Genomic DNA, 60,948 nt, shown 5'->3' with positions numbered 1-60,948 from the left:
CACCCAGCCCTAGATCATTATGATAACTGTGTGACAAGAATCTGCCTTATTCACACGGAAGTGTCAGTTTTGCGCGCGCGTGTCATCAGCCTATGGTGCCCGGCTGAGTGATTTTCGCGCAGCCGGCATCATGCCGACACTCTGGTTTTATGTTTACAAACAGAAAAGCACGTGGTGCTTTTGTTTGCATTCATTTATTTTACTGCTGTTGCGCGAATCACGCGCGGCACCCGGAAATGTGCTTCCGTGTGCCGAGCGGGATTTGCACGCACCTATTGACTTCAATGGGTGCGCGCAGCGCGAAACACGGGCAAATATAGGACAGGTCATGAGTTTCACGCAGCGCACATACGCTGCGGGAAATTCGCTGACCGTCTGAACGGCCCCATTCATTAACATAGGTCCGTGCGACACGCGTGAAAATCACGTGCGTAGCATGGATGTATAACACGCTCGTGTGAATAAGGCCTGAGAGTTTGTGCCCCCCCCCCCCCCTTGGATGGGCTGTCATTACATCGTACAGGAAGTTCTGGTGCCTGCATGAGTGACAGATTTATCCCCATTGATTTAGAGAAAGCGTGTCGTCACAACCATATTCAGACTGTTGCAATGCAATGGTCCCAGTGTGGTGGATCTGATATCTAGTGATATTGAAAAATATAAAAAAAATATAAAAAAAGTCATCAGACGTTATAAGAATTCCTTAATGGAACACATGGGAAACGTTCTTTTCAAGTGGAGTTTTACTTTAAGGGTATGTTCACACGACCTATTTTCAGACGTAATTCAGGCGTGTTACGCCTCGAATTACGCCTGAAAAGACGGCTCCATTACGCCTGCAAACAGCTGCCGATTGCCTGCAATGGGTTTTACGATGTTCTGTTCCCACGAGCCTGTATTTTACGCGTCGCTGTCAAAATACGGTGCATAAAATGACGGCTCGCCAAAAGAAGTGCAGGACACTTCTTGGGACGTTTTTGGAGCCGTTTTTTCAGAGACTATTGAAAACCGCTCCAAAAACGGACGTAAAAAAACCGCAGCGAAAAACATGACGAAAAACGCAAGCTGCTCAAAAAACTTCTGAAAACCAGGAGCTGTTTTCCCTTGAAAACAGCTCCGTATTTTCAGACGTATTTTGTTAATCGTGTGAACATACCCTAAGTGTTATTGACCTTTCATCTTCTTAAAGGCTGGGTTCACATTAGGTTTTTGAAATGCTGGAAAGAAAAACCCACATGCATTTTTTTAATTACAAATGTGTTTTACAAACTGTTTTAGCTGTAACCCGAGGATTAGTAAATCGAAAACCAGCTTACCATAATCTTAAAAACACATGGGCATTTAAAAAAATAAAAGCTGCAGGCTTGTTTTTTTTAGAAGCGTTTTTCTTTCTAGCATTTTAAAACAAATGCCCAATGTGAACTCGGCCTCACAAAAAATGCTGGACAAATTTTAAAATGTATTAGATATTTTATAGCTTACACTGTTCCTCACATTTACATACTCCATTATATATACATATATAATGCAACATAAAAGGACCAATCGACAACACCCACTATGGGTCACGGTCACATAGTTGCACCATTATTTTATGTTCCATCTAGGTCATAATCCCCAGCATCCAAGTGTACCAATTTGAGCAGTAAAGTTTTCCTATAATCTTTAGCACCCGAATCTAGCAGCATGTTGGTTTGTTTTTTACTTTAGCCAATCCTGTGAAGCTCAGAAAGCTTTAAATGATCACCTGTGCCTGGCCCACTTATGGAGCCGGTTTCCAGTATAGGAACCAGATGTTGGGACAAGCTCTCCTGGTGCCAAAGGCAGGGGTTTCAGAATTCACCCCTCAATCCTACCCACTCAGTCCCTGAAGTTCAGCCTGATCGCGGTTGAGTCGACAATCATTAATTTAAGTGCCTTTCCCACCCCACTTATTGTTCCCCACCATCTCTAGTGTCCTGATTTATAAAACATACTCCCCATTTTGCCCCTACTCCTTTGCACATGTGCATTTCTAAATGCCGGTCCAGTTGCCACCCTACCACGTGTGTGACAAAATTTCCTTGCCTTGTACTCAAGGGAACAACGCATCAGACCTCGTGGTCCTACAGCATCATCAGCCGCTCTAAGCCAGTGTTCAATTGATTATACAAAGACTTCTAAAAGGCAGAGAACTTATTTTGAATCCATAAATTGTGCCCGTCTGCCACTCATCCTGTCCCTAGTATAAACATTAGGCGTTTTCAGGTTTGTGGGGATTTCTTGCAGACACAAGTTTGCTCCTCCACAATATACTTGTGTAAATGGCTTCGCCATAGAAACTGGACCAAGTCTGCCTTTTTTTGGTTCGTGCATGAGATTTAAGATTATGAGCAGGTGCACAAAATATTTAATAAAAAATGGTAAACAAACTTCATTTTGTTGGAAATAAATGTTTAATCTCCCAGCAAATATTTTATATGAAATTTAAATTAATCTTTGCATGTAAGTGATAACATTGATACAATTATAAAATGTATAATCAGTAGTTTAAAACCCAATTTATCCTATATTTTACAATACCTAGAGCTCAGAATAGCTAGCTTTTAATACGCAGAACTGTCCGTAAATTGAATGCAGCTTAAAAATACACAGGGGTTTATGTAAAACCTCTGGTAAACTTTATCAGCTCGCCTTCGAGCTTCAAAAAAATAGAGGAAAACTACTTTCGATCCATTCTTTAGTTGAGCGGAAGACACCTTTTCCGTAGGGATCAATGAATTGCACGTAAAAGCCAGAGTATTTAGAGCTCTAACACCATTCACACCAAAAGAATAATTAAAAACTAAATCCTTTAGCATCAGATTTTCCAGAAACCTGTGCATACCATATACCTGCATTCACACATACCTGGTTGCATAGAAAGTTGGTACTTTTACATAGATATTACGTATATAGGAAGATAGAGAAACAGGTAAAAGGCAAGGGCTAGGTTAAATCTCCACAAAAGAAAAAAAAAAAAAAAGAACGAAAACTATTTTTTAGTGGTACCAATTACGAATCAATTTTCTAGCCCAAATCACAATTCTCACACTAAAATCTTTAAAAACCTTGAGAAAAATCAGGGTGAACAAACTTCTGGCAATTGTTAAAACTCAGGAATGCGCAGGGATGATATCGTTGCATAGATTGATGCCATTTTACTTGGCCAGATTCCACACCGTGTTTGCAAAGTGCTTTTACATGATATTTCTCCTCCCTTTAGGAATGGAAAGCGGTCTTTTAACCCTTCTCCCCTCTGTGGGACCCATTACCACTTTTAAAGAAGAAGTTAAATCTATGAAAAGTGTGTTCTGTACAGAAATAGGAGCCAAATGTTAATAAATAGCTTTACATATTATTGCAAGATTTGTCTTGTTACAAAATGTAAAGGAGTTGTGGATCTTCTTTAATTTTGTAACATCGGGAATATCTTTATTAAGTATATTGTAAAAACAGTCTTAGGCTGGGTTCACACGACCTATTTTCAGACGTAAACGAGGCGTATTATGCCTCGTTTTACGTCTGAAAATAGGGCTCCAATACGTCGGCAAACATCTGGCCATTCATTTGAATGGGTTTGCCGACGTACTGTGCAGACAACCTGTCATTTACGCGTCGTCGTTTGACAGCTGTCAAACGACGACGCGTAAAAATACAGCCTCGTCAAAAGAAGTGCAGGACACTTATATACATTATATGCGGGACACTTATATACATTATATGCAGGACACTTCTTTCAGACGTAATTTGAGCCGTTCTTCATTGAACTCAATGAAGAGCAGCTCAAAATTTACGGCTGTCAGAGAAGCCTCGCATAATGCGAGGAGGAGCATTTACGTCTGAAATGAGGCAGCTGTTTTCTCCTGAAAACAGTCTGTCTTTTCAGACGTAAAAGCCTGCTACCGTGTGCACATACCCTAAGGCTGGGTACACAGTTTTTTTCAGGCAGAAAATCTGCCTCAAAATTAAGTTTGTAATTTTGAGGCAGATTTTGCTCTGCCTGCACGCTGATTTTCGCGGCTTTTTCACCCGCGGCCATTGAGCGATGCGGGCAAAAAACGCAGCAAAATACGCTTTCTCTGCCTCCCATTGATATCAATGGGAGGTCAGAGACGTAAACGCCTGAAGATAGGGCAAAAAAAAACACCTCCGTCTCCCATTGAAATCAATGGGAGGCATTTTAGGCCGTTTTTTGCCCCTTTTTCCGACACGGTTTCTGCTTCAAAAACGTTGTAAAAAAACTGAACTGACCCGAAATCTTGTTCAGTGCGTGAATAAGACTGTGCTTACACAATATATTTATCTAGAAAACATACAATGATGTTGCATGATATTAATATGCCATCTCCTCAGTATGTTCCTAGTATTGACATATAGTACACTCTTGGCTTTCCGCTAGAAATTGTAGTTACCTTATAGGAGATACAGTATCGATAGAAAATATGACACCTGCTATCAAGAATATTGTACTATATTCCATCCAGTGACGGCCTTGGGTACAAGGGCCATCCAGATATACTGAACAAGCGCATGTGCACTTTGCATTGTAAACTCCTTTTCATTGCAAACACAGGAGATATCACCGAAAGGCTATTTGTGGGGGAAAAAAAAGTAAACTCCATTAGTAAATCATCCATAGGAGATGTGGTCCTCTGCTGAACCTCATGGTTCTTTTTTAGGGCTTTGTTGTGGTGTCAGAACCTGGGTCCACAGTTGGATTGTCTGGTTCTCCGACAGGACAGTCTGACCCTGGTTCCATCCATATTAATAATCGCCGGCCCCTAAAAAAACTTGACTCTAAGTGACCTTAATTGCATTGTTCAAGTGCCTGGCAATGGCACCCTAATCTAATGTTACACAATTCATATGAAATGGACATGTGGCACTGAAGAAAACAGAGTACAGAGGTCTTTCTCCACCTTCTAATACACCAAAATATTTGCTAAAATTTAACAGTACTCACAAATCACATACAAATAAATAAACATGTCAGCCATAAAAAATGTGTTATGTACCATGGTGTACAAAGGCACTTTGGAATATGGAGAATATTGTTAAATGCTGGCACAGCTTTCTGTGGAGACGCTGTCAGGCAAACATTAGTTCAGTCACGTTATCCTGCCTTTGTGAAATTAAATCTTCTGAGCTTGTTGTGTAAAATGAAGTTCCATATAGCCAGTTGTGCAGATTTGTGGATTTCTGCCATTTTCTTCTACCTTTCAAACTTCCAAAGCTGATTCTTTTCCAAGGCATTACAAGGCTGCATCTGTACATCGGCACGACCTTCTGATGTACGATATGAGCTGAGACATTTGTCTGAATGAGGGTGATAAATTGTTCCATCCTGTACAGACATAGAAACGTAGTTGTGTAAAGTCTTATTGTTCAGGTACATATATGCTGTATGACACACGTTTAGAAACAACCTGGCTACAATACTCTTCATATTACAATCTTACAAGGTGTGTCCCCCCTCCCCCCTGTACAGTGGCACGATCAGGTTGTGGTCCAGGTTTGGGAAAGGAAGTTGTGCCGCTGAGGAAGCGGCCACAGAGCATCTGCCAACAGGAACATGAGATCCGCGTACCAAGCTCTGCAAGGCCAATCTGGGGTTGTTTGAGACATGTCTCCTGGAAGGGAGCAGCTCGGGTGAGGGCAAAACTTCAGGCCATGGAAGAGTCTGTGGAGTGCATCTGTATATTAACCATGTCCTCCTGCCGGTGATCATATGGGCACAGTGGCAGTGCCATCACCTTGGCGTAACAGGATGTCAAGGTGCCTCAACTACCTGAGGCCCTTGAGGTACTATTGCATCATGGTGCATGAAGAGGTCGAGTTCTATGGGTCAAAATTGACTAGAACTTAAAGACTTAGCATCCTGGTGGTCATGTCAGCGTCTTTGTCCAAACACAAGATCTGATCACAGTCTGCCAAGACCCCACCACTCTAGTCCCTACCAGGTACTCCGTACTCAATAGGACTAATACGCAAGCAGCATTACTGCTTTATGAACATGGCTCACTGAGCGTAATGTATTGAACTATCAAGAAAACAGAGAATGCAATAAACCTCCCTGCCTTCTCTAGCAGGAGTTTGGCTGTACAGGACTGTCATCTCTCTAATCCTGCAACCACTTGCGGTTTATCAACGACGCTGAAGAGTCATTTGCCGACCAGCATTGATGTGATTCTGGACAAAATTATGTGGACACCAGACCATCACACGTATATGAGGTTGTCGGACATCCCATTCCAAAACCATGGGTGTTAATGTGGAGTTCACACAAAAACACATCAATATTGCCAAAGGCAAAAAGATTAGCCCTTAAAGCCCTTACAGGGGGCTAATCTTTTTGCCTTTGGCAATATTGATGTGTTTTTGTGTGTATCTCAGCCCACCAGTTACCTGGGTCCCCCTTTTTGTTTTTCGTGTATTAATGTGGAGTTCGGCCCCCATTGCAGCTATACCAGTCTCCACTCTTCTGGGAAGGATTTCCATAAAATTTTGGAGTGTGTCTGTGGGAATTTGTGCACAGTCAGTCAGAAGAGCATTTGTGAGGTCAAACACAGATGTTAAACAAGGCTCACAATCAGCGTTCCAATTCATCTCAAAGATGTTCGATGAGGTTGAGGTCAGGGCTCTGTGAGGGCCACTTGAGTTCCTCCCCAGCAAACTCGTCAAACCACGTCTTTAGAAGAGAAAGAGCTTTTCTCAAACTGTTGCCACATATGTGGATAAAATAATCAAATTAAACTTTAATCTACCAGATTAAACTGAAAAGAAACCAGCTGTCTGTTCTCATGAATAGTAATGTTATATATAATTAGGATCTAAAACAAAATTATTTATTATAGTACTTACAAGTCGAAACTCCCAAATTACGTTTTGAGGGACAGGACTACCATCTTTCGGACAATGTCTCATCCCAATATATGTCTGGTGTTCTGGGACTTCTGCGCACAGTTCAGTGACGGAATTAAAACGAATCTCTCGTTTTGTTGTGTATTCAAAAAACTGAAACAGATCACACATGTACATAGTCATATATAAGACAGCTGCACTACATTGTAAGAAAAAAATTAAGAATTTTCATACAGGAAACAATTTCTTTGCAAAACTGCTTGATTAATAATTTCTCCTGGAGCCATTGAGATAAATCAGAACAGTTGTTATACATCTGGCCGTCTATAAAACAACACTTCTGCAATATATTAATGTCCATGCAAACAGGAAAGTCCTGAAGCACTTTGGTCTAACTGTAAAGCACGGTTGACAAATCCTTGGATTAGTGAAGATCATTTTTATATATCCATTTATGTATAAACATTGAGAGGGTTTAAAATGTCTGATGCTGTAGAGCAGGGCTTCCCAAACTTTTTCAACTGGGGCCCCACCAGTAGTCAAAGTCCATGCAAATGATTAAAACATAAAATCTTAAATTTATATTTCATTTGTTCCGAACACAATAGTACAAAGTGTCATTGCCAAAACAAAGATTGCTGCAGAAAGAGAAAGCCAGTGAAGCATAGGATTACTAAAATAAAAACTCCATCCCCTTCCCCAGCTGCACCTCACCAAAAAGCAGTAGGGCAAGGTTGTACAACAGGATAGAAGCAGCCCTCCACGTCCTTTGACTGCTGTATTATTAGATTGGATTCTATTAGCCACATGGCAAAAACTCACAATTATCCACTGTATCCATTATCCCTGTGCACAGTGATTGACAAGCTACAGTGTATACATGCGGATAGACAGAAGCCCGTCAATCCCTGCTGGAGGGGGAAGAACTAGGAGTTCTCTATATACTTTGAGCTAACTTGCCCAATATTTTTTTGCGTGTTTGGGCTAATAAGAGAGAGTGGTCCGGTCTCTACACCATGCTATCCTTACTGATGAAAGATCTGCTTTACTAAAATAAACAGAATAGCACTGCTACTGGGAGTACACAGAAATCTACAGTTCTTAGAAATGTGTATCTGGTGGTTAAGGGTTTAGGTGTGTAGGATGCACCACAATCCCAAAGATGGCACACGTTATTGAATAATATAGTGCAGGTGCCACCACTTTCCCACGTAACAGTCTTCTGTAAATCGGTTGCATAGCGTGCGTTTTCAGTGCCATGTCTCCTTTTCATGACTACATAGGAAAAGGTCATAGCGGTCGGGAAATTGGTGAAGGGAATGCCAAACACCGTTCTTTTCAATGTAATTCTAGCAGAATGAGCTCTTTAATTTTTGCTTTAAACCTTTATTTTGTATTAGGCCCCATGCACACGACACTATAATTCATCCGTAATTAGGGACCAATTAATTTCTATTTGCCATGGACACCTTTGAATATTTTTACTGATGGGTGTCCGTGATGAAAAAACATATTTTAGAACCGGTCCTATTCTTGTCCGCAATTACGACAGACTCTTATAGAAGCCTATGGATGTGCATCCGTAAACCGTCCGTATTTACGAAAGCGTTACTACGCAACAAGTTGGCGACATAAATTGCAGCCTCCCTCTTTTTTTTATGGATACGGATGCAATACGGACTGTATTTACGGACACCCTTCCGTATATATGGATGATTACGGATCTGTATTTACGTACAGTATTTCGGGATAGATGAAAATACGGTCATGTGCATGGGGCCTAAGGCTGCATCAAGCTTCATGAAGACACACGCACACTTTCTAATTAAAGTTACATACTTCTTTACATTACATTGCCATACCAAGAGGACAAAAAAAAATTATATATTTCAGGGTCTACAAAATTATCAATATGGTTGTTGTAAAGATACGGCAACAAAACTTCATCTTGTTATTCATTATATGTTTGCAAGTTTGGGCACAAACAGCAGAATGCTACACATATTACAAAAATACCTGATTGCCACCTTGTCCATGACATCCAAACAATGAGAGATGAGCTCCAGTGGGGTTATGATCTGGTGCATTATAATCTAAACATTCAGATGTTATGCCCGAACTACGGACCTAAAGAAGAAAGTAAATATCATCAGAGCTCAAACAGTTGTATGTATGTGTGTAGAAAATATAGGCTGTGTAATTCCCAGTATGTCACCACAGTGTCTTACACATACCTTTTCTTTTCTGTCACTCTAAGGGTATGTTCACACGAAAAACAAAAAATGGCTGTATAATACGGAGCGCTTTTCAAAGGAAAACAGTCTCTGATTTTCAGCCGTTTAAGCATCAAGCGTTTTTTTTATGGACGTTTTTGAAGCGGTTTTTCTATTGACGCAATGAAAAACGGCCCAAAAAGTGACATGCACTCTTTTACGGGCCGTTTTTTATGCACCGATTTTACAAACGGCCGCGTAAAAAAAACGCCCCGTCGGAACAAAACGCCGTATTTACATTGAAAACAATGGGCAGATGTTTGGAGTCGTTCAGCCTCCGTATTTTCAGTCGTTTTTCAGGGCGTTTACGGCCCGAAAAATGGCTGAAAATGAGCCGTGTGAACATACCCTAATTCCTACCCCCATTACCAATAAAAGTCACCTATATAATTTTATTTTTTGGGTATAATATTAATTTTTTTATTGTATTAGTCAGGTTTTATTGGTGTATGTCAAAAGTGTGAAAATTATCCCAAAACCCCGACGGTGAAAGGGTTATCATCGAAAGAAAAAACAGAGAATCATCGAAAGAAAAAACAAACAAAAAAAACAAAACAACAAAGTATACTTGCCGCCCCATGCCAGCCAGGACGATCTTCTGGTACATGTAAATCTGGAAAAACATTCCTCAAGTACCAATCAAAATTCTTGCACTGTAGTCTCTCTCTGATTATTTTTCGATCAGAAATATCCCCATATTTTTCCTAATGTAAAACATTAGAACGTAAGAAGCACAAAATAGTATACACAAATTGAGATTTTTCGGCACCTATAGTGATTTCTATGATTAACAAGTAATCCAGAACTTATGTGCAGTTTGTTTGTGCCGTACCTCCTAAAGTAAAACATTTTTCACATTTTTAGCACCAACAATCTTAATTGGCTGAAGATCTCCAGTTTCAATATGTCATATGGAACTCCCTATGATGGGTGAGCTTATTTCCTGTACTTTCACAAAAAGTAGTAACACTTCGTCAATTAGACTGAAAACCATAAGGTTATTGACCACTGGGCCAACCACTTAAAAAGTTGTTAGCCTGCCAATACATTATAAAATAAAACTAAAGACATTTATATTGGTAAAAGGTCATAGGAAAAAGGTTTATATCACATTAAAATGAACACTAAACACAGTTTAACATAACTTGTGTGTATAGTATCTTTGTGAAAAGAGTAGGCAAAACGTACTTCTTATAAACACAATATATACAGAATAGCCACTTTACTAGAGACACCGACCCTTTAATGATTGAAGTTTCCCTGTATGGAAATTAGACACGTGACCCCGGAGTGCAGCAGAAAATTAAGTGAGCACGTTTTCTGTGGATTAGTTTCAGTGTGTATCATTAGAATAGGAAAATCGAGCGATCTGAGCAACTTCGAACAAGGTATGGTCATCGGTGTTAGACTAGCCTGGGGGCCAGTATTTTAAAAACGGACAACCTTATGGGGTTTACTCATGCAATGGTGTAGAGTGTATAAAGAGAGTGGTGTGATCAAGGAAAAACATCCAGCGAAAGGGTATCCTGCCGACAAACAACTCGTTGACGAAAAGGGTCAGAGGAGGATGTCAAAGATTGTTCTGTCAAACTGGCGGTGATATACGAGAAAATTGCAGCCGAATACACTGGTGCTCCAACTAATGGATCTGGATACAAAACTCATCGTTCCGACAGATGGCCTATATCTGCAGACTACTAGTGCGAATGACAATGCTAAGGGAAACAAAGGCAAGACTCCAGTGGGCAAATGAGCCCAAAAATTGAAATCACGGAAGAAGTGGAAAAACATTGCCTGGTCAGACAAATCCAGATTTTTTTTTGCACCCTGCGGATGGTAGGGTTAGGATTTGGCGAAGCAGTATGAATCAATAAACCCCAAGAGTAATGATGTGGGGAAGATTTTCTTGGCACACCCTGGGTCCTAGGAAACCTGTGGATAGAGGTTTGAACAGTAGAGCTTGCCTAAGCATTGTGGCCGACAAAGTTCATCCCTTTATGGCAGCTGTTGGAAGGACACTTTAGCGGCAACTGTAGGCAGCTATCCGGTCTGCATGGGCCGATATTTCTGCAGGACCATTTTTTTTCTTTGTGATGGCACAGATTCCACAAATTGCTGCGCTTCTAAATGCCAAAGGAGGTCCAATGTGCTACTAGATGGGTGTCTCTAATAAAATGGTCATCCAGTGTATAATAGTTCACTTTTACCTTTCTAGCAGGGGGGTTTCGGTTGTAGAAATGTTCCTTATAATCATCCATCCACACTTCAGCAGCACGAGCAGTATTCTGTAGGAAATTTGGTCTAGCATAAGGAGCCTTTTTGGGGAAAACATGTCCAACATGAGAACATGGCTGGATCTCAAGAGTCCCACCACACTGCCAAACCTGTATTGGGTTAAAGATAATATCATATTATATTTTAAGAATTAAACCTATAAAACATTGCTGGATCATCTTGCTCATTCCTATAGACCAGTGATTCCCAACCAGGGTGCCGCAACACTCCGCTCATCCACTGCAAAAAAAATAAAAAAAATTCCCCTACATGCTCCGCTCCTGACGCTTACTCCAACTATGCTTGTAGCAGACGTGACACACGCACGTATGTCTGCTACAAGTTCTCCCCACCACTAGAAGAGCCTGACGGAAGGGGGAGAGGCGGTGGGCAGGGTAAGTATTTCTTATATAGTTTGTTAGAAATTGTGAGAACTGGAGCCAGGGGAATGCTGGAAATGTTAGTCCTCAAATCATTTCTATGTAACTTATAATTGTCTTCTTAGTCGGCTCTGTAGCTTTAGTATTCAGTTTTTTAGTGTTCCCACACCGTATGCTAATGAGCAGAAAAGAGTCAAATCTTCGTTTGAAAAGAGTCATATCTTCATTCCTCAAGTCTTTTCACGTTAACCCCGACTCCGTACTTTTGATTGACAGCTCCTCCGCCTTCCCCCTGCACACAAAATCCCTCGCTTGTGCATTAATGTTCTATTCTGGTGTGTGCGCACAAAGGTACACCGGATTATTACGATAAAAGGCGCAAAATGTTTGCAGACCATTATTTACAGTTAGAGGATGAGTTTAGGGGAGGGGATAACGGTAATGAACTTTTGACATCAGCGGCCAGCGAGGGGTGAGGAGAGTTCAATAGGTAAAATGCTGGTGACAGATCTCTTTAAACCTTTTTCATTATATTAAGATCATTGTGTAATTACTGACCCTTTTGAGTTGTAAGTTTGCTTCATATCCCCTTTGGGTCAATACACCAAGTTACGTTTGAGGCATTCGAGAAAGGTATACCAATCACTGATATTTTTGAATTATCGTACATCCACAACCGTTTTTTTACTGGTTATATACCGCTGTGGCATTTTTTGTTTTCCTGAATGTACAGATAGGCTTTGTCTTTACTGGAGGGGGCTGATGGTCACTTTACTGGAGGGGGCTGATGGTCACTTTACTGGAGGAGGCTGATGGTCACTGTACTGGAGGGGGCTGATGGTCACTTTACTGGAGGGGGCTGATGGTCACTTTACTGGAGGGGGCTGATGGTCACTGTACTGGAGGGGGCTGATGGTCACTGTACTGGAGGGGGCTGATGGTCACTGTACTGGAGGGGGCTGATGGTCACTGTACTGGAGGGGGCTGATGGTCACTGTACTGGAGGGGGCTGATGGTCACTGTACTGGAGGGGGCTGATGGTCACTGTACTGGAGGGGGCTGATGGTCACTGTACTGGAGGGGGCTGATGGTCACTGTACTGGAGGGGGCTGATGGTCACTGTACTGGAGGGGGCTGATGGTCACTGTACTGGAGGGGGCTGATGGTCACTGTACTGGAGGGGGCTGATGGTCACTGTACTGGAGGGGGCTGATGGTCACTGTACTGGAGGGGGCTGATGGTCACTGTACTGGAGGGGGCTGATGGTCATTTTACTGTGAGTGGGGCCTAATGGTCTTTGAGTGGTTTCCGCCTCTGACCTCCCATTGAAATTAATAGGAGGCAAAAAAGAACAAAACCTGCAGTACTCGTTTGGAGTGCTTTTTTGCCTGCGCTTTTTGCATTAGCTTCAACGGCTTAAAAAAAACAAAAACAAAACAAAACGCTGTCAATTCAAAATCTGTCTCAAAATTCCTAAAGCAATCTTTAAGCAGATTTTTTTTCTCTGCCTTACAAAAAAAACACTTTGTGAACATACCCCAAGAGTGTAGGGTTTGATTTTAGCAGTTTTTGTAAAAAAAATTTGGTAGGGGTGCCCTGAGGATTTATTTTTTCCCCCAGAGGTGCCTCAAGCCTGAAAAGGTTGGGAAACTCTTAGACTATGGTTTGAAATAATCCTTCACATCCCCTCATCTACCTGTGCTCAGTGACAAAAAAGTCACATAATAGAAGAGGATACTGAAATGAACTTGTGGAAAGCACTCCTATGCGGTTATTCAATGTTTCAGCTTGCTAATAAAAAGACTGCTCACAGATGAGGACTAGATATATAATTTTGTTTCAACGGTTTAGGTGTACACTGACACATACTCTGAACGAAAGCTCCAAGTTTTCTCCACCCCAGACTTCCATGCCCATGTCATAAGTTCCAAGGTATTCAAAGTATTTCTTGCTTACAGCAAACAGTCCACCAGCCATAGTTGGAGACCTGAAAACATAAAACAAAAGCTTTACATCGAATAAAAATAATTCATAAAGGAAAAAAATGAAAACAAGAAGTCTTTTATTAATGTACATAGTTGAAGAATTTTGACTGTTAGCCATGAAAAATGGCTTCAATGATACTCTTACTTAAAAAAAAACAAAAAAAAAAACCCTTACGTATAACTATAATGAAAGGTCGTAAACATTCCCTTATATACTGTACAGTAATGTTGAACTTACATAAAGAGGTGCTAAACCAATTCACCGTACAGTCATCGTCTGCACAGCTTGAAAAATCTGCTTACATGGACCTATAGGTTGCATTCAACTGCAAAAAGACAGGCTTTAGGTTTAGTGTCCGTTTAACTAAATACGCCCCAAAGTATTTGAAATTGTAGCAGTTAAATGATGACATGGCCTTAGTTTTATACTGCCTTATATATTTCAATAATGTAGAAGTTTATGATCCAGGCTATTTGGGTGGACTTAGTCATTGGTGGATCTGTACCATTGGTTAAAAAAAACAAACACTAATATATATATATATATATATATATATATTTATTTATTTTACACATACTTATGCAAAAGAAGGTAGCAATTAAAATACAAAGTGAATGAACAGAAGAGAAGTCTATATCAAATAAATATTTGGTGTGACTGCCCTAAACATAAATTCTTCTAGGTACACTTGCACAAAGTTATGAATTTTCTAGGATTATAGTCAAGTGTAGGAATAACCAAAATTTACCAAACGGGTAATAATGATCATTTTTTAAATGTAGGTTGAAACAGTCATTAACTAACAGAAACAGCTATGTTGGAGGATTAAAACTGGGTGAGGAACAGCCAAACTCTGCTACAAAAGGTGAAGTTGTGGGAGATGGTTTCATGTCACAGGTCCACGATGGCAAGATTGTGCAAACTAACTTTTCACAAAAGGTAGTTATACTGCATCAGCAAGGTCTCTCCCAGGCAAAGATTTCGAGGCAGACTGGGGTTTCAAGATGTGCTGTCAAAGCTCTTTTGAAGCACAAAGAAATAGGCAACGTTGAGGACTGTAAACACCGTGGTTGGCCAAGAAAACTTAGTGCAGCAGATCAAAGACCCATCATGCTTACTTCCCTTCGAAATCGGAGAATGTCCACAAGTGCCATCAGCTCAGAACTGGCAGAAACCAGTGGGATCCAAGTACACGCATCTACAGTTTGGAGAAGTCTGGGCAGAAGTGGTCTTCCTGGAAGAAATATGGCCAAAAAGCCATATCTTCGACGTGGAAACAAGTCTTCTGAACGATAATTTTCCTGATCAATAGATTCGTAGAAAAGGCCCGATAGAATGGCCACCGAGATTACCAAATCTGACCCCATTAGACTTTTTTTTTTACTGGGGGTATTTAAAAAGTAAATTCTATGGGACTAGGATCGCAAACTTAGACGAGCTGCGGGAAAGAATAGTGAACATTTCGAATTCAACATATTTTACTTTCGCTTAGGACACTGTCAAGTTGTTGAAGGACATCAGTTCGAACATTTGATTTAATAGAGTAATTAACCCCTTAAGGACGCAGCCTAGTTTGGGCCTTAAGGCTCAGAGCCCATTTTTCAAATCTGACATATTTCACTTTATGTGGTAATAACGTCGGAATGCTTAAACCTATCCAAGCGATTCCGAGATTGTTTTCTCGTGACACTTTGGGCTTCATGTTCGTGGTAAAATTTGGTCGATATATTCAGTCTTTATTTGAGAAAAATTGCAAAATTTAGAGAAAATTTAGAAAAAACAGACGGTTATACCACCCAAAATAGTTACTAGCTCACATTTCCCATATGTCTACTTTAGATTGGCATCGTTTTTTGAACATTATTTTATTTTTCTTGGACGTTACAAGGCTTAGAACATAAACAGCAATTTCTCATATTTTTAAGAAAATTTCAAAAGCCTTTTTTTTAAGGTACCTGTTCAGTTCTGAAGTGGCTTTGAGGGGCCTATGTATTAGAAACCCCCATAAAGCACCCCATTTTAAAAACTAGACCCCTCAAAGTATTCAAAACAGCATTTAGAAAGTTTTTTAACCCTTCAGGCATTTCACAGGAATTAAAGCAAAGTGGAGGTGAAATTTGCAAATTTCGTTTTTCTTTCTGAATTTCAATTTTATTCTATTTTTTTTCTGTAACAAAGAAGGTTTTACCAGAGAAACACAACTAAATATGTATTGTCCAGATTCTTCAGTTTTTAGAAATGTCCCACATGTGGCTCTAGTGCGCTCGTGGACTAAAACACAAGCCCCAGAAGCAAAGAAGCACCTAGTGCATTTTGGTGGTGCTTTTTTATTAGCATATATTTTAGGCGGCATGCCAGGTTTGGAGAGGTGTTGAGGTGCCAAAACAGTAGGAATCCCCCAAAACTGACCCCATTTTGGAAACTGCACCCCTCAAGGAATTAATTTATGGTTATTGTTACCATTTTGACCCCGTAGTTTTTTCACAGCGCGTATTTGAATTGGGCTGTGAAATTAAAAGAATGACAATTTTTCCAATAAGATGTCATTTTTTATCAGAATTTCTTATTTTCACAGGGAACAAAATGCCCCATTTTGTTGCCCAATTTGTCCTGAGTGCGGCAATACCCCATTTGTGGTGATAAACTGCTGTTTGGGCCCATGGGAGGCCTCAGAAGGAAAGGAGCGCTATGTGTTCTTAGGAGTCCAGATTTTGCTGGATTGGTTTTCGGGTGCCATGTCGCATTTGCAGAGCCTCAGAGGTATCAAAGCAATGGAAACCCACCAAAAGTGACCCCATTTTGGAAACAAAACCCCTCAAGGAATTTATTTATGGGTGTTGTGACCATTTAGACCCAACAGTTTTTTCACAGAATTTATTTGAATTGGGCTGTGAATTAAAAAAATATATATTTTTTCCAATAAGAGGTAGTTTTGGCTCAAAATTTCTTATTTTCACAAGGAATAAAATACCGCATTTTGTTGCCCAATTTGTCCTGAGTGTGGCAATACCCTATTTGTGGCGATAAACTGCCGTTTGGGCCCATGGGAGGGCTCAGAAGGAAAGGACCACCATGTGGCCTACTGGGAATTTTCTGGTGCTAAGTCGTGTGTGCAGAAGCCCCTGAGGTATCAGTACAGTTGAAACCCCCGAGAAGTGACCCCGTTTTAAATACGACACCCCTTAAGGAATTCATCTAGAGGTGTAGTGAGCATTTTGACCCCACAGGTATTGTGTAAAAGATAATGCGCAGCAGAAGGTGCAGAGTGAGATTTGCAATTTTCTATATATATGCAATGTCAGTGTCCGATATATTGTGCCCAGCATGTGCCACCGGAGACATACACCCCATAAACTGTAATGTGGGCTCTCCCGGGTACGGCAATACCCTACATGTGGCTATTAGCTGCCTGGGCACACGGCAGGGCTCAGAAGGAAAGGACCACCATTTGGCCTACTGGAGCTTTTCTGGTGCTAAGTCTTGTACGCAGAAGCCCCTAAGGTACCAGTACAGTTGAAACCCCCAAGAAGTGACCCTGTTTTAAAATCTACACCCCTTAAGGCATTCATCTAGAGGTGTAGTGAGCATTTTGACCCCACAGGTATTGTGTAAAAGATAATGTGCAGCAGTTGGTGCAGAGTGAAATTTGCAATTTTCTATACATATATGCCAATTCAGTGTCCGATATATTGTGCCCAGCATGCGCCACCGGAGATATACACCTCATAAACTGTAATGTTGGCTCTCCCGGGTACGGCAATACCCTACATGTGGCTGTTAGCTGCCTGGGCACACAGCAGGGCTCAGAGGGGAAAGATGAGGAGGGGTAAGCTGTGCGAAGTGGATCAGAGCGAGTAAAACTGGGGTAAATTAAAAATAAAGGGATGGATGATAAATTTTAAAACACTCTTTCATACAGAGCTCTGGTTTTTCGGGACACGCGTCACATTGATATATTGTGTCCTTCCTTATCCCCCTCTTATAGCAGACTCTGCACCTCTTTTGACTTTTTCCCTTCTTGCCAGTTTGGGGAACTTCTCCTAAAAAGTGTTGCCCTGGTACGATGCCTGTGGCCCCGCTTCCTGAAGTTCTGTAAGGCTTCAGGACTTGATCTGACAAGTCCACCCCTCCCATGTACCTATTGTAGTCCAGGATGCAGTCTAGTTTGGGGGTCCCTGTACTGGTACCTCGTACAGGTACATGGGTACTGGTGTGGCATCTCTCTGGTCTTGTACTTGAAACACAATATGTTGCTGCTAGATTGTGCCCTGCTCTCACCCCTTCTGAGTGTTTGCCCAAGCAGAGTCTTAGGGAGGCCTCTCAGGTTTCTTCTAGCAGTGCCGCATGCCGCAGTATTTCTGGAATCGAGGCAGTTGAAGAGTGGGACGCTGGTATAAAAATTATCCAGGTAGAGGTGGTAACCCTGGTCCAGCAGTGGGTGCACCAAATCCCACACAATTTTTGTATTAACTCCCAGTAAGGGGGGGCATTCTGGGGGCTGAGCACTGGTGTCCTTCCCTTTATATATCCTAAATTTGTAGGTATACCCTGATGTACTCTCGCCCAGCTTATACATCGTCACGCCATACCTTGCCCTCTTACCCGGCAGGTACTCGCGGAATTGAAGCATCCCTTTCAAATGTACCAGGGATTCATCTATAGAAATACACTTCTCGGGGGTGAATGCTGGGAAAACCGGGCACTGAAACGGTCTAATAGGGGTCTCCGTTTATACAAACGGTCAAAACTGGGGTCATCTCGGGGTGGGCACGGCTTATTATGAGTATAATGTAAGAAGCGAAGTATTGCCTCATTTCCAGCTCAGTTCTGAAGTTTCTTTGAGGGGCCCATATATTAGACACCCTTATCAAACACCCCATTTCAGAAACTAGACCCCTCAAAGTATTCACAACAGCATTTAAAAAGTTTATTAACCCTTTAGGTGTTTCACAGGAATTTAGAGCAAAGTAGAGGTGACATTTAATTAATTTAATTTATTAGGCACCATGTCCGGTTTGAAGAGGTCTTGTGGTGCTAAAACAGTGGAAAACCCCCAAAAGTGACCCCTTTTTGGAAACTAGACCCCTTGAGGAATCCATTGCAGTTTTCTTGGGGTGCATGCGACTTTTTGATCAGTTTTTATTCTAATTTTAGGTGGCGTGGTGACTAAAAAAACAGCAATTTTACTATTGTTTTTTATTCAATTTTTTTTACAGCGTTCACCGTGCGCTATAAATGACATTCACTTTATTCTGCGGGGCGATACGATTACGGCGATACCAGATGTTTATAGTTTTTTTATGTCTTATGGCGTTTGCACAATAAAATACATTTTGTAAAATATAATTTATTTTTTGTGTTACCTTATTCTAAGAGCCATAACTGTTTTATTTTTCCATCAGGAAAGTCGTGCGAGGACTTATTTTTTGCGTAACGAACTGTAGTTTCCATCAGTACCATTTTTAGGTACATGCGACTTTTTGATCTCTTTTTATTCCATTTTTTGGGAGGTGAAGTGACCAAACAATTGTGATTCTGGTACGGTTTATTATTTTCTCTTACGGCGTTTACCGCGCGGGATAAATAACGACATCGTTTTGTAGTTCAGGCCGTTACGGACACGGCGATACCAATTATGTATAGTTTATTTGTTTATTTATATATTTTTATTAATAATAAAGAACTGATAAGGGGAAAAGGGGGACTTTTACTTTTATTACTTTTAAATCTTTTATTTTCTTATTTTTACACAACTTTTTTTTACTTTTTCACACTTTTTTTACTTTGTCCCACTAGGGGACATGAGGGCAGGAGGCTTTGATCGCTATTCTAATACACTGCACTACATACGTAGTGCAGTGTATTAGAGCTGTCAGCTGTTCGCTGACAGCAAGCATAGTGGGTTCTGATTTTGTCGGGACCCACTAGGCTTCCGTCGATGGCGTAGCCAGAGTCCATTGTTAGGATTCTGGTTGCCATAGTAGCCATCACGGCCCGCTATCGTGTAGCAGGCCGGCGATGGCAGCTTAACCCCTAAGAAGCCGCGATCGCTATTGAACGCGGCTTCTAAGGGGTTAATCGGCGGGGACCACCGCGATCGGTCCCTGCACACTAAGCTGTGATACCTGCTGTTTCCGACAGCAGGCTATCACAACTCAGACACGCGCCGGGATTAAATGGCGCCGTGTTTACTCAGGTCAGTACTATTACTGACCTGAGCGCGAAGGGGTTAATAGGTTTGTACGAATACACATAATACATGTCCTCGGTCTTGCTTTGGTTGTCCGGACAACACACACGGACAACACAAACACACACGGTTTGGAGTCGTTAAATACCGGGGAAATGACGAACCCCGGGGTCCTAATCTCGGGCAATGTGCGCGCACACACACACAAAAGGGAGAGGCATGGGGACTCCCATTAATCTAGCACCTTGATGAGATGTAAACCCAACAGCACGACCTCCGCGCGGTACATTTTGGGTAATGCCAACATCGGCTGTAGCCGATAAAGAAGATTATAACTTTAACGTTAAATATTTCAGCGAAAAAAAATATCCTCTCCCAAGATCGTTTGCAGCATCGTTTTTGTATTGAAAAGAGCCCCCACTCGATCCCCGGTGCCATTTAAGATTTTCTGCCCCGCCCACCCCACCACCCCCAAGGGGGTGGGGTGTTTTTTTTCTGGCATTAACTGGTAGACTTTATGACCCCATTAAATCCCACCAAATTTCTACCCTCTACCTCGAGCCATTCAGAAGTTATGAGGGTGTTCCGGAACTTTTGGTGGGCGCTGTAATATATATATATATATATATATATATATATATATATATAAATAAATTGTACCACGATGATGTTCCTGTGGTGCCATTTAGTTTTATCACTTAGAGATCTTAGTCGTTCTCGGAATTCCCTATTAATTTCAATAGAACAATAATATGCATGTGCATGAAGTGAATAGAAAAGGTGGTAGATAGAAAAAGGGATATAGTACATGCAGGAGGGCCACAGCCCCTTGGTTTATTTAGACAGTCTATTTCTGGAAATATATAAAACAGGTATAATTACGGCTTGTCCACACGTAACGGATTTGCTGCAGAAAACTTGCGCGTCAACTAGCAGACAATCCGCTGCGGAAAATTGGCACCATTTCATGCGCTTTTATCCTGTGTTTTTTTTAAAGGGATGTGTGATGGTGATATTTCTTCTTCCTGTGTTTGTCATTTCTACCCCCTGTAAGAAAGTCCGCAGCAAATTCCACAGTACATCAGAAAAATGCAGGAAATCCGTCCACTTCCCGCAGCAATAATGGACATGCTGCAGAAATAAAGTTACGCACCGCAGGTGAATTTCTGGACAGAGTTTTTCTGCAGCGTGTGGATGACATTTGTTAAATCATACCCACTTTGCTGCTACTGTATTCCGCTGTGTATTTTCCTTCGCAATTTCGAACGGAAAATAGGCAGCAAACCCGTTACATGTGGACAAGCTGTTAAGTAGTGGCATAAATATCCTGTACTGACAATATAAAGTAACATGTTAGGTAGACCTTTCCTTTGAATGGAAATTTAAGTTTAAGATTTTATGGTTTTTCCTATGACAGACTTTTACGGCATATCCACTGGGTATGTCAGAAAAGTCCAGTAGGTGGGTGTTCGACTATACGGATTGCTCGGCTGTTTCCGTATATCTCATGGACTTTAATGGGGGAAGGACTGTATGTGTGGCCACTTCTCTGGGATCATGCCCCCCACGGACCAGTGTAGGTTCATCAGTGAGGGAAAACCCCTTTAAATAGGTTACACAAAAGTATGCAGATAATGAAAATAAACTGTTATATCAAATGATGCAAAAGTATATTAGAGAAGCTGTTCTATGTTCCACTTGTAACGGTCATAACTAACAAACATTAATAGTATAACACTATCAACAGGTAACATTAAAACCATTGCACAACTTTAGGTGTTGTGCCAATGACAAATGGATGTCTATTTCTGGGAGTATAAGAGGTATAATTACAGTTAAGTAGTGGCATAAATATCCTGTAATGACAATATAATGAAGTGAATACCACATCCATTGCTCATCAAATGAATAAAACAAAGCGATGGAAAGCTTTGTTACGCTTATATTCGAGTAGCAAGTCTGTCAATGAACAGCTTAGATATCTTTGGTTAGTGTTCGTGTCAGCTTGGCAGCTTAACAAGTCAAACCGGAAAGGCAGCTTGTGGATACTGGTGAAGTATAACACGCTGAATGAGAAACTTCTTTTGGCTATAGATTTATCTGCTCGTAGAACGAAACCCTTATATCTAGTCTACAAAAGTATACATACAGTAAGTGGAATACATGGAATATGCTAAACAAAAAGTGCATAGATGTAAAGATATAAAATTATGTAAATAAAAATATTAACAAGGATTAAAATCAGCTCTCTTCCATCATCAACCACCTGTATTTTTTCTTCAAATCAAGCTGAGAGAATTATTATATCAGGAAAACCTCTCCAGAAATTGCCATCACCAAATCGGTGTGCATTTGCTAAGGGTATTGCCACACAAGAATTTAGTCATCCTGTCTGTTTTTAAATTCATTTTCTATTTGGCTTAACCCCTTAATGACCGGGCCATTTTACGCGTTAATGACCAAGGATTATTTTTTGTTTTTTCACGGTCGCATTCCAAGAGTCGTAACTTTTTTTTTATTACGGCGACATAGCCGTATAAGTGCTTGTTTTTTGCGGGACGAGTTGCGTTTTACAATTGCACCATTTTTGGATGCATATAATATATTAACTTTTATTAACTTTATTTTAGGAGAGAATTGAAAATAAGCAGCTATTCCAGCATTAATTTTCACGTTATAAATTTACGCCGTTTACTATGCAGCGTAAATAACATGTTAACTTTATTCTATGGGTTGGCACGATTACGGGGATACCAAATATGTAAAGGTTTTATATGTTTTCCTACGTTTGCACAATAAAAACCCTTTTAGAAAAAAATTACTTGTTTTTGCATCGCCGTATTCCAAGAGACGTAATTTTTTTCTTTTTCCGTCTATGTGGCCGTATGTGGGCTTGATTTTTGCGGGCCAATGTGTAGTTTTCATTAGTACTATTTTGGGGTACATAGGACTTATAGATTAACTTTTATTTTATTTTTTATGGGGGGAATGGGAGAAAAGAGAATTTTGCCGTTATTTGCGGTTTTTTTGGACGCCGTTCATCCGGCGGTTTAATTAATGTGTTCATTTTATTGGTCAAGTTGTTACGATCGCGGGGATACCATATATGTGTATGTGTTATTTGTTTTGACACTTTTACTGAATAAAACCACTTTTTGGGCAAAAAAAGTAGTTTTATTTGATTTTGACTGTAATTATTATTATTTTTTTCAACAAACTTTATTTATCTGATTAACATTTTTTTTTTTTTTTTAAGTCCCACCAGGGGACTTCACTATGCGATGTGCCGATCGCATATATAATGCTTTGGTATACTTAGTATACCAAAGCATTATTGCCTGTCAGTGTAAAACGGACAGGCAACCTGTTAGGTCATGCCTCCGGCATCGCCTAACAGGCAGTTGCGGAAGACAGACCTGGGGGTCTTTGTTAGACCCCCGGCTGTCATGGAAACCCGACGGCGACCCGCGATTTGTTTGCGGGGGCGCCGATCCGGTGACAGAGGGAGCTCCCTCCCTCTGTCAAACACATTAGATGCCGCTGTCACTATTGACAGCGGCATTTAATGGGTTAAACTGCCGGTAACAGAGCGCGCTTCGATTCCGGCAGTTGCAGCAGGAGCAAGGCTGTGTATAACAGCCGTGCTCCTGCCGCTGATCGCGTGGGTACAGTGGCAGTACCCGCGCCATCACAGGACGGATATATCCGTCCTCCTGCGCGAACTAGCAGTTGCTGAGGACGGATATATCCGTCCTTCGGCGTTAAGGAGTTAAAAAGCCAGTTTCAACACAGACTTTAAGTGCTCTATAGGGTATCCATGCTTTATATTCAACAAGAACATATTCTAAAAACACAGACATGTCCTTTGAATATTATATTTACGGAACTCCAGCTCCAGGCTGCATCTTTCAGGCTAACTGCCTGCTTCATTGTGACCCACAGGTCAACTCTTGGAAAAAAATTCATAACCGGTTATACAGATATGCTCCTATAAATATAAAATTCCTTTTTTCTTTTTATAAACTATTAAAATAGGTGAGCTTGCAAGGGATACAGCATGTTAACTTGCTCAGAAAATCCAAATGTAGGTGTTCAATACCTAAAACTAATACACTTCATAATATACAGTGCACTCGGAAAGTCTTCAGACCCTTCCACTTTTTTATGTTGAGGCCTTGTGCTAAAATAAAATAAAAAGTCCCCCCCCCCTTCATTCTACACTCAATACCAGATAATGACATCGTGAAAACAGAATTTTATCATTTTTTTCAATTAAAAATGAAAAGCTCAAAATTTCCCATGAACATAAGTATTCAGACCCTTTGCTACGACACTTGAAATTTAGCTCTGGCGGCCTCCCATTTTTCTAAATAATCTTTAAAATGTTTCTACACCTTGGAGTCACCTGTGGTAAATTCATCTGATTGGACAAAATTTGGAAAGTCACCCCTGTCTATATAAGGTAACCCAGCTGACAATGCATATCAGAGCAAAAAACATGCCATGGTGAGGTAAGCACTGCCTGGAGAGCTCAGAGACAGGATTGTGTGGAGGCACAGATCTGGAGAAGGGTACAAAAAAATAATAATTATGCTGCACTGATAATTCCCAAGAGCGAGCACATCGGTCTCTATAGTTCCTAAATGGAAGACGTTTGGAATAACCAGCACTCTTCCTGGAGCTGGCTGCCCCACCAAACAGAATAAATCGGGTGAGAAGGACCTTGGTAAGAGAGGTGCCCAAGAACACAATGGACACTCAGGATCTTAGGAGCTCAGGCAGTGTGCAGATAGGAGAAACTTCCAGGTCAACCAGAACTGCAGCACTCCACCAATCTGGGCTTTATGGCAGAGTGGCCAGGAAGAAGCCTATTCTTAGAAAAAGACACATGAAAGCCCACCTGCAAAAAAAGCAGCTAAATGGACTCTGTGAGAAACAGGATTCTGAGGTCCGATGAAACCAAGATTGAACTTTTTGGTTGCAATTCTAAGCACCATCTCTGGAGGAAACCAGGCACTGCTCATCATCTGCCCAATACCATCTCTACAGTAAAGCAAGGTGGTGGCAGCATCATGCTGTAGGGGTGATTTTCAGCAGCTGGGACAGAGAGACTGGTCAGGGTTGAGAGAAAGATGAATGGAACAAAATACAGAGCTATTCTTAATAAAAACCTGATCCAGAGTGCTCTGGACCTTGGACTGGGCCAAAGGTTCACCTTCCAACAAAACAATGACCCTAAGCACACAGCTAAGGCAACACAAGAGTGGCTTAGGGACAAATCTGTGAATGTCTGAGTGGCCCAGCCAGAGCCCTGACTTGAACCCAATTGAGCATCTCTGGAGAGACCTGAAAATGACTGTCCACCAAAGGTTGCCCATCCAACCTGACAAAGCTCGAGAGGATCTGCAGAGGAGAATGGCAGAAAATCACCAAATCCAGGTGTGCAAACCCTGTGGCATCATACCAAAGTAGACTGGAGGCGGTTATCGCTACCAAAGGTGCTTCAACTAAGTACTGAGTAAAGGGTCTGAATACTTATGTCAATGCAATATTTTAGTTTTTCCTATTCAATAAATTAGCAAAAATTACTAACATTCTGTTTTCAATTTGTCATTGTAGGGTATTGAGCACAGAATGATGGAAAAAAACGTGCATTTTTTTTATAGATTTTAGCACAAGGCCTCAACATAACAAAATGTGAAAAAACTTAAAGGGTCTGAAGACTTTCCGAATGCATTGTATATGGTTATGAACTATTCAAAATTTTACCCATAAAGATCTGAGAGGTTGACAGCTTATCAGTAGAGTATAGTACAGTACAGAGATACTCAACTGGCAGACCCTGGTCTGAATCTTAACAGCGGAAGTCTTCTATCCTGACCACTGCACACAATTGTATCTGCGTCCTTTGGATGCAGATACAATTGAACTACCTCACTTAGCGTTGGCGGGAGTTTCCATTAGATGCCTGCACCACCATTCTGTGCTTTTCCTGAAATGCAGGTGGCGCGATGATGTCCTGCAGTGCAGAAACGGGGACAGTTGAGTTTGTGACGGTTTGGCTCTTTCTACAGGGGATAAGCCTCGGATTTCTGCCATAAATCCACAGGGTGGATTCACCATAAGCAAATCCAACCAGTATCAACACAGCCTGCATTAGTATTGGTGTTGAGCTCAGACCTTCAGAACCAGGTAAACGTACCTTTACTAAAAGCAGTGGAGTACCCCTGGTATAGCACTTTGTTCTGAAGGGTGGAATGCCAAAGGTTACCCTTCTTTTACAGTTGCACGAAACAGAATGCGCGAGTTTCCTGGACGCCTGGAACTTACGCAGGCGCAGTTGAAATGATTTTAGGCGCTTTTGTTTGCGCAGGTCTTGGACATCCAGGATTGCGCAGGCACATAGTGTTTAATGGAGGAGGCTGCGATTATATCTCGTCACAGGCCTCTCCATCTGCGGCTATTTTCTGTAGGGAAGCAGTGTGCTGTCGGGATAGACAGCTTGGCTAACAAGGAAGGGGGGCCTCATAAATAGAGGAAACGGTGCAGAACTTTTAAAAGGTAGATATTAGTAATATAGTCATCTTTCCGACACATTTATTAATATTAAACATAAAGTAGTCAACCCCTTTAAAAGGTAACAGCCAGATGCAGCCACCATTCCACTTCATCTTCGCTTACATAGGTCCGGCACTTCCTGTCTTGGCTTGCCGGCCGAGGGTTAGAAAACTCGTTCTCCAAGTAGGTGGGGGATATGTGAATAAAAAGCCTCCAACAGAGAGCATTCTCCTAGTACCAGCAATTATCTTCTAAAAAGAAATCATGAAGGATCTAGCTAAAACCATGCAAATTTATCAAGATCACCCTTAAAGTTTTTAGGACACCACCCAAACTACATAAAAGGCTCATAAGGATTCCATAAAGAATATTTATAACTCCTGTTCATCAGGAACGTGGATATATTTGGTATGGGGAAAATGTCACATGCCAGATAATCTTGATTTCTGGACCATAAAGTTCCAGATTAAACAACCTTTACTTAGTTTAATCACGCTATAGGGAAAAAGGGAACAAAGCGCACATAGTGCATGAGCCTGTAAAATATGAGAACAATAGGATAAAGGTGGTCAATTATGCTGACCTGATGTTGTTATGCTAGGAGCATAACATCCCATGATGCGTGTCCAAGTTATACTTAAGTTGAGACAGTTGCAGCCCAAATTCCGGTTCGAAGATTGATAAAAATCTACTATGTAGATCCAGGAGATAGGGGGATAAAAAATGGAATATCCGAGGGCGCAGCTGTACTGAAAATTGCTTTTATTTGTACAACAAAGTTGTTGTACAAATAAAAGCAATTTTCAGTACAGCTGCGCCCTCGGATATTCCATTTTTTATCCCCCTATCTCCTTTACTTAGTTTAAGTGATGCTATTTGGAGAGGTTGGACAGCAATTTTTTAGTGAATGTTTATGACTAAAAAAGGTAAGAAAGACAATATTGGAATCATGTATTTAGTGTCATTTAATTGCTATCCAGCAATACTCATAAGAGCTCGAGTATAGTTTGTCCTGCTGTTACAAGTTTTCTTAGCAGATCACAGCCCTATTTTAGTGCTCAGACGAGAGTGTATCACGTTCGTTTTGCGCTTGTTAAAACAACGGCTGTCACGCGCACTCATGTATTTCAATGGGGCTGTTTACACGACCGTTGTTTCAACAGAGCGTGTGAAGGGTCTGTGGTAAAATAGGACATGTCCTATTTTTTTGCGCTTCCCCGATAGGACTGCGGTTTTTCACGTCAGAGGTTGGCCATGTTCGTGTGAATGTAGTCTAAAGCACAGGCTATTGTTAGCAATCTTTAGGGTGTATTCATGAGTGGTGATTTTGTGGATAAGTTTTCTTTTTTGCCATGACAATCACAAAATTGTGTCAAAATCAAATGTGCGCTTTTGCAAAACTGCAGCGTTTTTGCCACAATTTTGCAATAATCGCAGCAAAAAAAAATAAATAAGAAAAAGCCAGCAGTTGTGAAAACTACCTTAATGTGTTTCTCCAGTAGATTGCCATTTGATACACTTGAAATAGTAAAAAAATAATAAATTAATACCAGTTCTACAATTCTAAGCATCAAAATTTACACAACATAGCATATGACTGCATAGGTCTTTTTCAAAATTACTATGATTTCTACAGCAGTGAGGTGGAAAGGCACATACATATATAAGGATAGGATAGAATTACAAGCGAGACAGATTTCTTGTGGTATGGATCATTGGCACACATTACGGCTTCCTCTGTTCAGTACAATAACACTTTGTAGGCAGCTTCTTTTTAGCATTTTAGACAATAGATGGAGCAACACACAGTGGGGCTCCAGGCCATAATGTGTGAATGGGATTTGTAAAAATCCCAAACAAGAAGGGAAAAATAAATAAAATGAGGATAATGACCGGAAAATACCTTTCATGCAACAGAAAACGGTACCCTCCCGAGAATTCATATTTTACCAATGAAGGATGAGCTACATCCAGTTCTTTAATATAATCAATGCAGTCAGCAGTCTGCTTCAGAACTGACTAAGTGTATATTACGTTTTATAATTACATTACTACATAGCGATCTATTTTAGAGACATGTCCTGTGTACTATAATGGTCATGTTCTTGTGACTACACCAAACAATAGAGGCTAGGTAGGTCACTAGAACTCCTTTAGATGGCCGGGTCACACCCATAGATGCACCGGTTGAGCATTTTTGGCTTGACTTAATTTCAAGGCTACCAACAAATACAGATATGCTAAATCTTGGTAATAAATTTTCATAAAATGTTAACAAACAGGTGTAAGTGCACATGAATGCCTTGACCTACAGCTATTTTCAAGGCTTCTACGTTGGAGAACTCACAATGCGGGTGGAGTAATGATTACATGACTAGAATATGACGACATGGACATTGTAAAAACAGCACCATGACAACCTGTCTAGACACAAACTTATTTTTCTGCTAGAATCCACTTAACATGAGCAATGGCAAGAAAAAGAAAAAAAGCTGCATGTGAAAGTTGTGTCGGATAACACATATTCCAATAACTGAAAGATACTTTATGTCCACACTTTCACAACAAATTAATTACAAATGATTCAACTTTGCAAAAAGTTTTGACTAAAGCAGATCTGTCAATTCTTTATGCTACCCTGTTTGAGGGCACCAGGTACACGGATTTCAGCGTGCTATCACTAGTTTAATAATGTTCAGTAGTTTGAGCATTTCTAATTTTATAGTTACAGCGTGTGGCCAGAAATAAAGCTGATGGTTGACACTTTCCTCTCTATTATGGTGCATAGAAAAAAAAAAAAAAGGGTCACTCGGCGGCTGGAACGTGGGGGGGGGGGCGTGAATTTATGAATATACTTTGACTCATTGGCTGCATCGCTGGCCGCGCACCGTAGATATACAATCTAAGGCCTCATGCACACGACCGTAGCCGTGTGCACGGCCGTGATTTTCGGGTCGGCCGGCTGCGGACTGTCAGCCGCAGGCCGCCCGCAAATCGTGGGACATGCACATGGCCACGGCCATTGTTTTCAATGAGCCCGGCCCGCAGAACCGGGCCGTAATAAGACATGCCCGTTCTATCTGCGGTCCGGGCTCCCGGGCCGTGCACGGACCGAAAAAACTACGGTCGTGTGCACGGCCCCATAGAAAAGAATGGGGCCGCAATTCTCCCGTGGATTTTCGAGGGGAATTGCGGCCGCAAAAACACGGTCGTGTGCATGAGGCCTAAGTACTTATAAAACTACTAAACATTATTAAACAAAACAATAGCACGCTGAAATCAGCGGGCCTTCCACTTCTTTATGCTGCCCTCTAACAGGTCAGCATAAAGAAGTGACAGATCTGCTTTATAAAAGCCCTATTTTCTTTATACTACAATGCATCTCTATGGCAACAGCTAAACAAAAAAGTGTAGTCCGATCCAGTAGTCATAGTCTTGTCCATCAGTCCCCTACATTTTGGTAAGTTAGCAAGGAGTATATGACAGATAAGAGAGTATGACTGCATGATCTGACTACACAGGGTTGGTTTGTAGTCTATTACCATAGAGACACAAAGGTCTGCATAGAATCTATAGAAAAAAACCAATATGAAAGCTTTACTAAAGCGATTCGCTACGTTGCTTCCTTTTTTCATTTTTGAAGCAGTGGAGCAATAAAACAAATTGGTTGCAAAGATGTAAATAGTCTAAATCAATAAGTCACATGTCACTATTTAGGCTAAGGCTACACAGACTTTCTGTAGTGCTACAATGTCTACAATGATTTTAACTGTTGAGTGACAGATGCACTCCACAAGATTGCATGCAAGTCAAAGCCCCACATTTACTAATGCATAAACTCAGACCAGGCAGTCACAAAATGCACCAAATTTATCACTGTATGCTGTATGATAATTGGAATATCATAGTCTACTATGCGCTTACAAAGACCTATTGGTACATTCAGGAAAATCTTGTCAAGATACATGTAAGATCAATGTATAAATCGTGTATAGACAAGAACGTATTCAAAAACCAAGTATATCTTCGTGCATGGACCCTAACAATGAGTATAAGACCTACTGTTACATCCTATAAAGAAATAAAAAATAAATATATATATATATATATACTGATGTGTACCAGCTCGATGGAGGCCAAAAACGTAGCCCTATGGACACGTTTAGCGTGTACATCGGAAGCTTTTCTGATGTACACGCTAAATGTAGGGCAAAAATGTGACTTCAACAGGGCCTTAGCCTCAACAGTTCTCCAGTTGTAGGCAGGGTAGTATCCTTAGTAGAACAGAGGGGGGGGGGGGGTAAAAATTAAAGTAAAAAATAAGTCCATGTAAATCAACTCACTTGAAAAACTAGTGGTGGTAACATGTATCTTATATACACAAAGTCACATTAAGGAATAATAGGAACTCAACCAACAAACTGTAAAACTATTGAAATCGCCAATAGAGACCTCAGCACATCATCAATAGATACAAACGTTGGCAACGCTTTAAAAAAAAAAAAAAGGTCATTTTGTACAATAAACGGTTTTAAAGGTCAGTTAGCGCATATGGATATAATAGAAAAGAATCTAACAAGACAATGTGAGCTTGCAGATTTTGGTTATAATATCAACTAATACTTCATGCAGCTTTTCATTTTGGCCGTATGCTGCATGCTTATTGGCCCTAGCAGAGTATGAGGTGTCAGTTTTGTGTGGTGTACTAAAAGGTGCAGATCAGCGCACCAGATCACATAGTATGTGTCTCACTAGTCATCATCACTACATATGACGGTTAACCATGAAGTGGCATTTGTATGCACTTTCATATTAAGCTGCCCGGTCACCCTAAAGCGGTAAGGGTGTTTGTCAGTATAGAGCATCTCTGTTAGGCCGTGTTTAAACATTCAGAATTTGTAGTGGAACAATTTGCCATAAACCCACAAGATTCTTTGGAAATGGAATAAACTAGATCGGTCACCAAAAAAGTGAAGTGTTACATTCTGCTGCATATAGATTACCTTATAGGATCTATTCTAGACTTTCTTCTTTGACGCTCCTGTTCCGGGACTGCATGCCACTGAAAAGTCAACCGCCAGTCAAATCCACCGATCATAGGTTCACCAGTTTGCATGTAAAACTCAAAGGTGTTCCAGTCAACAGTATCAATTACAGGACAGACTACTGCGGTTTCATTTTCTCCGATCCTGCAATAAAATATTTAAACTAGCAGTCAATCATCCACTGAGGGTCACGGGATCAAAAACAGTGCCACTGATACAAGATGTAAAACAATGGTTTCTATGCTGCAGAACTTGAAGTAAACCCAAGTAAAAAGGAAGTGTACAGTAAAATGCTGCGATTCCGCCTATGAAATCAATGGGAGGCAGAAAAAGCGTTTTGAGGCGTTTTTTTGCCCGTGTTCCTCAACGGCTGCAGGCGAAAAATGCTGCAAAAGCCACGGCAAAAAAAGCGCAGGCAGGTCATAAGATTTTTTTCAGCTTGCAAAATACTCGGTGTGAACTTGGCCTAAAACATGGGTATAATACGCCGCATGTTTTACTGGCTTATTCACATACCTCTCTAGTAGTGGTTCCAGCCAGCCACTGATGCATTCACAATGGCAGTCCAGGAAAGTCAGCACATCACCAGTGGCGTAGGTTGCACCAATCAATCGTGCTCGTACAAGTCCTTCACGTTTTGTTGTCCTGATTAAACGCACTCTCTCCAGTGAGCTGATGTAGTTTTCAAGCTGTGACTTCAGAAAAACTAAAAAAAAAAAAAAAAAAAAAAAACATTTACTGTAAAATCATAGTTTACAATAAATCCAACAGGGTCAGAATTTGTTTGAACAATTCTAAAATTAGGAAGCAATTTAAAAGAAACAAAAAATAATAAAAATCCTGTGCCTTATTCATTACTTACCATTGATATTTATATATATTATTTACTATCTACCATAATTCTATACCAGGACAAAATTCACTCGAACAAGTATAAGATTAAAGAGTTATAAATATCACTAACTTTCTCAAATGCTCAAGTTTAAAGTTGGTCTCCAATCTCAATTTTTTTATTTTGTTTTTTTTACGTATCGCAGCTGTTCGGCTATAAACACAATGTAAACACAGCCTGTGTCAGAAGTATACGTTTTTGTGGTATATCAACTTATGGCCGGCTCGGCGCAGGCCAAAAGGGCACTTTTTTTTTAGCCTTTGTCAACCTAATGTAACCCTATGGATACACCTAGCATGCATGTCGGTAGCTCTGCCTGGCACATGCAAAGCGTGATGTGAACATAGCCTAGGGAGGGAGGACACTGTTTATTTACATATGCCTCTTTCACAGATATGCGATAGATAATACATGCAATAAATATGTCACATAAATTTTACTTCTATCTTTTAATTTTATCTTCATTCTTTGGGAACCTTCCAAAGTTTATTATCCAAATGACTCATTTGTGAATGCAGCAAAGAGGCAATTACATTATTTACAAGGACGATCAAATGTTATTACACAATAATATACTTTACACTTCCTCAAGTACCTTTATCGCTGAAGTCATCTACTAATATGATTTCTCTTAAGAGTACTGATGGTGACATTTCTAAGACACTGTGTATCGTGCGGAGTAAAGTGGACATTGCCTCATTGTAAAACGCAATAATAACAGATGTGGTTGGAAGTTTCCTGTAATTGTAAGCTTTGGATTTACACCTGAAAAAAAAAATAAAAAAAAATTACTTGTTATGGGAATCTTTCAAAGATATAGAAAATCAATATTGTATATATGGCTTTTGACTGTGACTGAGAACACAGGAAGCCGCCAATATACACAAAACTATTTTTGACAATGAACTACTAGTATAATGTTATTTATAGTAATAAAATATACCCAATCCTGCAGGAACCCTTCATATAATCCTTTCTACAAGTGCAGAGCTATAAAAGCAACATTGTTGCCAAATCTGAAATGGCAGAAAACAAATACTTTGTATGGCAGAATGTATGCTCCTAGACAGACTAAATACAAACCAACTAGTAATGGAACTTGAGAAAACAACCCTTGGACATGAATAAGCTAAAGCAAACAAAAGAAAATCAAACAAAAGGCAGAAGGCACTATCTGGGATAAACAAGACATTCTTTCAAGTACTTGCACTTAGAACTGGAAAGATGCCACCTTCAGCATATTGCTTTAGGGCAAGGTTGCTCTATATCACAGCGTAGATGTGTATGGCATCTTCAATGAGAAACTGGCAGAGCACAGAGTGCTTGGATAATGTAGTCTTTGTGCACACCAGCCACACTGAAAAGGTAAGCAGTTAAAAGCCGAAGCCCTCCTGTTCCCTGAGGTATCAAGTAATGTCCCAATTCCAGATAAAAGAAACATATGATCCAGAAGCGGATTGTCTGCGGCTAGTCGGAAACTCCAAACTCTTTAACTATTTGTACATTTTATCTGGTCCATAGAAATATCAGAATTGACACTGCCAGAACAGTAAGAAAATGGCTCAGAACCAAACTTAAAGCATACATGGGCAGATTACTCACAGCCAGTGGTGGTACAGACATATGCCTACCCTGGGATGCTTGCGCTCTTCTGTGTCCCAAAGAGAAATAAATGTGGTTTTGTTTTTTTCTTATAATTATTAAGAATGAAAGAAGAATGGATGGCGTATTTGCACCACCAAAATTGTCAATCATGTTGTGAACGACTGCTCATCTTTATTAATCTTGTGAAATAGTCATCAGTGACACAATTGGTAATGCTGCTCGTAGCGACACTTACCAGACGTTGATGCGGAGAAATGGAGCATTAGATACGCCACGACAAATTTTTAAACATCCGATTGTTCGTCTGTGGTTTCAAAAGTCTTTGAGTTCTTTCCCATGCCCATACAGAGTGATTGACAGTTCTTGCTGTATTAGGCTGGGTTTACACGACCCATTTTCAGGTGTAAACGAGGCGTATTATGCCTCGATTTACACCTGAAAATACGGCTACAATACAATCGGCAAACATCTGCCCATTCATTTGAATGGGTTTGCCGACGTACTGTGCCGACGACCTGTCATTTACGCGTCGTCGTTTGACAGCTGTCAAACGACGACGCGTAAAATGACTGCCTCGTCAAAGAAGTGCAGGACACTTCTTTGGACGTAATCGGAGCCATTTTTCATTGAATTCAATGAAGAACAGATCAAAATTACGGCCGTCAAAGACGCCCCGCATAATGCGAGTACGAGCAATTACATCTGAAATGACGGAGCTGTTCTCTCCTGAAAACAGTCTGTAATTTCAGCCGTAATGGCAGTTTACGTGTGCACATACCCTTAGAGTTTGTATAAAGGGAGAGCGGTCTATCACTGTGTGGAAGGGGAGGGAAGAGGACTAAAATATTTCTTCTAGTTGTCCTGGCACCATTTAAAGGGAAGGTGTCATGAAATATTTTTTTTTTCTTTATCATATTGCTTTTAGTATGATAAAAAAAAAAAAAAAAAATGTATTTGTGTTCGTGTGTTCTACTTTTTTTTATATTTTTACTTCTCTATGGGGGCTGCCATTTTTTTTTTCCATCTCTGTATGTGTCGATCAACGACACATACAGAGATGGAATATGGCACATGCATCCCCATAGAGAATGGGAGCAGGAGCCGTTCCATTCACTGCAGTGTACGCCGTCTGTGTGGGAACAGCGCACGCGCTGCTCCCACACAGACCAAAATGAAGCTCGTTAGCAGAGCGAAATCCGCCGCCATTTTCATGTGGACCGGAAGCCGCTGCCAGAAAGTAAGATGACGACTTCCGGCCGCTGCTTCCAGCCATATGCGAAGTGTGTCTACCCCAAATTTGAAGCATAAAGCAATGAGGTTGCTTTACCACATTGACCATGCTGCCAATTTTGGGAACTGCTCCCTCTAGTGACCAGCACATGGAAATATTATAAATTAGAATCTAATTTATAATATTTCCTGACTTGTGAAAAACTTAAAACAATGTGTAATCACTCAAATAATGATTGCTTAACTAAAAAAAAAATAAAAAAAAATTCTAGCGACAAAGAGTCCTTGTCACTACCATCAGAGGCTGTGATTTTATGTAGTGATTATAACTTATGGCCCATTAAAGGGGTTGTCCAGTCCCTAAAAAATTGAAGGCCTATCCTTAGGATAGGCCATCAATAGCTGACTAGTCTGGGTCCGACTCACGTGACCCCCGCCGATCAGCTGTTATGAAGGGGGTGTAGTATATGAGAAGTATATCTGACCGTTCTGCTGAAGGCACACCCTCAGTTGTAGTGTTGAGGCTGTGGAGTGTACTGGCTGCCAGCAGTGCTGTATCTAATGTGTGCGCTGTGCAGGGTTATGTCATACACTACACACACACAGATAGACAGATTCTACCCAGAAAACATATGGAAATGGATGAATAGACCTATATAATATAGGTCATATGTCCACGCTGGCGAATCAGTGCCAGAGATTAAAGAGGAATTAGGAGAGAACACCACCACCTCCTCACCCTTCTCTGCAGTGACTGATGCCCCAACAGTACCGACCAAAATGGTTAATGACCACTGTAAATGCTGCAGTCAGGCAGTAAGTACAGTCTGTCTGTCGTGTTTGCTCTATACAGTTTCCTGACCACTTCGATATAACATTAGTGGCAGATCCCAAGGACGTGTGAAATCGGTGCGTGTCCAACATCTGGGATATAATTTATAAGGAGAATGAAGGGGACGTAGCACTCATTGGAGTACAATCAGCGTCATACACTTCTCATTGTTCCAGCCCAGCATGATCAACAGCACAGTGTGATTGTGCAGTGAAAGAAGTATGAATGACGCTGATTGGTCACTGATTGGTCAGCCTCATACACTCCTCTTTACAACGCCCACTTGGTAAAAGTAAAAACACGCCCAGTTGGTCATTAAGAAACTAATTAGCATAAATCTAAAATTGCTCATAACTTGCTCAAAAATGATCGTTTTTCAAAATAAAAACCACTGCTCTGATCTACATTACAGCGCCGATCACATTATGTAGGAGATAGGGCACTTATAATCTGGTGACAGAGCCTCTTTAAAGTAAACCACACAGACCAAACTTGAAGCCACTTTTCATTGTCTAATCAGATAAAGACTAAGGCTCTGTTCACATCTGCGTTGGGGTCCCGTTCTGACGTTCAATCGGAGCGTTCCGTCAGAACGGGACCCTGAACAGACACAAACGGAAACTAGAGGTTTCCATCAACATTGATTTCAATGTTGACTGATCCGGTGCCCTTGGTTTCAGTTTGTCTCTGTTGTGCACCGGATCTGTCGTTTTGCCGGAAGCAATAGCATAGTAGACTGATTTGAGACTCGCCAATTTACAAAATTGGTTTATTATTCACCTTTCATTTACATGTATTGGTTGAATGGATTGCATTGGGTAAATAAATTGACCTATTATTTTCTACAGACCAGCAAATATGTAAATCAATTCATTCATCTCCACTTACATAAAACATCTTGACTGTATTGAAACTCAAATAATAAAAAAAAAAATAAATAAAAGAAACAAAAACATACTATCTAGAGATATTCGGTACTGCTTACAAATCAGCAAAATCATCTATTTGGGAATATCAACCTCCAGATATCCAAGAGGTTTCTTCAACAATCCCTCTTTGTTGTGATCCACAAACTAGTGGACCAGATCAGATGGCATGACATCCAACACACCAGAGGCCGGGGAGACTGTTTTAGACATAGACCTTGCTACCCAGTTATTGAGAACTTTAGACAATGTTATGAAGGACCATCTTCATTACTTACTCATACATTCTGTTATCCTGGATGTGCCGATGCAATGATATCTGGTCACTCAGATAAATATTAATAGCATACTTTTCAATGCTTTCCTCCTGCATCTTCTTTTCTGCAGAATTAAGTTGCAGATGAGCTGCTTTGCCCCACTCTCCAGGTGCATTTGGATTTGGGCGAGGTTTATTGTAAAGCGGACGGCTTAGGTCCTCCACTTTCTCCTCTGTCGCAGGTAAATCTTTCCCCAACCTCTTATTTGAAGCTTGGCCCTCTTTCTCCATAGTGGAGGAAGAAGAAACAGAAAGTTCCACCACCATATAGGTAACCATGAAAAGTCCAACCAATACAAAAGTCTTCACAATAAGTGAGCATCTCCTCAGCCGGATCCTCATGGCATGAGACTTCTGATCTGGCCAAGCACCAGCTCAACGAACACTGAAAGTCTGAAAGAAGAAAGACGTTAGATCACATGGGAAATGTTGCTGAATGGACATGCTTTATGGTCAGATGGTACGGCTGAGGATTATTACGGACTTTCTGTTATAGGTACAACACTATGATAACATGGAAACACACAACTGTATTAAATTAAACTGCTACAATCAATAAAGTCCATAAAGTTATAAAAGCCACTGCTGTACAAATGTATAGAAAAGAAAAAAAAAAAAAAAAGGGTGTGTGGATTTTGCAAATGTTTTGCATACAAGTAACTCTTATTAGAAAATGAAAATTCCCATACCTGCCAGAAATCAAGACATATAATAAAATTCTTAAGTTAATATTTAACTTGAAACCTTATTATTGGCAGGGCAACACTGTTTAACTGTAATAGAAATGATGTAGAGGAAATAAAAAGACTGAATATGAAGAGAGAGACACGTCAGCACCTGACTGCATGTCGAGGCAGCGGTTAAGGTTGAATGACAGTGAAAGAGAAGCTGCAGCCAGGTCTAAATGTTGACAAGTCAGAAAAAAAAAATCTGTAGAACATTGGAGATTTATCAATAGAGTCATAAGATTCATAAATTTATTTTAATAAATGTCTAATAGATGGGGGACAGAGCTATAGAGAAAACGTGAATCCCTGGAACCTGTTCCACCAGATGAGGTGGCAATTCAGATGTATTTGCAGAAGCTCGGCTTGGTTATTTCTATAAATCCTATTGACTTAAATCTAAAGAAGGGTGCGCCATATCTTGCTGGAAATGGTCTATAGCTATGAAGATTCTTACCTGGTTTTGAAGAAAAACTTTAAACATTAGCAGTACCTTATTTTCGGCCATTAAAACCTTCACGACTGCCATGCGGCTATATACGTTTCAGCTACCGATGCCCCCTGCAGTTCTCACGTATAAAGACTTTGGCAGCCCGGAACAGGGTTTAATGAGTGCAGTGCTGCACTCTCATGTCGCCCGGGGGTTTGAGAGCCCCGGATACACCCCGCACTGTGGATAGTGCCACCTAAGCTCCCTCTAGGAGTGGAATCCCTGGCCAGCGCTCTGGCTAGGGATTCCGCTCAAAGAGGGAGCCCCAGACGTCTCTGAATCCCCGCTGTAGATAGTGCCACTCCCCCAGTAGATAGCAACCCCCCCAGCCACTGTAGATAGCGCCATCTAAACACCTTCTAGAAGCGGAATCCCTGGCGTCAGATCTCTCTGGCCAGGGATTCCTCTTCTAGAGATTCCGACGTCACTGTTCATTTGGACAATGACATCAAGGGCTCTTTCTAGAAGAAGAATCCCCGGCTGACACTCCGGCCGGGGATTCCGCTACCAGAGAAGCCCCGGGTGTCACTATCCATAAATGCACAGTGAAGTCAGGGGCTACTCCTGGAGAGGAATTCCTGGCCAGAGGGATTCCGCTCCTACAGGGAGCTACATTGGTGCCATCTGCAGGAAGGGGTTGCCATTTATGGGGATGTGGCGCTATATGCAGGGGGTGCTATATACAAGGGGTGTAGCACTATCAAAATGGGCACTGTGGCATTATATGGGCACTACCTACAGGGGACACTGTGGGCACTATCTACAGTGGGCAGTGTGGGGTTTTCAGGTGGCTGGGACAAAAAAACCCTAACGAATAAAAAAAATTTAACGGATCTGTCACATTTGAAATCAACCTCTGGTTTCCGTTTGTGTCTGTTCAGGGTCCCGTTCTGACAGAAAGCTCCAGCAGAACGGGACCCCAACGCAGATGTGAAGGAAGCCTAAAATATATATATATCATCGTTTAAAGAAGTGCATATCAGAAATGGAAAATTTGACCTGGACACTGGGGCATCAATGATCCCTGGTCACGAAAGGATTAAAGGGTTTTTCACACAATCATAAACTTTAATACTATTCACAGAATAGGTGATAATTTTCTGATCGCTGGGGGCCCCACTGATCGTGAAAACGGGGGTTCCGAACCCCGGTTTATAAATCACTGATCGACTGCAGTGAGGAGGACATTGAATGGAGCGGTGGTCAAGCATACGCACTGCCGCTCCATTAAAAGTCTATGGGAATAACAGAAATAGCCGAGTACAGCGCTCGAGCACTGTGGAGGACCAGGGATTTCGGGACCCCTGTTGGCACGATCGGTGGGTGTCCCAGTGGAAAATTATCACCTATCCTGTGGATAGGTGATACTTTAGGAGTGTGGGAAAACCCGTTTAAGGCCCACATTTACTACTCAGATGACAATAGTTTTGTATTAAATTGTGACAAAAAAATTGCAACAAATTTGTGACTTATTTTTATCTATCAAATTTGAAAAGCAACAAGAAAAGTGGGAATGGTCTCCAAGGAAACCTATATGGTAATGACGCGAATTTCTAGCACAAATCTATGCCTGCATGTGTGTTATTGCCACTTTTTACACATACCTCAACAGTTTTAAAAGGGATTAAAAAAAAGTTGTATGCTCCAAATATATTAACAGCGTGTGCCAATATTTACAGGTGCACTAAATTTATCATGCCACATGCACCACTTTCAATATTCTCCGGCTCCTAAATGCATGCATAATGCGACAGAATAGATACATCTCTTCCATGCACTTGAAATGGGGTAGAAAAAACTGCAAGCGCATTTGCATTTTAACATGCGGTTGTAAACAATGTTTTTTTTCTTTCCTAGAACTATTTCGAGTATTTCACATCATGCTCAGTTACGTCTACACCTACGCTGTAATGCACCCAGAAAATGTTTCATTGATAGTAGATATTGGAGCACATTTATCAAATGAAATGCACTAAAATAAAAGGTGTAATGTGCATTAGAAAAAAAGACGCCATTTCTTGCTGCTCCCCTGCTATCATTTGCACTGCAATCAGAGATTCTCCTTTTCTTCTTTTTCTAGAATATAATGTCCTGGATAAGTCTAATTCTGCGGTAGTTTGTAATTTTGACAAAACTCATAACAAAACAAAGTATTATCACCGAGTGGTATTCCTTGAGAACATTACCGGTTATCCGGGTATTGTATTTTCTTGCCTATGCTACTCTGGATCCTTACGCCTCATGTATGCATTCTGGTAATTCTTTTGGTTTCTTCTTTACTCACTGGGTCTCATATTTAGGGCCCATTCACAGGAACGTGAATAACGTCCGTGTGCTGCGATTGGAAATCAAGCGCAGCAATCGGACCCATTGATTTCAATGGGGCCGTTCACACATGCGTGAGTTTTCATGCAGCGAGAGTTCGCTGCGTGGAACTCACTGCTTGTCCTATATTGGTGCATTTTTCACATACCTACCCGCCCGTTGACCTCAATGGGTAGGCGAGAACCACGCACTGCAGACAGACGGCACTTGACGGCATTGTTTTAACGGCCGTCACACGGATGTGATACATGCTCGTGTGAATGAACCCTTATAAGCAGAAATGCCAGTGCCATCTCTTGAAATAATCATGTGAATGTAGAAAAATGACTCACTTTGAATGGATTGTCCAGGTTTTGATTGCAGGTCCTCTGTGTCATTATTTACTTCCTACAGCACATCATAGGTTACGGACATTGCTCATCACTATATGTAAACAATACGCCCATGGATGTAGCCTGTCAATCTGACATCACTTGACTGCTTTGCTCACGGTCTAAATCTCTGCACACATATGTGCAGCTGCAGAATGATATCAGAGTTTATAGTGCATAGGCATGTGCAGAGTCAAGGGTTAGGGTCAGTTCACACAGTTTTTTTACATGTTTTTTGATGCGGAAACCACGTAAAAAAAAAATGGCAGAAAATTATTTCAATGGGAGACGGAGGCGTTTTTCCCCGCGAGCTGGAAAAAGAAGCGACATGCCCTATCTTCGGGCATTTACATCTCTGACCTCCCATTGACACCAATGGGAAGCAGAGAAAGCGTATTTCGCAGCGTTTTTTGCCTGTGGCGCTCAATGGTTGCGGGTGAAAAACGCTGCGGAAAATCTGCGTGTAGGCAGAGCAAAATCTGCCTCAAAATTCCAAACGGAATTTTGAGGCAGATTTTCTGCCTGCAAAAAAAAAAAACTCTGTTTGAACCCAGCCTATACTACATGTTGGACATCGGGACTCGGGATCCTAGTATTGACATTTTAACTGACAGCATTTAGTAAACTACTTATGCCCAAAAGGAAATCCCCCTTGAAGTCACATACATTTTGTAGAAACTGGTAATGTGAGGTCCTGTGAAAGTGATGCAGGGAAGTTCACTTCATCTCCATGTGAAACTAAAGGTGAATTTACATTTCTGCCCACGACAAGCGCCAACGGATGATAGGACAAGTTGATCGTTACGCGTTAACAGGCCCTTTAACACGGACCGATGCTATAGTGTAAAAGGGATCATTAATACGATCGTTCGGTCCCCATCGGTTTGCATAATTGTCGGCAGCACATCCTCAGTTTACACAGGGAGATGTGCAGCGGACGATGATTTTATAGCCTGCAGAAACAATGTGATCGGCTGATCGATGGCCTGTTTACACAAGCCAATAATCGCGATGGAGCATTTTTAGGAACGCCCGTTCCCATGTGTTGTGCCATGTAAGGGGACCTTAAGTTCATAATCCTTTTTGATTATGGAGATGCATATCTGTAGGCGTCCGCAATTTTGCACGTGCCCATAGACGAGTCTGTGCCGCCACTTTTTGAGATACAGCTGCTTAGTATCCTGTATACCTTAGTAGCTGTAGCACTCGCTAAATCATGTACCAGTCAGGTCCGTGGGACTGACAGGTTCAATGTCAGCGGGTACTGAGTGTCTCTCACACAGGATCCACTTGTAATCAAACACCTAAGTTATGAACTTAGATGTGATGGATAACAGGTAGATCGACCCACTTTCACTGAAGCGGTCAGTCCCGCGGACCTGACGGGTACAGGATTCAGCGAACGATACAGCTGCTAGGTATACGGAAAACAAAGCAGCGGTATCTCAAAAAGTAAAATAATTTAATCAAAACTAATTTGACCATTGCCCCAAACACACTGACTGACATATTAAAAATTAAAAAAAAAAAAATAAAAAAAAAAAAAAAAAAAAAAAAAAAAAATAAAAAAAAGGGTGTACATAGCCTTAAACAGGGAAGAGCAACCTGACCTATTGTATCCCATCAATAGGAACAAACAACCCTGTCTGATTATGTAATATGAAAGATATAAAAGCAAGATAGAAATTAATATAACAGAGTATTAAATTAAATAGAACTTTTGTAATATACGGTTAGTAAATGGGAATTCTGATTAAAACATTACAATTAAAAGGGTTTTCTGGTTAGAACTTTTGAAATACCCCATTAGGGCACTAGGATTCACCAATTCAGGACCCTAATCTATCAGTCATTGGTTTCAATTGGCATCATGTAATACTTTATTATTCATTGGTCACTTCCACTGTGAGAACAGATGATCGCATGAGGTCACAATATTTAGACCTCCTGCAAGAAGTTTGTTGTTGGGGGACCCAGTCAAAAAAAAAATGGGGTTGTTAACACCGGACAACTCCATTAAAGGGGTATTCCCATCTCGGACATATCCACAGGATATGCCATAAATGTCTAATAGACGTGGGTCCCACCTCTGGCCTATCGACCCTCGTCCTAACTTCACCCGCTGACACTGGGCTCCGGCCACCACTTTACAAGATGGCCAGGTTTTCCGGAAACAGCCAAGCACATTTTGCTACATTGTTTCCAGAACTCTTACAGAAGTGAATAGGAGTTCTGGAAACAGCGTAGCACAGCGAGCTTGGCTGTTTCTGTACTCCTCGTCACCTTGTAAGTCTGTGGTCGGAGCCCAGCGACAGCAGGAGCAAGTAGGCCAGGGGTCAGTGGGCTCCATTCTAGAGATAGGTCCGAGTCCTGTGGATATGCCATCAATGTCCGAGATGGGAATACCCCTTTAACACTTGCCTTGTATGAAACTTGATGAAGACTGGTGAGGTTCTCTCACTATTGGAATTCAAGGAGTTTCCACTCTATACCAATCTGCTGACAAACATCATACTAACCAGTGTAAGGCTCTTATACAGTTACAAGGAAGGAATTTCTGTCAGTTAACCAGTCAGCAACTAAGACTATATTCACACAGCATTTTTGTTATACATTTTACATATACACTGGGAATGCTCCGGACCCAAACTCATCCATCTGGTCCCATTAATCGGATGTATTCGAGAAGACTAGTGTCCTTTTGGCATATGTTTGGGGCCGGGGTATAAAACGTCATACATTTTTTTTATGCGGAACTAAAAAGTGTAGCCAAAAACTGCGATGTGAACAGAGCCTTAAGTGCCCTGGTACTTTAGAGAGCATAAAGACCAGGAAAGGGACCATCAGAAATCATCTTAGACACAAGTACTCCTTTCTATCATACCCAGAATGCCCCTTTAGTAGAATCACTTCCCTGACAACCGGTCAGCAGACTACAGACTGTCATTCAGCGTTATACCTAGACTAACACCATCCATGGTTTGTAAGGATTTTCAGATAAGATTATTGTTCGGCTTACACAAACAGATACTCCCCACAAATATCCACTGCACTAACCACAGCGAATTCTGTGAGACGATTGCAAGAATTCCGACACGTTTGACGCTAGCGATGACTTTTTCACACATAGGGTAGCAGTAACGATAAAATGTAACCGCAACAAGCAAGCGACCCCGCGTCGCCCTAGCCTGACTGTTTCATCCTTGGTTGATGGAAAACAAACAATTTATCAGAACATTGAGGTTTGATAACATTAATCTTTAGCTAACCTATAGGTAGTTTAACAGGGGGGGGGGGGGGTAAAATAATACATTGAGGAATTGCTATTTATGCAATTCTCAAATATTTACTATTAAGAACAAGCAGCTCCAGACCGGACATATACTTTACACTGGAAGGACTCATATATATATATACATACATACATACACACACACTGTTGGGATTCTAGTGTCAGAGCTGCGGACACCTGTGAACCTTGGACTGCCTATGTATAACGTACAGAGTAGATAGGGCAGGGAGTACTAGGAACCCCTGTCACAGCGCTCCATTATACCGTAGTGACGGGAAGCCCCATAGCTGCCAGCAGTAAGTGTAACCTCCCCGGCCACCACACGACTACTCACAGTGAAGGCTGCGTACCAGGGACACATCCCCGCCGTATATGGAGCTCTATGGGCGCCCAGCACCGCTTCCCTGCCTCAGCCAAATCAGGGGAAGTGTTCAGCTCCTGTCCCCGTATAGCCGCTTCCTTTCACTTTCTCAGAGCCCTCCTGACGTGTCTATGGCCGCCCCTCCTCTCTTGTCCTGAGAGCCGACCCTGCCTCCTCCTCCTTTCTCTGCTTCCCTCCAGATCATGTGCCTGGCTGGGAGCTCAGGCGCTCTGACCCTTCACGAAATGAGGACAGGGCGGTAATTCTTGTGGTGAGCGCTCATCTCCAGGCTAGTAACAGGCGGTGATATGAGACGCTGCACAACAAAGCCTCCAGTTACCATTGCGTTTATCTACCTCAGGCTGGAACCTCACTGCTTCTACCGGCAGCACACAAGAACCAGAACACGGCACAACTCTCTCCATGACAATAATCTGACTAAAATACTAATCTTCGCTTTAGGCCCCTTTCACACTGCGTTTTAATCCCACGTTTAGGGCTATGTTCACATCACATTTTGACCCTATGTTTAGCATGTACGTTGGCAAAGCTCTCTACATACATGTCCATTAGCCTGACAGAGTCCAAAAGAGTGAACTTTTGGCCTCCGTGTGGCTGGTATACCTTTTGTATGGAGGATGGAATAATGTAGTTTACTGCGCTACAACATCCTGAGGGATCCCGCAAAAAAAAAAACATACCACCCGGTATACATTTTTTTACATAAGAGCCTATGTGTGACGGATGCCCCTGTATGGCATCCGTCACAGGTATACGTTAAATGTATACCTTGCGGAGCTTTCCTAGGGCTGGAATCCCCAAAAAGAGCATAAAGTAGCGATAGGCCCAGGAATTTCAGCCCTGAGGAAGCCCCTGATGTCACTGTCCATGTATGGACGGCAATGTCAGGGACTTTCAACTAGGGAATCTCTGGCCTAGGCATCTGTATCGCTCTACCCGGGACTGGAGAAGCCCCTGATGTCACTGTCCATACATGGGCAGTGATGTTAGGGGCTTTTAACTACAGAGTTCCTAGCCAGAGCATCCTCTGCTGAGGATTTCAGGACTAGAGATACCCCTGGCGTTACTGTCCATATGGACAGTGACGTCAGGGTCTCCTCCAGGAGCGGAATTCCCGGCCAGACTGTTGCCGAAGCTAGGGCCAGGGATTCCGGCATCTCAAAGCCGCTAATGTCACTATCCATATATGGGCAGTGACATGAAGGGCTTTCCCAAGATAGGAGTCCCCAGCCAGAGCGCTTGCAGCGCTCTGGCTGGGGACTCCATAGTTCAAAGCCCCTGACATCGCTGTCCATATATGGACAGTGACATCAGGTGCTTTCCCAGGCTCAGCTAAAGTAGCGCTGTGCCCAGGGAGTTTAGCCGACATATCCCACTGCATGCCTATACAGTGGGATACGTCGGTGCCTTCTGTCGGAGGTATACATTGGGACACCTCCCGATGTATACCTCCAATGGAAGGCAAATAACGTTATGTAAACAGGGTCTACCGTGTACTTTTTAAAAGCTCCCAACGTACACGGTAAACGTGTCCAAAGGGCTCCATTAGCCCCACGACTGTCGGGCTGGCATACGACAGAATACTTTTTTATTTTTAAGTACGAAATAGCGTATTAGACTGTTTTTGCATACCTCCAAATCCTGCAAAAAAAATAAGTATGTCGCATGGTATAAGTTTTTTTTAACATGGGGGCCTATGGGTGACGGATATCGCCGTATGGCATCCGTCACAGGACTCTGGTAAATGTATGCGTCGGAAAGCTCCCGTGATGTAACTGTCCATATATGGACAATTATTGCTGGCGCTTCCTGAAAAAGCAGAGGCTGTCCGCCCACATGGCGGCCCTATCCCCCGCAACTAGAAGATGTTTACAGCCAGGGTCCCCAGCTGCTATCTCGGGTGCTATTTCACTGGTGCTTCCCTGGAGTAGCCCTAGTAATGTAACGGGCCAGTTACATCACTGAGGCTACAACTTTTACCCACAACACTGTGCAGCCATTAACAAACAATTTGACAACCGCGCCAAACAGCATTCCGCTCTGTGGGGCCTTACCCCCAATTCTCCAGACGAGAGGGCAGGTCTGTAGGTGTCACCTGATGCCAGTGTCTGATGTTGCTAAGCAGCGGACCAAACGTATTTAGCGAACAATGGAGTTCACTGGAGTTTTTCTTTACTTGCCCCACTATCACCGAAAAACACAACCAGCCCATAGAGATGTTTATACAGTATTGGGTGCATGCAATTTTATATGAAGTCAAGGAGATCTTGTTAGAAATATTTCATATTTACAACCACATATACGGTAAAGTGTGTAAGCACACGGTTACATACTCAGGCCTCATGCACACGACCGTGCCCGTAATTATGACCCGTAATTACGGGCACGACCGGCCATGGGCAGCCGGACGTTTTTACGGGCCGCGCTCCCGTTTTAACCCCTTCCCTCTTTAGCAACTTTTGACCTTCCTGACCGAGCCTCATTTTTCAAATCTGACGTGTCAATTTATGTGGTAATAACTCCGGAATGCTTTCACCGATCCAAGTGATTCTGAGAATGTTTTCTCGTGACACATTGGACTTTAAGTTACTGGCAAAATTTGCTCCATATGTTCAGTATTTAATTGTGAAAAACACCAAAATTTAGCAAAAAATTGCAAAAATTTGCATTTTTCGCAATTTAAATGTATCTGCTTGTAAGACAGGCAGTTATACCACACAAAATTGTTGCTAATTAACATCCCCCATGTGTCTACTTTAGATTGGCATCGTTTTTTGAACATCATTTTATTTTTCTATGACATCACAAGGCTTAGAACTTTAGCAGCAATTTCTCAAATTTTCAAGAAAATTTCAAAAGGCCATTTTTACAGGGGGCAGTTCAGATGTGAAGTGGCTTTGAGGGCCTTATATATTAGAAACCCCCAAAAAGTCACCCCATTTTAAAAACTTCACCCCTCAAAGTATTCAAAACAGCATTTAGAAAATGTCTTAACCCTTTACACATTTCACAGGAATTAAAGCAACGTAGAGGTGAAATGTACAAATTTCATATTTTTTTGCAGAAATAAATTTTTAATACAATTTTTTTTATAACACAGAAGGTTTTACCAGAGAAATGCAACTCAATATTTGTTGCCCAGTTTCTGCAGTTTTAGGAAATATCCCACATGTGGCCGTAGCGTGCTATAGGACTGAAGCACCGGCCTCAAAAGCAAAGGAGCACCTGGTGGATTTTGGGGCCTTATTTTTATTAGAATATATTTTAGGCACCATGTCAGGTTTGAAGCGCTCTTGCGGTGCCAAAACAGTCACAATCCCCCAAAAGTGACCCCATCTGGGAAACTACACACCTCAAGGAAATTATCTAGGGGTACAGTGAGCATTTTGACCGCACAGGTTTTTTACAGAAATTATTGGAAGTAGGCCGTGAAAATTAAAATCAACATTTTTTCAAAGAAAATGTGGGTTTAGCTAATTTTTTCTCATTTCCACAAAGACTGAAGGAGAAAAAGAACCGTAAGATTTGTAAAGCAATTTCTCCCGAGTAAAACAATACCCCACATGTGGTAATAAACGGCTGTTTGGAGACACGGCATGGCTGAGAAGGGAAAGAGCGCTATTTGGCTTTCGGAGCTCAAGTTTAGCAGGAATGGTTTGCAGAGGCCATGTCACATTTACAAAGCCCCTGAGGGGACAAAACAGTGGAAACCTCCCACAAGTGACCACATTTTGGAAACTACACCCATAGAGGAAATTATCTAGGGGTATAGTGAGCGGTTTGACCCCACAGGTTTTTTGCATAAATTATTGGAAGTAGGCCCTGAAAATGACAATCTAAATTTTTTCAAAGAAAATGTAGGTTTAGCTAATTTTTTCTCATTTCCACAAGGACTGAAGGAGAAAAAGCACCGTAAAATTTGTAAAGCAATTTCTCCCGAGTAAAACAATACCCCACATGTGGTAATTAACGGCTGTTTGGACACACGGCAGGGCTTAGAAGGGATGGAGTGCCATTTGGCTTTTGGAGATCACATTTAGGAGGAATGGTTTGCAGAGGCCAGGTCACATTTACGAAGCCACTGAGAAGACAAAACAGTGGAAACCCCCCACATGTGACCCCATTTTGGAGACTACACCCATTGAGGAAATTATCTAGGGGTATAGTGAGCGATTTGACCCCACAGTTTTTTTGCAGAAATTATTGGAAGTAGGCCCTGAAAATAAAAATCTACATTTTTTCAAAGAAAATGTAGGTTTAGCTTATTTTTTCTCATTTCCACAAGGACTGAAGGAGAAAAAGCACCACAAAATTTGTAAAGCAATTTCTCCCGAGTAAAACAATGCCCCACATGTGGTAATAAACGGCTGTTTGGAGACACGGCGTGGCTTAGGGTATGTGCACACGAGGGCATTACGTCTGTAATTGACGGACGTATTTCGTCCGCAAGTACCGGACCGAACACAGTGCAGGGAGCCGGGCTCCTAGCATCATACTTATGTACGACGCTAGGAGTCCCTGCCTCGCTGCAGGACAACTGTCCCGTACTGAAAACATGATTACCGTACGGGACAGTTGTCCTGCAGCGAGGCAGGGACTCCTAGCGTCGTACATAAGTATGATGCTAGGAGCCCGGCTCCCTGCACTGTGTTCGGTCCGGTACTTGCGGCCGAAATACGTCCATCAATTACGGACATAATTCCCTCGTGTGCACATACCCTTAGAAGGGAAAGAGCGCTATTTGGCTTTTGGAGATCACATTGAGCAGGAATGGTTTGCAGAGGCCATGTCACATTTGCAAAGCCCCTGAGGGGAAAAAACAATGAAAACGCCCAAAAAGTGATACCATTTAGGAAACTACACCTCTTGAGGAATTCATCTAGGGGTGTAGTGAGCATTTTGACCCCACAGATGTTTAATAGAATTTATTAGAATTGGGCAGTGAAAATAAAAACAATCCTTTTTCTTCAATAAGACATAGCTTTAGCGCAAATTTTTTCATTTTCGCAACAAATAAAGGAAAAAAAAGAACCCAACATTTGTAAAGCAATTTCTCCCGAGTACAGCAATACCCCATATGTGATCATAAACTGCTGTTTGGGCACACGGCAGGGCTCAGAAGGGAAGGACCGCCATTTGGAGTGCAGATGTTGCTGGATTGGTTTCTGGGCGCCTGTGGGCCCAAAACAGTGGAAACCCCCCAGAAGTGACCCAATTTTGGAAACTACACCCCTCAATGCATTTACCTAGTGGTGTAGTGAGCATGTTAACCCCGCAGGTGTTTTGTAGAAATTAGTGTGAACTCGATGTTGCAGAGTGAAAATGGGATTTTTTCCACAGATATGTGGACAATATGTGGTGCCCAGCTTGTGCCACCATAACAAGACAGCTCTCTAATTATTATGCTGGGTTTCCTGGTTTTAGAAACACCCTACATGGGGCACTTATCTTTTGCCTGGACATTCAACCAGGCTCAGGAGTGAGAGAGTACCATGTCAAATTGAGGCCTAATTTGGCGATTTACACAGAATTGGTTCACAACTGCAGAGGCTCAGATGTGAAATAATAAAAAGAAACCCCTGAGAAGTGACCCCATTTGGAAACTACACCCCTCAAGGCATTTGTTAAGGGGTGTAGTGAGCATTTTCACCCCACAGGTCTTTTCCATAAATGAATGCACTGCGGATGGTGCAAATTAAAAATGTATATTTTTCCCTAGATATGCCATTTCAGTGGCAAGTATGTCGTGCCCAGCTTATGCCACTGGAGACACACACCCCAAAAATTGGTAAAAGGGTTCTCCCGGGTATGACGGTGCCATATATGTGGAAGGAAACTGCTGTTTGGGGACGCTGTAGGGTTCAGATGGGAGGAAACGCCATTTGGCTTTTGGAGAGCGGATTTTGCTTGGTAGTAGATTTGTTTGAGTATTGGTGGTGTTTCCGTTTATAATGTGGCGGTACATGTAAGCCAGGCGGAGTATATAAGGGGCATAGTCAGGTGGTATAATAATGGGGTAAAAAAACAATAAAATTATCCATACATGTGTGTTACGCTGTGACACAATCCTTTCTGCACAGGCCGGTGTCGCACTGATATATGGCGTCCTTTATTATCCCCCTTTTGATCCACACTCCGCGCCTTTGCAGTTTGGGGAATTTTGCTGGGAAGTGTTGTCCTGGTATAATACGGGCACCGGTGCTTCCAGCGGATATGTTTGGGCCCTCCCTTTCCTGGTTCCCTAATTTTAGGTCCTTGATAAATCGCCTCTTCAAACAGAAGAAATGTTCCCCTCGGGCACAACTGCATATTTTTTATTTCCTGACTTATTGGAGACATAACGAATTTTATTTTTTCATAGACGTAGTTGTATAAGGGCTGTTTTTTGCGGGACGAGCTGTAGTTATTATTGGTACCATTTTGGGGTACATGCGACTTTATGATTACCTTTTATCCTATTTTTTGGGATGCCAGGTAAACAAAAAAAACGCAATTCTGGCATAGTTTTATTTAGTGTTTTTTTATACAGCGTTCACCATGCGTTTTAAATTACATGTTACCTTTATTCTGCGGGTCAGTACGATTCCGGCAATAGCTAATTTATAGGACTTTATGTTTTACAACTTTTTGCACAATAAAACTACTTTTGTAAAAATAATGTATTTTTTCTGTCGCCAAGTTGTGAGAACCATAACTTTTTATTTTTTTTGTCGACGGAGTTGTATGAGGGCTTGTTTTTTGCGAGACGAGCTATAGTTTTTATAGGTACGATTTTTGGAATACGTGCGATTTTTTGATCACTTTTTATTCCTATATATATATATATATAGAGCAAAGTGACCAAAAAACAGAAACTGATGTCGTTTTTTACAGTTTTTTTTACGCTGTTCACCGCATGCAATAAATATAATATTTTGATACCTCAGGTCGTTACGGTCGCGGAGATACCAAATACGTATGGTTTATAATTTTTTGTTCAATAATAAAGGACTTGATAAGAGTAAAAGGGGGATTGTGTTTTATTTTATTACTTTAAACTTTTATTGTTTTCAAACTTTTATTTTTTTTTACACTTTTTTTTACACTTTTTCTCAAGTCCCACTAGGGGACTTGAAGGTCCAGCTGTCAGATTTATTTTTTTGTAGTGCAATGTATTAGATCTGTCAGTTATTCACTGACAGCAAGCCGATTAGGCTTTGCCTCTCGGCGGAGCCTAATCGGCTTCCGTAATGGCAGAGCAGGAGACCATTGTGTCTCCTGTTGCCATAGCAGCAGTCGCCAGTCCCTATTGCCTGTCAGGGCTGGCGATCTGCTAGTAACCGCTACGATGCAGCAATCGCTTTCGATTGCTGCATCGAAGGGGTTAATGGCAGGGATCGGAGCTAGCTCCGGTTCCTGCCGTTACAGGTGGATGTCAGCTGTAACATACAGCTGACTTCCACCGCTGATGACGCCGGATCAGCTCCTGAACCGGCGCCATCTTGCCGGCGGCTACGGAAGCCGATCAGGCTCCGCCGCCGGGTGGATCTTGACCGGTTTCCGTGCTAGGCAGACCGGGAGGCCTGTATTAGGCCTCCGGTTGCCATTGCAGCCACCGGAACCCCGGCAATTTCATTGCTGGGGTTCCGATGAGCTACAAACACCTTAAATGCAGCAATCGCGTTTGAGCGCTGCACTTAAGGGGTTAATGCCGGGGATCGAAGCTAATTTCGGTCCCCGCCGTTACAGCCGGATGTCAGCTGTAAGATACAGCTGAGATCCGGTGATGATGGCACCGGCTCAGCTTCTGAGCCGGTCCCAAACATTCGGCGTATGGGTACGACAAAATGCGGGAAGTCAATGCTTTCCATGGCGTACCCATACGGCAAATGTCGGGAAGGGGTTAAAGTATAGTAGCACGGCCCGTAAAATAAAAAATAGGACATGTTCTATATTTTTCAACGGCACGAGCACCTTCCCATAAGCAAACGGGAAGGTACCCGTGGCCAATAGAAGTCTATTGGCCCGTAATTACGGGCCGTAATTACGGGTGTTTTTACGTTCGTGTGCATCGGGCCTAATGTTGTAGCCTTAGAAGCTGCCATGGCTAGTGGGAAATATACAAGTGCTTGTGTATTTGCGGCCATACTGGGGCAGATTTATTAAGGCTGGATTCACACGACCATGTTATGTCCGTAATGGACGGAACGTATTTCAGCCGGAAGTCCCGGACCGAACACAGTGCAGGGAGCCGGGCTCCTAGCATCATAGTTATGTACGACGCTAGGAGTCCCTGCCTCGCTGCAGGACAACTGTCCCGTACTGAAAACATGATTACGGACGTAATTAGTGTGTGTGCACATACCCTAATAGTGTCTAGATGAGACAGGCAGAAGATTTATCACAGGGGGCGCATGCTGTGTGATAGATTTGATGCATCTATATAGAGATTAGACACTTTTCTATTTCTTACGCCACCTATTGGTTGGCTTACTTTATACCAATATTTTGCGCCAAAATTATGGCACACGCCAATAATAAGTCTGGCGCATTTTACGAAACCACTAATCCACTCCCCCTTTTTAACACACTACAAAAGTGACTAGTGAGGTGCAAAAAGTGTGGCGCAAAGCATCTGCACCACTTTTTGGGTTCTGCATTTTGTAGAGCAAATCTGCCCCAACTGTTTTTACCAAACAAGTCAAATGAAAAAATGTGGCCTACCTGGAGAGATAATTTAAAGTGTAGCTAAACGTTTGACAAACTTCTGACATGTCATAGTGACATGTCAGAAGTTTGGATTGGTGGGGGTCCGAGCACTGACACCCTCACCAATCGCTAGAACAAAGCAGCTGAAGCGCTCATGTGAACGCTCTGCCGCTTTGTGTCTGTTCGGCTTTTTCCGGAAATAAATGTATCGTGTACGGACTCAATAGAAAGTCTATGTGCCCGCACTCCGATACATCGGCTTTCCGGAAAAAGCAGAACAGACACAAAGCTACTGAGCGCTCACACCAGCACTTCAGCTGCTTTGTTCCAGTGATTGGTGGGGGTCTCCGTGCTCGGACCCCCACCAATCCAAACTTCTGACATGTCACTGACATGTCAGAAGTTTGTCAAACGTTTAGCTACACTTTAAGTGCACTTGTCATTATTGGTATTACATATGCACCATTATTTTTGCCCTACCTAACTTTCTCACTTTATGTGCATATTCTTTTTTCCGTTCCCTGATTTCTTGCAGAAAGGCTATGTATTTCAACGCTTGTTAGATGAAATTTGCTGCCAAATTTGCATATTAATCCGCATGTTCATTTATGTTCAATTTTAGTGGGTTTTGTTGAAGTTTTTTTTTCAACATTTGGTTTTTATTGAGATTTTCCGAGGAGAAAAAAAAAATACAGACCTTATAGGCAACGATATCTGTATATATACAGGCAATATCTGTAAGAGTGACCGCATACCACCACTCAGGGAGTAGATATACAGAAGACATAGGGAAAAAGGGAATATGGAAGGGAAAAACATGCAACAAACAAGAAAGATTTACAAGCCTATAAGGGTACGTTCACACTCTTACTCTTAACAAAAAACGGATACAAATATGGAGCTGTTTTCAAGGGAAAACAGCTCCCGATTTTCAGCCATTTTTTAAACAACTTGCATTTTTTGCAGCATTTTTTACGCCCCTTTTTGGAGCTGTTTTTCTATTGAGAAAAGTCAAAAATGGCTCCAAAAACGGCTCAAGAAATGACATGCACTTTTTTTACACGGCGGTTTTGGGCAGATGTTTGTAGGCCTTCATCCCCCGCATTTTGAAGCCATTTTTCGGGGCGTTTACGGCCCAAAAAACGGCTGAAAATAGCCCGTGTGAACATACTCTTAGACACAACATAAGTAGGTAAGAAAAAGCAAATACCACAATACAAAAGGAAATTAAAAAGATAATAGGAATATATGGCATAGTATAAGGCCGGATTCACACAGCGTGTTCAGTCTGTGATATACGGTCCGCAGGTCGGCCGCATTTCCCGGACTGAACACACTGCGGGGAGCCGGGCTTCTAGCGTCATCGTTATCTATGACGCTAGGAGTCGCTGCCTTGCTGCGGGAGAACTGTCACTTACTGAAAACATGTTTTCAGTACGGGACAGTAGTTCCACGGAGAGGCAGCGACTCCTAGCGTCATAGATAACGATGACGCTAGAAGCCCGGCTCCCCGCAGTGTGTTCAGTCCGGGAAATGCGGCCGACCTGCGGACCGTATATCACGGACTGAACACGCTCGTGTGAATCCGGCCTAACTTTGTATGGACTGGTAGCCTAAGACCGGCGGCTAATATAAAGGTATGTTCCCACAAGCAGGAGATGCTGCAGATTTTCTGCAACAGAAAATCTGCAGCGGAATCTTAAAAAAACGCAGCTAAATCAGTCATAGAAATCTGCATCAAACAGTATTTTTGATGCGCATATTGCTGCGGGAATGCTGGGGATTTTCCGCTGCGGTTTTACCTTCGATTTAGTGTAAAGCATTGATTATATTAAACTTTATGTACACCTGCAAGATTTCCAGCATGTTTTACAGCATTTCTGCTATGGAAGCCCTTTACAAACCGCAACAAAACTTGCGTATTTTAGTGCGGAATTTATGCTCCCCATTCTAGTGTATGGCCTAAACGCTGCATATCCACACAGAAGTCGCAGCATAAATGGACATGCTGCACCGCAGAACATTTTCTGCATGACATCTGAATTTTTTTCCCACATTGTGTGGCTGAGATTTGGAGAAATCTCATCAACTTTGCAGTTACTGCAAATGTTGTGGAAATTCCACAACGTAGGGTGGCTCAGTGGTTAGCGTTATTGCGTTGCAGTGCTGGGTTCAAATTCAACTAAGGACAACGTCTGGATGGAGTTTGTATGTTCTCCCTGTGTTTGCGTGGGTTTCCTCCGGCTGCTCCAGTTTCCTCCCACCCCCCAAAAAACATACCAATAGGGCATTTAGATCATGAGTGCTGATGGGGACAGTAAAAGAGGACCTCTGTACAGCGCTGCGGAATATTTTGGCGCTATATAAGAAACATAAATAATAACACCTGCTTATATCTGCGGTTTTGATGCAGATGTTCTGCTCCAAATTCTGCAACGTGTGCACTTAGCCTTAGGTCCCATGCACACGAACGTGCTTTTGCGGCCGCAATTCCCTGGAAAATCCATGGGAGAATTGCGGCCCCATTCATTCCCATGGGGCCATGCACACGACCGTGGTTTCCACAGTCCGTGCATGGCCCTGGAGCCCAGACCGCAGAAAGAACGGACATGTCTTATTACGGCCGTGTTCTGCGTTCCAGGCTCATAGGAAATAATGGCTGCGGCCACGTGCACGGCAGGCGATTTGCGGACGGCTTGCGGGTGACACTCCACCCCCAGCCGACCCGAAAATCAAGGCCGTGCACATGGCTACGGTCATGTGCATGGGGCCTTAGGGTGTATTTTGATGTGTTTCCTTTGCATTTTTTTCCTTGCAAAGCCAATGTGTTGTTTTTTTTTTACAAACATTGCTGTGGTTTTGCCATGATTACGGAAATTGCGGCAAAAACCATGACAAAAAACTATTCAAGTAAGTACACCCGAAGGTAAAAATTCACTTGTGGAAGATTGTAGAAATTTCTGCGACTGTACCATTCATCTGAATAGGGTTTGCAGAGATGGGTTTCGCAGCAGAAACATCCCTAGTGACATGTATGGAATGGATTTTCAGTCGCAGAAATTTCTGCTATAAATCTGCTGTGTGTGAATATACCCAAAGAAACTAAGGCCCTGTTCACACTGAGTTTTTTGGCACTGATTTTGACGCACCAAAAAATGGTCGATATCGCCCCCCATTGATCTCAATGGGAGGCAGAGGCATTTTTATTGCCGTGCGGCTAACAGCCGAACGCGAAAAAAGCGGCATGTCTTTTCTTGAAGCGGTTTCCGCCTCTAGCCTCCCATTGAAATCAATGGAAGGCAGAAAAAATCTGCGGTGCTCGTTTACGAGCATTTTTCGCTGCGTTTTTTGCCCGTGGTCCCTGCATTAGCTTCGAAACGCAGTGAGAACCGTGGCAAAAAAGCGCCGGCAAGTCAAATTCTGCCTCACAATTCCTAAAGGAATTCTGAGACAGATTTTTTCCGCCTACAAAAAAAAAATGTGAACAGGGCCTAAGAATAAAAATACCATAACCTCTCTCACATGCACTACTGGCCATTGAACTATAGAATACCTTTACTCTGTGACATTACGGACCTTAGGTACAAGTAAGCATTGGGTTCAGTGACCCTGTTATCCATCCCCACTAACGCATGAACAGAAGTAAAGCATCACGTTTGTTGTGACTTACACCAACGATAGCATAACTATAAATAAGGAAAATAATCTGTCTTGCATACAAATTGAGAATAATTCTATACGGAGCACAGGCTCTTTATTCCTTAATTCTATAAGCCTTTTAATCACTTTTAGTTCACCTTGTAAGCTTTTAACAGGATACAGATTTGGTTCAGGATTGACTGAACCCATTCTTGAAGATTTGCCAGGACCATACAGGTGTGAGTTAGGTAAATATCTACAAATAATCAGAACTGGATTAACAAGTGGGCTTATTTATATCAGATCTGAGCAGTCCTAATGTTTAGTGCTATCTTTAGCTACATACACTCTTATTTATTTATTTTGTCATGGACATAGTCTGTTGTAAGTGCCTTAAAAACATATTTCAGAAAAGAGAACCCTTGTTTGCCCACAATGCCAGAATTTAAAAAATATGTACGGTAAGTAAAAATCTTTAAAACAGAATCTAGTGTCTTTGTTCTACCCATGCGGCTCTTGACTAAGGATTTATTTGATATAATTCTATGCAACAGTCCAAGTCACATAACAGTATCCAAACTAGTTCCTGCCATAAAAATACCCATAAAATAGTGGTACCGATATTACTGTGGTGGTCACATATCAGTGCCCATATAATACATTCAGCCATACAAATGGATATATAATACTGACACTCATAGTTTTTGTTTAATAGTACCAGCTGCACATGTATTTTACCAACAGTAGTAACCATGAAATAATACCAGCCATATCAGTAACTGTCCATAAAACAGCATCAGTCAGTGTCCATATAATAGTGCCAAGTTAGTATTCTAGGGTTGCACAATGCATCGAAATATTGATACTATTTCAATACCGTTAATTCATGAATTTTTATTACTAAGCTGTGCAGCCACATGAATTTAGTCAGTGACAAGTTGTGATGCGGCCGGCGCTGCACTAATGACCGGCGGCACCGGCCCTAAAGACAAAGAACATGGTGGCGCACTTCAAAACACCCCTATATTCTGTCTTCAGTGCAGCGACAGCCGCATTACATTATGATGACCGTGCGGGCACAAGTGTGTGCGCACGCGATCAGGAGTAGGGCAATGGCTTATTACACAGCCGCAACCCAGCTCTAACAGCGGAGATCAGGGAAACCTGATCTCTGCCACTATTCCCTTGAATGCCGCGATCAAGGCTGACCACAGCATTCACAGAAAAAATTAGAGGGGAGGATACCCCTTTGATCGTGTCACAGGAACCTGTAACCTGATCGAGGGACATACCATATATGGGCAGACAACCCATTGAAGGACCCCAGGGTTGTCTGACCATATTTCCTGTTAGGTCATACTGAGGTATGTCCTAACAACTGCATGTGTACTATCAGTATACAGGCTAATGTACTGGCATATAGATATATGCCAGCACATTAAAGTTAAAAATAGCAAAGTAAAAAATAAATAAAGCAATGTTAAAATAAAAAATACACGTACATATTTTTTTTTACAACAAACGATAAAGGGTAACTAAACTTTGATAAACTTCTGACATGTCATAGTGACATGTCAGAAGTTTTGATCGGTGGGGTCCGAGCACTGAGACCCCCACCGATCGCTAAAACTAAGCTGCAGAAGCGATCAGGTAAGTGCTGAGCCGGTTTTTGATCGGCTTTTCTCGGAAGGCCGAGCAGTTGGTGTACGGGCTCATAGACTTTCATAGACGATAGGACACAAAGCGGCTCAGTGCTTACCCGAGCGCTTCTGCTGCTTTGTTTTAGCAATCAGTGGGGTCTCAGAAGTTTTGATCGGTGGGGGTCCAAGCTCTGACATGTCACTATGATATGTCAGAAGTTTTTTTCAAAGTTTAGTTACCCTTTAAAAGTCTCAATACATAAAATATACACATATTTAGTATTGTCGCGACTGTAATAACCTGCACAACAAATTTATAGCGTCATTTATGATGTGTACTCTGTAAAAAAAGAAAATAAAAACTGCTTTCCTTTACTTATTAATGTGAGGCACGAGGTGTTATGAATTTTTAACCTCCATGTGTCTCACATTAATAGTAATTAACCCCATCATGTACCTTACACATTAACACGATGTTGTCCATTATGACTAAGAAACATGATAGGGTTAATTACTATTAGGGCAAAGCCCCACGTGGCGGAATTGCTCTGGAATTCCGCTGCGGACACTCCGCAGCGTTAATCCGCAGCAGACCCGTTTCTCCATTGCCTTCAACTTCTTTTTAGTAGGCTTCGTTTAGACGAGGCCGAAAATTCCGCTGCGGAGCATAGGCTGCGGTGCAGAATTTGGTGTCCGCAGCATACAATGGATGTTGCGGACTGGTTGCGGACTCATTGCGGAAGTTCTCCATTGACTTCAATGGAGATTCTAAATTCCGCAATGAAGTCCGCAGATGTCATGTACATGTTATGTGTGCTGCGGATGCGTATTGGTTTTTTAACATGACATTTCTTCATTCTGGCTGGACCTATGTATTTCTAGGTCTACAGCCAGACTGAGGAAGTCAATGGGGCTCCTGTAATTACGGGTGACTACGTGTGTGCACCCGTAATTATGGGAGCGTTGCTAGGCGACGTCAGTAAATAGTCACTGTCCAGGGTGCTGAAAGAGTTAAGCGATCGGCAGTAACGGTTTCAGCACCCTGGACAGTGACTACCGATCACAATATACATCAACCTGTAAAAAAAAAAAAGAAGTTCAATCTTACCGATAACTCCCTGCTTCTTTCTCCAGTCCGGCTTCCCAGGATGACGTTTCAGTCCAAGTGACGGCTGCAGCCAATCACAGGCTGCCAATCACAGGGACGCATCACCAAGACAACGGCCGGTAAGTATGAAATTATTTTACTTTCACTAGGGAAAGGGCTGTCCCTTCTCTCTATCCTGCACTGATAGAGAGAAGCAAAGTACTTTCACCTCAATACGCAACGGCCAGTCCGCATCAATTTACTGCACATTTTGGGCAGATCCTCCACAGAATCTGCAACGCAGATTCTGTGCGGCATTGATGCGGACAGTTGCGGAAGAAAACCGCCACGTGGGGCCATGCCCTTAATGTGAGACACACGAAGGTTAAAAATTCATCACACCATGTGCCTCACATCAGAAAATGGAAGAACTGTTTTTTATTATTTTTGGCAAAGTATCGTTTTGGTCGCGATACTACACAGCAGCATCGGTATCGAAGTCCAAATTCTGGTATCGTGACAATCCTATATTATATTACATTTATCTGCATCACACTTCGGGTATATTCACACACTTACTAAAAAATTTCTGAAAATACAGAGCTGTTTTCAAGGGAAAACAGCTCCTGATTTTCAGACGTTTTTTATTCAAAGTCTTTTTCGCTGCGTTTTTAACAGCCGTTTTTGGAGCTGTTTTTCTATAGAGTCTATGAAAAATGGCTCCAAAAATGGCTGAAGAGACATGCACTTCTTTTTCGCAGCCGGTTTTTTACGCACCCGGTTTGAAAAGCGGACGTGTAAAAAACGCCCCGTCGTAACAGAACGCCGTTTTTCCCATTGACCTCAATGGGCAGATGTTTGGAGGTGTTCTGCTTCCGATTTTTCAGCCAAAAAACGGCCGAAAATAGCCCGTGTGAACA

General features: G+C 41.9%; 1 protein-coding gene across 1 annotated transcript; it reads right to left on the bottom strand.

The window, feature by feature from the left end:
• Positions 1-2,416: 2,416 nt before the first annotated feature.
• GALNT4 (polypeptide N-acetylgalactosaminyltransferase 4) lies at positions 2,417-45,199 on the bottom strand. Its single transcript, XM_075826831.1, has 11 exons — positions 44,927-45,199; positions 37,352-37,782; positions 33,076-33,245; positions 32,105-32,294; positions 31,547-31,732; positions 13,679-13,796; positions 11,363-11,539; positions 9,728-9,859; positions 8,899-9,009; positions 6,883-7,035; positions 2,417-5,365 (listed from the first exon to the last, which is right to left on the bottom strand). The coding sequence occupies exons 2-11, from the start codon at positions 37,729-37,731 to the stop codon at positions 5,234-5,236; spliced, it is 1,749 nt and encodes a 582-aa protein (XP_075682946.1). The 5' UTR covers positions 37,732-37,782; positions 44,927-45,199; the 3' UTR covers positions 2,417-5,233.
• Between the last annotated feature and the right edge of the window lie 15,749 nt (positions 45,200-60,948).

This window comes from Rhinoderma darwinii, chromosome 5, assembly GCF_050947455.1.
Source record: "Rhinoderma darwinii isolate aRhiDar2 chromosome 5, aRhiDar2.hap1, whole genome shotgun sequence".
NCBI classification, from domain to species: Eukaryota; Metazoa; Chordata; class Amphibia; order Anura; family Rhinodermatidae; genus Rhinoderma; species Rhinoderma darwinii.
The sequence above is the reverse complement of the archived record's forward strand: the minus strand, read 5'-3'. Positions and strand labels throughout refer to the sequence as shown.

Coding starts and splice junctions, on each gene's coding strand:
- GALNT4 (XM_075826831.1), bottom strand. CDS start 37,731: ATGAGGATCCGGCTGAGGAGATGCTCACTTATTGTGAAGACTTTTGTA. Junction 9,860..11,362: donor GAAACCCCCCTGCTAGAAAG/GTAAAAGTGAAC, acceptor GTTTTACATTAG/GAAAAATATGGGGATATTTC. Junction 9,010..9,727: donor GTCCTGGCTGGCATGGGGCG/GCAAGTATACTT, acceptor TTTCTTCTTTAG/GTCCGTAGTTCGGGCATAAC.